This window comes from Adiantum capillus-veneris, chromosome 22 (assembly GCF_014529385.1).
Source record: "Adiantum capillus-veneris isolate H3 chromosome 22, ASM1452938v2, whole genome shotgun sequence".
NCBI lineage: Eukaryota > Viridiplantae > Streptophyta > Polypodiopsida > Polypodiales > Pteridaceae > Adiantum > Adiantum capillus-veneris.
In genome coordinates, this window is record NC_140952.1 from 48,795,910 (window position 1) to 48,867,998 (window position 72,089).

The 72,089-nt window shown below is 44.0% G+C and overlaps 1 protein-coding gene and 3 pseudogenes across 3 annotated transcripts; 3 read left to right on the plus strand and 1 right to left on the minus strand.

Annotated features, from left to right (window-relative positions):
* Positions 1–8,910: 8,910 nt before the first annotated feature.
* Positions 8,911–22,902, plus strand: LOC147429305 (EID1-like F-box protein 2 pseudogene; annotated as a pseudogene). The gene is made up of 2 exons (XR_015185832.1): positions 8,911–9,124; positions 9,787–22,902. The product of XR_015185832.1 is annotated as an EID1-like F-box protein 2 pseudogene (transcript).
* LOC147429306 (EID1-like F-box protein 2) lies at positions 10,588–11,075 on the plus strand. The gene is made up of 2 exons (XM_086495005.1): positions 10,588–10,730; positions 10,835–11,075. Exons 1-2 carry the CDS (start codon positions 10,588–10,590, stop codon positions 11,073–11,075), a joined length of 384 nt encoding a protein of 127 aa, XP_086351131.1.
* A 2,828-nt stretch (positions 22,903–25,730) lies between the features above and the next one.
* Positions 25,731–28,741, minus strand: LOC147429307 (pentatricopeptide repeat-containing protein At3g09040, mitochondrial-like; annotated as a pseudogene).
* A 5,658-nt stretch (positions 28,742–34,399) lies between these two features.
* LOC147429308 (EID1-like F-box protein 2) lies at positions 34,400–36,630 on the plus strand (annotated as a pseudogene). Its single transcript, XR_015185793.1, has 2 exons — positions 34,400–34,934; positions 35,016–36,630. The product of XR_015185793.1 is annotated as an EID1-like F-box protein 2 (transcript).
* The last annotated feature ends 35,459 nt before the right edge of the window (positions 36,631–72,089 follow it).

Sequence of the window (72,089 nt, forward strand, 5' to 3'; positions counted from 1 at the left end):
CTTTTTCTTGATTCTCACATAGACTGTGTGAGAGTGTGTGTGTGATAATGCCTTGCAAAAATCAGCCCCCTCTCTCTCTCTTGGGCGAGCCCTCTTGCTATTTGCTCTTGTTGTCCTCCCATTGGACCTCCCTAGGGGTAGCCAATGACAATTAAGCACCATAAGTGATAGCCTTCTGACATGTGTCCCCCTTTCCCCTTTTGTGAGAGCTTTAGGTAATTTAATAATTTAACTAAACTCTCATTGGACCCCTTTGCCTCCTGGCCAATAGGAATCAGGCAAGCCATTGGGCTGTTGAATGCTCATTGGACCCCTTGGGAGATTGTCCAATAGTCTTCTAGAGGACTTAATTCTCATTGGTTCTTTTATTAAGTGTTTTTAAATTAATTAAACTAGATTTACTCTAGCCTAATTCTCATTGGTCCACCTCCAAGGCCATCCAATAGGAATTGGGTACACCTTGTGGGCATCTGGCCTAGGGAGCTGACATGTGTCCCTCATTCCCTTTGTGTAAAGGGAGCTTGTGTGTGTGTGTGTGTGTGTGACTTTCTCTCTCATCCCCTACATGCAAGGCTCGCCCCCTCCTAAGTAGGGATTGTAAAGACTTTTTTGTACACACACAAAACATCCAATTCCCCTATGGTTGACCTTTGGACACAACCTTTGAATTTTGGAACCTTAGCATTTTGGAAGTCTTAATGGGCTGAACCTTAGGGTCTTTTTAGCCCATTGTTGCACATGGCTCTTTTGCCGATGGCCCCCCCTTTGGATCCCTATTTTCCCTCCTTTGGATCCCTAATCTGGCCGGTCTGCTAGCTTAACCAATATTCTAGTTTTTTTCTCCCCTGGCACTTTCCCATATTAAATGATCAGTTTAACATGAGAAAATCATTTAGGAGAATTAGATATTGATTATTATGACATTGAAGGTTGTAGAGTTTTTTTTTTTTTTTTTGAAGGCTAACTTATCTGTTGATGGTTCTTTGGATCCATTTTAGCCTTGTGGTTGGTTGTCGTATTTGGCATTGTTCCTCAGAAGTGGATTCTCTTCTAAATGTACTGTAACCGTAGGAGGAATTAAAAGAATTCAAGCGACAATGCAATGACATCATTGTTATTGGTTTCCTTTGGGACCCACTTTTTTGTGATTACTGGTTGTTTTTTGTTGATGCTGCTTGTTTGGGAACCCATACTTGTCCCTGCTTCGTTTGTGTTTGAAGAGACTTCTTTGGGATCCACCTTGTCTTTGTGTGAGTCATCAGCGGTCTTTGCTTCAGTCCTTGTACGCTTGGTTGACGATTGGATTCAGACTTTGGTAGTTGATACTTTAATCATTTTGGAACCCACTCTGATCTCTTTGTGCTTGAATCAGCTTCTTTGGAACCCAAATTGATTTGTGAAAGCTTCTGACTTTGTGATTTTCTTAGCCGTTCTTGCACACTTCGATTGTTTTCCTTTTAATGTTAGATCTTGTGATTTTTCATCAGAGATCTTGGTCTTCTTGATCCATACCTGCTTTTGGCCAAGCTGGCTCTTTGGTATCCAAATTTGTCAAACTTTTTGGTTGTGACTTGTTGTTCTTTGCTCTTGGCCTTCCTTGGTTGTTACGGAAGCTGCTAGTGATAGTGATGACTTGAGTTTCTGGTAGGGGACGTCATAAGAATCATCAATGTCACTGCTATCCTTAGCAAGGTTGCATTCTAGCACTTTCCCTTTGTGGTTTAGCTGGTTATGGAAAGTTATCGTTTGCTTGCTCTTGGGTTGTTGTTTCTGGAATGATTTTTTTGTCCACTTGATTAGCGCATTGTTAGCTCATTGACATGGTTGTGTTCTTCTTGGTTGGGTTTTTTCTTCATGTATAGGAGCCACGTATGAGGATGCTTGTTGCAGTTGCGTTTCCACCGAGGATTTTGGAATCCACTTTTGATGCACTTTATTTTTTAGTGATGAAATTGTTTCCCAGGTCTTTGATATGGACAATCATAAAACCGTGCATTTGTTAAAGTGTTGTTCATGTCACTTACCGGATTGTCTAGATTTCCATTGTCAGCATCTTCTCAAAGCTCCAAGTGTTCTACAGAGTCATAGAAATTGTCTTCTTCTTCGTCTTTGGATTCTTGGATCACACTCACTGCAAAATAAGGAACAACATCATAGCCATCTTCATCACAAAAGTTCGTTGTTGGACCATCTCGAATAGCGCAAACATCGAGAGTAGCCAAGATATGTTTCCATTCAAGTGGCTCTAAAGCTTCCTCACAAAAGGGTTCCGGGATATAATCTTTATCTTCGATTTCCCTTTCTAAAATGCACTCCTCTCGCTTTAAGCTTCCGCATTGCAAAGCTCCACACATCCACAGTTCTTTAGGCTTACCCAACCATGCTAGAAGTTCTGATTCTGCTACAGTAGCAGAATCAAACTCTTCTACTGGGGTTCTCGTCACATCCCTGTAACTATGGTCTTTCAAGTTTATCCTTGTCGTGGTTTCCATATGCTCAGGTAGATATGGTCATAACCCTAGTTATGGACCATTTTCAATTGTCACATGAATGGTCTTCCTAGAATGATATCATAATTGTTTTTCTTGCCAAAGTCAACAATCGCAAAGGTTTGCTCATTTCAATGCCACAAGAAGTAACAACCACTTTTTCTAGCAGTCCTATGGGCTTTTCCATGTGTCCGTGTGCAAGCTATAGTGTCAACCTGGTAGCCCTCACTGTTGGTTTTTCCCATTTTTTTCAGATCTCTTTTGTTGCGATGGAAACACCGGCTCCATTATCAAGGATTGCCATGGTTTTTACACCTTGGAATTTCACAGGAAGAGGGGTGCTCCCATCTTCTCCCTCATAATACTCTCCGACCTTGTTTAATGACACTGGCCTAGTGTTTAGCTGAGGCATTTCAATCTCTTTGATCCGTTCCTCGATTTGAGTCATTGGTTTTTTTATGCCAAATCTTTAGGAATTTGCCCACAATAGTCCACATGTTTGGTCGTATTCTGAGCAACTCGGCTAACGTTATCGTATAGGTGACTCGTGTCGACAAAATGTCTATCAGTCCTTTTGAATCAATATAGAATGGTAGTGTTCTTAGCGAATGGGGTTGATTGTCCATAGATTGTACAGTTCTTTGTCTCCCCAATATGATTCCACTTCTAGATTCATTTGAGATCCAACCTCAATTTCCTCTATTGGTGGAAGAGACACTCTTCTTCCATCACTCGTTTGGTTTACTCGTCTGCTTATCTCACTTGCTTCACTGGCCTGTCTGACTTGTTTCCACAATTTGTCAAGACCATCTATTTCTTTACAACAATCAGGTATAGCTATGTGAAATTCTTTGGAAGAGTTATCTGTGGTATTCAACACTATCCTTGGCTCTAATGCGGGGTCCTTGAGCTTTTGTCTGTTATCGTGACTGGAATCTAGCTCTTTTTGTTTCTGGTTTGGTGGGATTACTGGTGTAGGTGAGACAAGGATCACACCCTCAGGTTTTCCAATTGGTGGTTCTAGTAAAGCTTGGACTGTTTGAATCATTTTCTGAGCCTGTCCTTTTCTAGTTCCACATATGGATATGTCATCCACCTCTGTTCTTGGGTTTGGTTGTTTTTGAGCCGTGTTTCATAGGCTTTTAGGAGGGCGTCTAATGGCTCATTAATCTTCTCGACCAATACTGATCCTCCCGAACTAGCACTTCTCAATTTCTCATCTGTGGATGGTTCTTCTGGAGGTTGAGACATCTACGTAAGAGAAGGTGCAACCATTTCCTCATGTTGTCTTGTCTTGCTCTCGTTCCCTACCTGCTTTCATCCTAGCCTTTCTATCTTTCCAACTATTCCGTTTGCTCTTGGTTTTTTGACTAGGTGCGTCGATCTTTGGTTCACTCGTCTCTAGACTCGCGTCGATTTTCGTTTTCTCTGTCTTCAGATTCTCAGCTTCCTTTTGAGCTTGCGCTCTCGTAACTACTTGAACTCGTACGACGTTTTCATTTTTGAGCTACTGGGTAGCTAAAAAATCCCTAAGGCAGTTGTTCTTTCTGACTCGGTTTGGATTTTTTGGACAGTCAGGGATCAAGTGAATGACTCCACAATCAAGACAATAGGTGTTTACTTGTGTGATCTTTGTCTGAGGACATTGTTTGACCAAGTGATTACCACGATTTTTGTGACAATCTGGTTGAGGAGCTTCTTCTTGTATTTCCTCTTGGTGACTGTAAACATGCTATGACCTAGCTAAGCCTCTATTCGCAATGAACCGCAATGTCCTTTCGTCCATCTCATACCTTCTTTCTTTAGGTCGAAACGCAGAAGGTGGAGGTTGTATCAGCCTCACCACTCCATTTGTTTCTCTCATCTTCTGTCGCTTCGAAGGACAATACCCGCTTTGGTTGTTATAGTACATTGCAGTTGGTACTAGCACTTGTTTATTAGATGCTTCCATCATCGACGTGTATCTCATGTCTACAGGCATTCTAGCACCTGACAGCAGAGGTTGTTCTCCTAAGACAGGCTCTGGCGTTGAAACTCCTACTCGACCTGGTGCATTCCTCGTAACGTTTCTGGGTGGAGTAGGTGCTACTGGAATAGGAATAGGTTGTACATACCTCTCCCTAGCATATTCCATGCCATAGTAACACTCTTCTCTTGTATGGTTTGTCCATTTTCTCTCGATTTCACACCACTTAAGCTCCCTCGGATCAGAATTTACAAGAGGAGTCAACCTCTTGATCATTTCGTTGATAAACTTTTCTTGATCGATATGTGCCACTGGTTTCTCAATGGACTCACTCATCTGTGAATCACTGTGCTGAGAGGATGTGTCGTCCTCTTGACTCTTACAATCCTTTTCTTTATGTTTCTCACAGTTATCCACCAGATAAAGAGCTTCTTTGGTCAATTCGTTTAGCATCAGGCTCCTTATCATATGCAGACCCTTTTGAAGACCCTCATGTCGCATTCCTTGGATAAAGATCGGCATTAACTGTGCTTGCGTAGGAAGTTCTGCTCTTGGATAGAACTTGACATATCTCTTGAGTCGTAATGCCGCTTTGCGTACTGATTCACCCTCTTTTGGTTTGAATCTGTAAATTTGCGAGACTGTATTGTGAGCTATGCCTTTCTATGAGAATTCTTCGCTGAATTTCTCAAACAGCTTGTCTAGAGTCTCAAAATCACATCTTTCCACTGAGTCGAACCATGTAGCCACGTCATCTTCCAGAGTCAATCCAAATCCCACAAACTGTGTTGCAAAATCCAAAACTTCCTCTGCTCTAATTACTCTTTTGAAAGCCGCCACGTGATCTCTCGGATCTTTATCTCCGACGTAATTCTTGTTTACCCATTTCTTGATCTGGGATGGTTTAACTCGCCGATTGTCTACAAGTCTAACCATAGACTCTCCCAATTCTGCTCACTTCAAGCCTTCTACTATGCCTAGGTTCTTCTTCGAAGGGATTAGTCGTTCTGTTGGAGATTGGTCCTTGAGAAGACAAGTCTGCCATCTCTGTGATCATTTCATCTCTTGTTATCGCTCTAGGGTAAGGGAGCCAGTTTAGAGGCGTTTTGTGGAAACGTGATGTTTTTGGGGGGGATTTTGCAAATCTCATCATTTTCAATATTTATGCATTGCACGAGATTCCTCATGAAAAGGTGAATCTAATGATACCAAAATCAATATTTTTTAGATTTTATTTGAATGCTCCATTTGAAACAATTCAACTTTTGAGGCATTTTGAAGCATTAGAGACACTCAAGACCCAGTAATGGTACACTTTTCAGCAAATCACAACATGACACATAAGCAAGATTCTTGGAATATGCCAAATTTCTTGCCTCTAAATTGGAGGTGGATATGTATCTAACCCGGGGGCCAAAAAATTTCGTCTCTAAACTGGCTCCCTTACCCTAGAACGGAATCGGGGTGGCTCCCTTTTTGGAACTCTTGAATTCTCATGTTTGGTGGAGATATCTATGGTCTTTCATTTGACCAAATATCCACCTATGGCTAATGCAATCCATGGATTTGTGCTTTCTACAACTCTGTATTCTCGTCCATACTTGTCAACAACTATAGACTTCCATTGATAGTCGACTCCGTATGCATAGACATATAAGAGCTTGTAATCTGTCAGCTATTCTGGGTATGGCTCTGATCACCTATAAAGGTTGACCTCACTGTCGTCAACGTATCTATACAGTCCTTTACTCTCATGGTCTGTCATCCAAACTCTTTCAACAAGCTTGGTCTACACACACCCGAGAAGAAGAGTATTTTAATGTCGTCGGAAGAGACCTTAAAGATCTATCCGACGAGGAGAGTTGAACTCAAGACTTGTTATTCAAGAGGGAAATGGCATAACCAATCTACCACACTTGGGTGATAGAAAGGTTATACCATCCTCTTTTTATTAGCATACACTCTCTCTCTCTCTCTCTCACTCACACACACACACACACACCCGAGAAGAAGAGTATTTTAACGTCGTAGGAAACTATCCCAAGAGAGAGAAAGGGGGGAGGGGGGCGGGGTGGGGAGGGGTACTCTCCATAGTAACATCAACTCACACTTGTTGTCTTCTCTCTTTTCAAAGAATTTTTGGAAAAAAAATCTTTGAATAGATTTCCTTGGCTTTGCAATGAGTGCCTTTTGTTTCTACCACCAATCCAAAAATTATTTGTTTTAAAAAATTACCTTCCCTTTTTCATGAGAAAAAAGGGAAGGCATCACTAAGGCCTCACCCCTTTGGGGCATGCCAAAATAGCTTAAACCTTTCAATTTTTAAAGTGATAGTAGGGCTAAAAATTAGCTTCGACATTCCAGGAGAGAAACATGGATCACCTTTATTTTAGTAAATACTATCCGTACTAACTCATGGTGCGACTCAGCTCTTAAGTCCCTTCTAATCCTGTCAAAAAAATATGCTCCTAAGGCCCCACACCTTGTTTCACAACGCAAACCTTTGTGAAACGGAGGAGGGTGTACATGTGGACGGCCACGATCTAGTGTAGGAGGCAACACGAAAGGATCTTATGGGGCTCGGAAGCAATGTTTCGGAAAAACCGATTTCAAAAACATATAACATTTGCTTTAGGATAGATTCAAAGAGGAAAATTTTGCAAAATAACCATCATTTTTTGCAATTTAACTCTTATTTTCTTAAATTTTTTCAAGCGGATTTTCTCCTTTTCCCTCTCTTCAACCGGTTTGTGAACTAGCTAAAGGTGAAGCTAAGGGTGGGTTCACAAATGAGCGGCGGAAGAAAACGGCTCTGCAGGCCTTGTTCCAAGCGGAACTCCGAGAAAATGGGACTTCCACCGGGAGGGCGTTCACAAAGGGCGGAGGTAGCACGCATGGCAAAGCTTGCTTGGCACCATGCGATTGGAGTCGAGAAACCTGACAGGGTGGAAGTCTCACTCGGGCGAGAGGGGGGGGGGGGGGGGGGGGGGGGGGGGGTCGGAAGATGGAATTGGGGGGGTGGAAGAAAAGCTCTGCTGACATGGACGACCTTTTCCCCACTTCCTCCGCCTTATGTGAACACACTTGTCCAAATGGAGCTTTTTAATTGGAGCAATTGCCCCCTACTTTCTTCCACCGCCTCAATGTGAACCCAGCCTAAGGTACACTTTTCCCGAACACTGCTTGGAAGATATTTCCTTGAAGCGTCCAGAGACGTCTCTGCGACTGCGACCTAGGCTGTTTCAAAAGGGTGACCTTATGCTTTTCTTCACTCGGCCATCAATCGGATTTTGTCCTTTGCCCCCTCTCTTCAACCGGCTGCTCTGGTTTGTGAACCAGCTAAAGGCTAAGCTGAGGCACAAGCGTCCAGAGACCTACTGCGAGCTAGGCTGCCTCAAAAGGGTGACCTTATGGTTTTCTTTACTCGGCCTCTTTCCCTGCAGGTAACCCTCGCTTCTCCTCTCGTCACCTTTTCGCACCTGAACTGCTATCTTCGCTTAGGTTTTCTGCTTTTGTTTTCTCGTAAATTCCTGCGATCGTCAATTCAAGAGTGTTTTTGTTTAGCGTTTCTGCTGTTTTTTATTTAGATTGATGCAAACTGCTTTGTTTAGGGTTTCTTAGGTGCACTCCATGATGCAGAATCGCTTTTGAATTCATGTTGCTATAACAAATCATCTTTTTTGGGTTTTTTGAAGCGTAATATATGATGCAAAATGCTTTTGTTTAGGAGTATGATTGTGGTTTTTCTATGTTGCGAACATTTGCGAAGTATGTTTTGTAGGTTTAACTATTTTTAGGTACAAATGTACTGATGGATTACTGGTGGGCTTAAGATACTTTGTTGTAAGTAATCATGATTGTGCCATAGATGACTCAGAACTTGCTTGTTAAGGTCTATGCAGTGAGCTATAGCTATTGAATCTATGCCTTTGTACGGAGCCTGCATGTGTCATCGATTTGTTTATATAGCCTCCATCTGCTATAGTATAAAGTGTCTATTCACAAGTATGAGCAAATCTGTGCATGTAGACTTGGTGTTTCTGTGGAGTTCTTTCCAGGCAGAGCACTAAGGATATTTACTTGTTGTTGTAAGTAATCATGATTGTGCCATAGATGACTCAGAACTTGCTTGTTAAGGTCTATGCACCAAGCTATAGCTATTGAATCTATGCTTTTGTACGGAGCCTGCATGTGTCATTGATTTGTTTATTTAGCCTCCATCTGCCATAGTATAAAGTGTCAATTCACAAGTACGAGCGAATCTGTGGATGCAGACTTGGTGTTTCTGTGGAGTTCTTTCCAGGCAGAGCACTTAAAGGATATTTTCTTGTTGTTGCAGGTATCCATGTTCTATTGTAAACCGACGTGTGTTAATCTATGCCATCGTCGGAGTTTCCGTGAACTGTAGCAGCCATGGCGGAGCAAAGGTTAAGATAGTTCAGGTGTTTTGGCTCTGTTAGCATTGCTGCCAATGGGAGGTTTGAGCACTTTGGTACTCTAGCTAGCCTTGTGTACATGACATTGTACACCAAAAGTTGGTGCTTCATCAATAAAACTGCAGGCAGTTTTTTTCTCAAGATCTGACCTTATCACAATAGTGCAAAACTTTTGCATCAAAAGGGTGGAAGTTTTCTTTACTCGGCCACACCACCTGCCTCTTTCCCTGCAGGTAATCCTCGCTTCTCCTCTGGCCACATTTTCGCTCTTGCACTGCTATCTTCGCTTAGGTTTTCTGCTTTTGTTTTCTCGTAAATGCCTGCGATCGTCAATTCAAGAGTGTTTCTGTTTAGCATTCTTGCTGTTTTTTATTTTGGGGTTTTACTCATGAATTGATGCAAACTGCTTTGTTTAGGGTTTCTGAGGTGCACTCCATGATGCAGAATGGTTTGTGAATTCATGTTGCTATAACAAATCACCTTTTGGGTGTTTTGAAGTGTAATATGTGATGCAAAGTGCTTTTCTTTAGGAGTATGATTGTCGTTTTTCTATGTTACGAACATTTGCGAAGTATGTTTTGTAAGTTAAACTATTTTTAGGTACAAATCTACTGATGGATTACTGGTGGGCTTAAGATACCTTGTTGTAATTGATCATGGTTGTGCCATAAATGACTCAGAACTTGCTTGTTAAGGTCTATGCAGTGAGCTATAGCTATTGAATCTATGCTTTTGTACGGAGCCTGCATGTGTCATCGATTTGTTTATATAGCCTCCATCTGCTATAGTATAAAGTGTCAATTCACAAGTATGAGCAAATCTGTGCATGTAGACTTGGTGTTTCTGTGGAGTTCTTTCCAGGCAGAGCACTAAGGATATTTACTTGTTGTTGCAGGTATCCATATTTTAGTGTAAACCGATATGTGTTAATCTATGCCGTCGTTGGAGTTTCTGTGAGTTGTAGCAGCCATGGCAGAGCAAAAGTCAAGATAGCTGAGGTGTTTTGGCTCTAACAGAATTTCTTCTGTCAGAATTGACCCTTATTTTATACCTTTTGAGGATTGGCACCAGAATTTAACATCTTTGGTTATTGCATTTGGCATTGCTGCCAATGGGAGGTTTGAGCACTTTGGTACTCTAGCTTGCCTTGTGTACATGACATTGTACACCAAAAGTTGGTGCTTCATCGATAAAACTGCAGGCAGTTTTTTTCTCAAGATCTGACCTTATCACAATTGTGCAAAACTTTTGCATCAAAAGGGTGAAAGTTATACACAAGAATTGTTAGCCAGCAGAATTCAAGCTTTGTGTTGTATCAAAATGGTGGAGGATGTAACGCCTATGCCGTGTTTGGTGCAAAGGGGAGCGGAGCAAAATATCGCAGAAAGAATCCAAGATTTTTTAGCGGGCAAGGCCCCCTAGTGCTGGTTGTCACTGCAATGGCGGTAATAAGAAGACCTACACAGAGGCCCCTGTGATATACAATTGCATTGGCTGCAGCAATGATAAAGCTTCTGCAGGTTTGGAGAGGGTTCGCTTGGAAGGCTGTTACACAGATCTGCTGATGAACGTGTGCTTTCATTAGTTGTTAAACACGCCAACTGCCATCTGTTTCTTGTCATGATTATGCAAGAAAACCAGGGTGATTTCAGATCACCATCTTTGGCGCAAGTTCTGTCGATCTCGTGCGCCGAGGATGGTGTCTGACCTTGTTGGCGCCAAAACAGGCAGATTGATGGTGGATAGCGAGCGCTTGGTAAGATTTTCCTTTATTGTGCTGGCTGCTATCAATCGACTTTATCCTCCCAACTACCCAATGCAGGCAGTTGCCAGTCATTTGTGCATAAGACCAGATTTTCGCGCACATCAGGTCGTTTTTTTCTGATACCAAAGTGCTGAAGAGATATTTTGTATGTGTCTGATCCATGTGAACATGTTAATAGTCCAGAGGATGTTGGTTTGTTCCGAGGAGTGTTCAGAAGCCTTGACAAATCTGATACCAAGAAGCTTCTCATTATAAAGAGAGTGCCGATAAGCGAGGATGAGAACTGTCCGTATTGCAAAGCAGGGGTATGGAACATCAAGCGTGCGCAGATGATTCCCAAGATTGCAAGTACAATGCTGGCTGCTTACAATGAAAACAGAGACTATTCTGTTTGCCTGAATGGCCATGCCAATGGCTGATGTGCATTGCTACACCTCTCGGAGTCAGATGATTCTGACGAGGATAAGTAGTACAGTTTTTTTTATTGGTTTGCTTATCGATTCTGCCCTTTTGTGAGCTATTGGTTTTTTCCTTGTTCTTTTCATATACCACAAACTATATAGTATCTCTTTTGTTTTCTGCTTGTTTGCTTCGTAGCTGTTGCCTTGCCTCTTCTTCTCTCTATCAGCATGTCTTCTTGGCATTTGCACAGCAATCTCTTCGACTATCGTGACCCTTTTGTACTTTAGTTAGAAGTACCACCTTGGGAAATTGACTGCACATGACACATTTATTGTATGATATTATGACTGCATTCTGCTGTATATGAAACCATCGCTTTTGCCGTCTGCGAAGAGCATTGTCTCCCATTTTATTGCCTGTTGGCGTACTGGCTGAGAACAAGATGGTTTGTATGATTGTGCTCCGCACCCTCTTTAGTGTCCATGTAACCAGAATGACGTATCATCGTATACCTTCGACATATGTACAAACTTGCCCACGCTCTTGTAGATGGTCACATATACACATCATGTTGTGGATCGTCAAGACTAGCTTTCATGGTGTCAACATGCCAATGAAAAAGTTTACTACACAATAGATTGAAAAAGACTAGCCTTTATGGTGTCAACATGCCAATGAAAAAGAGTGAAGGTGGAAAACTAGATTGATTGATTCAAGGGAAAATTACCAAAATATCTCTCAAATTTCAAAAATTCCCAATATACCCTTGCATCATTGTTGGATGGATTTGCTCCAATTTTTACATAGTCTAATGTGTATGACAATGGATATCTACATTTTAGCATCTTAGACAAAACTATTCACCAATGAGCTCACAAATAGACACATTTGTGTCCAAAAATGTTTAAAAGATTTCATTTGAAGAACACTCAATCTTCTATTCAGGAGAATCAATCTTCATATGAAGAGTTGCAAAATAAATTGTTTTTTTGAGCACCTTGGGAATTTTTGAAATTTGAGGGGTATTTTTGGAATTTTCACAAATTATAGAGGTATTTTGGTAATTTTCCCTTGATTTAACTTGAAAGCGCATACAATGGGCTAAGTATATAGAGTTGGCTTAGGCGTTTCATTTGGCATTTCTAATGATAGCAGACAAGGATTCCAAATCAACCCATGCAAGTTGCAAACTCGTGAGTGACCTTTCAAGCCACTTTAGGAGTTCAATAATTAACTTTAGGTGAGTACATGCGCATTGGTAATGACCCCATGAGTACCCACACTCTTAATACTTTTTTCACATGGTTCTATGCCACACATGCATCCCAATAGGATAGAGGAGATACACACCAACTTAGGACAAAGCCCATCATTCCCAACATGTCACCCAAAATTCTCACACTTCAGAGAAGTTCTTGCACTAATTGCTCTAAAACACGAAGAGAATCGGGAGAAAACAAGGTGAAAGTTCACATTGGTATTCTAAAACATTTGAAACAATTGGGAAATCAAGTCGTGTACTTTTATATGACTTTGAAAAGAATGAGAAGACTCGTTGACAAACTAAAACCTAGAGAAGATTTTAACCGTGCACATGAAAACGATGCAATGAGAGTAAGAAATAAGAATTTTTTGAATGTATGCCTCACTTTGCTCCTAAAAGGCATTTTGTGTACGGTTCACACTTGACTCATATCTTCATACTTGGTAAATGTATGCAAGTAACAAATGAATGTTAAAAGCCAGTGTCGATTTTTTTTTTTTGCCATGAGTGTTGTTTAAAATTGTAGAATCTTGGTTAGATTCCAAGCTTGTCTTGAAGAAAATTAGCAAATTTTAAAGGAAAGTTGTTTGTCATTTTTTCTTTGTTCAAACAAGGTGAAGACTACAAGGTGAAGTCTTCACCGGGGCCTTCGAAAAGCAAAAATGTGACTAGTGAGGGGTCGTGAGAGTTAAAAATCTATTGGTAAATGCTCATAATGATCTGAGAGAGAGAGAGAGAGAGAGAGAGAGAGAGAGAGAGAGAGTGAGTGTTTGGTCTTTGAAAGAAATCTTTTATTTAGTCCTTAATGTCAAGTTGTGGAATTTAGTTTACTTCTTAAGCAGTGTATTTTTAACCGGTTAGATTTGCAAAAACTTGGCTAGAGTACGAGACGGCCTTGACAAAAACTTGTAAATATTTACAAGTTTTATTGTAAAAACCGACAAATCTTTAATATGCTGAGCTAAAAACCAGCAAACTTTCAAGTGCCTTTAATTTCTTTGGTTAGAAAAAAATGTTTTTGGCAAGACGTGTTCTTAAGTTTAAAATAAATTGTGTATTAAAAAAAAAAATCAAAAGTTTTTAAAAGTTTATTATGTTCAAACTTCTAATCATTTGTTGCACCCTTTTCAAAATATACTAAATGTAACGCTGGGAAAGATCATGTGAAAGGCTTTCTCTTCAATGCTCTTCAAGACTTTTAAGGCTCCTTTGAGGGACACTTGTCAAACATCAAGAATTGGACGACCTTCATCCATATGGATACTAAGCCCTTTAGAGGCTAGAAACTTGCTTTTGGTGAGTCCCACCAAATACTGTATGTTTCTACAATTTGATAGGAAAAACTAGCCAAAAGGGATCCTCTCTTGATTCAGACACAAATAGGAGCTACATTTTTGCTCAGCAAAGTAGTTCGTTTTGCACATCATTCGCAGGTGTCCTTTTGTCACACAACTTTGTAAATCAACAACTCAATGCTGAGAGTACTAGAAGTGGGAGAAATGTAACACATTCCAAACAATGGTTCCTCATCAATCATGTCATAAATTATAACTTATCACACGACAATTGATGAGCTCATCAACCGTCGCCGACCTAGCTCTTTTTAACATTGTGTTGACAATCTGTTGTTGAATAGCAATCATGTTTTGAATTATCTCCACTTGCTTATGCTTTCATGCTTGTCAAAATGTTATCCTTTGGGATGCGCAAAGGGGGTTAAAAGTTTGTATTTATTGGAGTCTTACATCTCTGATCAGAAGACTCGATGGGAATTTTTTTTGCCTTTGGTGGAATTTACCTACAATAACACGATTCACTCGTCAGCGGGGAAGGCGCCATTTGAGATAATTGAAGGTTCCGCTCTTTCTCAAAACTAAAGACGAGATTTTTGAAGCCGACCAGTCCACGAGGGATTGGGATACTGCTTTTGCCAAGGTCCGTGAGGCTTTGGAGAAGTCTCAAGTACGACATAAGAAGGCAGCAGATCAACATTGACGAGACTTGAAATTAAAGGAAGACGATTGTGTGCTCTTACATTTTGAGAAGGCACGCCTAAGAAAACGAAAGGGAAAGGAGCGGCTTTTTCCAAAGCTCAGCATGAGGTATTATGGCCCTTTCCAGATTAAAGAAAAGATAAATGATGTCTCCTTTCGACTCAAGCTGCCCGATACTTGGAAGATTCACAATGCATTCCAGGTGAGTCTCTTGAAGCCTTTTAAAGGTGAGGTGTGGAGCCTGATGAGTAACCCGAAGTGGAAGAGCGCGAGGAGATACTCATTGCTGAACAATTTTGGCACACAAGGAAAGAAAAGTAGTGATTCGGCGGTTCTTAGTTAAATTCAAGAACTATCCGGCATTAGATGCGAAGTGGATGGAGGAGGAGGACCTAGCAGATACTCCTCAGATTTTGAAACTTTACCTTGAAGCATTCGGTTTAGCTACATCTACTCCGAGAGATCCCACATATCAGCAGGGTTGAATCTGGTGCAGAGGGATTGCACAAGAGGGGTGTCAATCCGCTCTTTTGTCACAGATTACTTGGATTGAATAGAGTCAGTGATATCCATTTAGGTTTCAGGGATACTTCGGGGCTGACAGAGCTGTACGAAAATCCGCCAGAAGCGCTAGCTGCTTTTTGGGCCCTATGCTTTTGAGTTTTGGGGCCCTACTTTTAGCATCCCTTGTATCAATAAATAAATCCCAAGGGTCTCACTTCTCAGAGCATATGGACGCAGAGTCTGAGAGCGAGCACCCGCGGTAGTTGTACTTTGCTCGAAGATTAATATAAAAAGAAATATCGAAAGGGGCGCCAATTTTTGGAGCCAATCTCTCTTGGCACGGAACTATGCCGGACCATGTCGACTCTTTATGTGTGAAGTATTTGAAGTGAATCTCAATTGTGTCGTGACAGAATCTAAACTTGGGGTGTCCAAGTTTGTTACAAATGCCCTCCGTTTGCATCTACTGGAAACAATCTAGTGCCTAGCCAACATATCCACCAATTAGTGCACTCCATACAGCCGTGCTGCGAACAGAAATTTTGTCAACTAGCGATCCAAACCTTCCTGGCCACATTCATGTTCTGCATATCCTCCTGTAAGAGCATTCCAGGAAATTGTGTCCCGAGTTGGAAGCAAATACTTCCTGCGCTTTTGAAAGGAAATTACACTAGGCATACACATGACCAAGATGCTACCAACATGAAGGTCGTTCTCTAAGCCTCTTTCTGCAACATCACAATTAAATTTCTTCACACTTATGCATGGATCCTGAGGCATAATTAAAAATATTTAACAGAATACCCTGTTTTCATTTGCCTGAGAGAGCTCAAGGCTACCTCATGAAGCCCATTTTCAGCATAACCTGCAATCAGTTCATTCCAGAAAACTGTCTCTCTATTTGGAAGATTGTCAAACACCTCTTTTGCTTTTACAAATCTACTGATGGATTACTGGTGGGCTTAAGATACTTTGTTGTAATTCATGATGAATGTGCCATAAATGACTCAGAACTTGCTTGTTAAGGTCTATGCAGTGGGCTATAGCTATTGAATCTATGTTTTTGTACGGAGCCTGCATGTGTCATCGACTTGTTTATTGAGCCTCCATCTGCTATAGTATAAAGTGTGGATGTAGACTTGGTGTTTCTGTGGAGTTCTTTCCAGGCAGAGCACTTAAAGGATATTTTCTTGTTGTTGCAGGTATTGTAAACCGACATGTGGGAGTTTCCGTGAATTGTAGCAGCCATGGCGGAACAAAGGTTAAGATTGGCATCAGAATTCAGCATCTTTGGTTATTGCATTTGGCATTGCTGCCAATGGGAGGTTTGAGCACTTTGGTACCCTAGCTTGCCTTGTGTAATCTAGAATCGTTAGCCAGCAGAATTCAAACTTTGTGTTGTATGAAAAATGGTGGAGGATGTAGTGCCTATGCCGTGTCTGGCGCAAAGAGGAGAGGAGCATAATATCGCAGAAATAATCCAAGATGTTTTAGTGGATAAGGCCGCTAATGCTGTTTATCACTGCAATGGCGGTAATAAGAAGACCTACACAGAGGCCCCTGTGATAGATAATCGCATTGGCTGCAGCAATGGTAAAGCGTCTGCAGGTTTGAAGAGGGTTCGCTTGGAAGGTTGTTACACAGATCTGTGTGATGAACGTGTGCTTTCATTAGTTGCTAAACACGCCAATTGGAACCCTTTTTCCATCTGTTTGTTGTCATGTTTATGCAAGAAGACCAGGGCGATTTCAGATCGCCATCTTTGGCGCGAGTTCTGTCGATCTCGTGCGCCGAAGATGGTGTCTGACCTTCTTGTTGGCGCCAAAAACAGGCAGATTGATGGTGGATGGCGGGCGCTTGGTAAGCTTTTCCTTTATTGTGCTGGCTGCTTACAATCGGCTTTATCCTCCAACCACCCAATGCAGGCAGTTGCCGGTCATTCTGTGCGCGAGACCAGATTTTCGCGCACATCAGGTCGTTTTTTTCTGATACCAAAGTGTCGAAGTGATATTCTGTATGTGTCTGATCCATGTGAACATGCTAATACTCCAGAGGACGTCGGTTTGTTCCGAGGAGTATTCAGCAGCTTTGACAAATCTGAAACCAAGAAGCTTCTCATTATAAAGAGAGTGCCCATAAGCGAGGGGGAGTATTGTCCGTATTGCAAAGTAGGGGTATGGAACATGAAGCGTGCGCAGATGATTCCCAAGAGTGCAAGTACAAGGTTGGCTGCTTACAATGAAACAATAGACTATTCTGTTTGCCTCAATGGCCATGTGATAGGCGGATGCGCGTTGCTACACCTCACGGAATCAGAAGAATCTGACGAGGATAAGTAGAAGCTTCTCGATTCTGCCCTTTTCTAAGCTATTGGTTTTTTTTCTTGTTCTTTCCATATACTACACTAACTACATAGTATCGTTTTTGTTTTTTGCTTGTTTGCTTCATTGTTGTTGCCTTGCCTCTTCTTCTCTCTATCAACATATGTTTTTGATACTGTGGAATGATGGGGGTATTGAGCTACAGAAGCAGCCTTGTGTTGTGTATATGGCATGTGGGGTCTTCTTGGCATTTGCACAACATGCTCTTCAACTATCTTGAGAGACCTGCCCTTTTGTACTTCAGTTAGAAGTACCACCTTGGGAAATTGACCGTGCATGACACATTTAATGTATGATATCATGACTCTGCATTCTGTTGTTTATGAAACAATCTCTTTTGCCGTCTGTGAAGAGCATTGTCTACCGTTCTACTGCATGTTTGGTGTATTGGCTGAGAACAAGATGGTTTGTATGACTGTGCGCCACACCCCTTTATGTTTGGCTTAGAGCTTGGTCAGTGTGGTCAGTGATTGCTGGAAGAACATCAATTTCTCAAGAAGAATGGATGTATTTGGCCCAAGGTTTTGGGTTCAACCCGGTGCCGGTGTAACCAGAATGACGTATCATACATATGTAAAAACTTTCCCACGCTCTTGTAGATGGTTACATATACACATCATGTTGTAGAGTTAGGGTGGATTTTGAAGACTACCATTCATGGTGTTAACAACTTAACATGCCAATGACGAAGTTAATTACATAATAGAGATAGAGTAGAATGTAGGTGCAAAACTAGATTGATTGATTTAACCTGAAAGTGTGTACAAAGGGTTCATTATATAGAGCTGGCTTAGACATCTCATCTAACATCACTGATGACACCATACAAAGGCTCCAAATCAGCCCATGCAAGTTGTAAACTCGTGGGTGACCTCTCACGCCACTTTTAAGAGTCCATTAACTAACTCTAGTAATGACCCCCATGGGTACCCACACCCTTAAGTGCCTTTTCCACATGCTACCACATGGTTTTGTGCCACATATGCATGCTAGTAGGATAGAAGAGATACACACCAACATAGCACAAAGCCCACAATTCTCAACAACCTTCCCCTTGGGGTTTGGAGTATGGACTATGACAAAAGAAAATAGTTACGCAAAACTAAGCTGACCATCATCCCCAATCAAGAGGACCATCTCCAATCCAAGAGACAACTGATGATAAACACTCCAACCTAAGAGCACAACTCCGCTATAGGAGTCCAACACACATCTCTAGTCCAAGAGTCTGCAAAAAACTTTCATTGCCACAACTTCATTGTTTGTCCTCCTCCACTCCTACTTCTTCATCTTCTGACTTTGCTATCCGTACCATCTTGGTGTTGTTGCTGCCATGGTTGATACCGTAGTTTGCTCAAGAGCTTTATTGAATGAAAATGAAAAGCTAAGTAACACTAATGCAAAATAGAAAGTGATGCTAATTCTCCTCCCCTTGAAAGGAGATCTCTCTTTTGCTCTCCCATTGTGCCTTTAAGCGGTCTTAGCGCTTGGTTTTTATGCGAAGGCCAGTATCTAAACTCCGTACAGACCCACATGATGATGTATGTGTAGATATACATTGCTTTGTGATATGCCATGAGTAAAAAAATTTAACTTTAGAATTACAATGTTTTAATCAGAGAGATTGCGTTTAAAACTTTGCTTGCCACTTTTGAATCTTTGAAAAAATTGCTTTAAATCTCTCTTCGAGCTGAAGCGTTTGCTGGGCAATTCCTTCTTTGAGACCTTTTTATTGAAGCTCGAGGATGCCTTTGAGTGCTTGAATTTGAAAACCTTGGTCGGTTTTGTAATCGGGGCTCTTGGGATTGCTTTGAAAACTTGTGAGCCTTTTGAATGCTCGAGCAAACCTTGGCTACTACTGTAGCGCAAGAACTGCACCTTGCAAGGGCTTGGGGCTTTGCTCTTATGTTGCATCCCTAGTGGGGTCGAGGCTTTGAGCAGCGGGACGTGGGAAAGGGCCTACCACCATCGGTAGCGCGTGTAGGTAATCGGCATCAGGGGCAGGCACAGGCAGGATGCTGAGCATCGGGTAGCGGCTCACAAAAGGGTTGACGCGTGTGAATGAAGCCTTGCGGACCCGTCAACGCTACAAGCCACAATTTACTCAAGTCCTCAAATCCGCCACGTTCCTCGATTGCTAAAATTGGACAATCGACCCCACAACCTCGCAAAGCCAGGGAATACCTTCTCAATTTGAGCTAGCCAACAAGTCCATAAACCTTGCTTGATTTATGCTCCGAATAAATGCAATATAACCTATTCTAGGCAAAGCTTCACACACACACACACACAATGAAAACAGAGACTATTATATTTGCCCTTGATTGCTTCATTGTTGTTGCCTTGCCTCTTCTTCTCTCTATCAGCATGTTTTTATGATATTGTGGAATGATGGGGGTATTGAGCTCCAGAAGCAGCCTTGTGTTGTGTATATGGCATGTGGGGTCTTCTTGGCATTCGCACAGCATGCTCTTCGACTATCTTGAGAGACCTGCCCTTTTGTACTTCAGTTAGAAGTACCACCTTGGGAAATTGACCGTGCATGACACATTTATTGTATGATATTATGACTTTGCATTCTGTTGTTTATGAAACAATCTCTTTTGCCGTCTGTGAAGAGCATTGTCTACCGTTTTACTGCATGTTTGGTGTAATGGCTGAGAACAAGATGGTTTGTATGACTGTGCGCCACACCCGTTTATGTTCACCCCCTTATGTTTGGCTTTGAGCTTGGCCAGTGTGGTCAGTGATTGCTGGAAGAACATCAATTTCTCAAGAAGAATGGATGTATTTGGCCCAAGGTTTTGGGTTCAACCCGGTGCCAATGTAACCAGAATGACGTATCATACATATGTAGTAACTTGCCCACGCTCTTGTAGATGGTTACATATACACATCATGTTGTAGAGGTAGGGTGGATCGTTAAGACTAGCATTCATGGTGCTAACATGCCAATGACGAAGTTAATTACATAATAGAGATTGAGTAGAACGTAGGTGCAAAACTAGATTGATTGATTTAACCTGAAAGTGTGTACAAAGGGTTCATTATATAGAGATGGCTTAGACATCTCATCTGGCATCACTGATGACACCAAACAAAGGCTCCAAATTAGTCCATGCAAGTTGCAAACTCGTGGGTGACCTCTTAGGCCACTTTTAAGAGTCCATTAACTAACTTTAGGTGAGTCCACACCCTTTAGTAATGACCCCCATGGGTACCCACACCCTTAAGTACCTTTTCCACATGCTACCACATGGTTTTGTGCCACATGCATGCCAGTAGGATAGAAGAGATACACACCAACATAGGACAAAGTCCACAATTCTCAACAACCTTCCCCTTGGGGTTTGGACTATGACAAAAGAAAATAGCTACGCCGAACTAAGCTGACCATCATCCCCAATCAAGAGGACCATCTCCAATCCAAGAAACAACTTATAATAAACACTCCAACCCAAGAGCACAACTCCGGTCCAGGAGTGTGTTGCTCTAGTCCAAGAGTCTGCAGCTGCCTTGGTCGATGCCATAGTTTGCTCAAGAGCTTTATTGAATGAAAATGAAAAGCTAAGTAACACTAATGCAAAATAGAAAAGTGATGCTAATTATCCTCCCTTGAAAGGAGATCTCTCTTTTGCTCTCCCATTGGGCCTTGGAGCGACTCCATACGAGTATATAAACTCCATCACCATCGGTAGCCCATGTAGGTAATCGACAACGTGGGCAGGTGGGGGCAAGATGCTGGGCACCGGGTAGCAACTCACAAAAGGGTTGACGCGTGTGAATGAACCCTTGCAGACCCGTCAGCGCTACAAGCCACAATTTACTCAAGTCCTCAAATCCGCCCACGTTCCTCGATTGCTAAAATTGGACAATCGACCCCACGACCTCACAGAGCCAGGGAGTACCTTCTCAATTTGAGCTAGCCAACAAGTCCATAAGCCTTGCTTGATTTATGCTCCGAATAAATGCAATATAATTTATTCCAGGCAGAGCTACACACACACACACACACACACACCTATTTTTTAGAAATAAAATTTAGTGGGATTGGTGTGTTGGATTAAGGGGCTTAGGGGCTTGTCATAGAGAGCTTGGAGAGAACTACCTCCACACACAGATAATGCAAGCAAGAGGTTTACGGGGATGAAGCAATTGAAGAGCTAAAAGTGTAAGAAATCAATAAAGAATCCAAATTAATGCAAGTGCTGGCACACACTAAAATCCAAGTGCAAGTAATCCTAATTAAATGTGATCATACACTAATCATGCAGAATCTGTCAAGAAGGGTAGTGGCTCTATGGAATGGTCAAGATTGTGCCCAAACTTGACGGATTAGACCACAACTAAAGTGCTAATCAAAGATGTGCAATTAGGGAGATTAATTAGAGAATGCTAATCTCACCAAGGCTCTGATACCACTTGTAGAGTTAGGGTGGATCGTTACGCCTGGCATTCATGGTGTTAACATGCCAATGGAAAAGTTAATTACACAATAGAGATAGAATAGAATGCAGGTGCAAAACTAGATTAATTGATTTAACCTGAAATTGTGTATTAAAGACTCATTATATAGAGTTGGCTTAGGCATCTCATCAAGCATCATTGATGACATCATACAAAGGCTCCAAAACAGCTCGTGCAAGTTGCAAACTCGTAGGTGACCTTTCAAGCCACTTTAGGAGTCCATAAACTAACTCTAGATGAGTCCCTCTAGTAATGACCGCCATGGGTACCCACACCCTTGAGTTCCTTTTCCACATGTTGCCACATGGTTCATATGTATCCCGGTAGGATAGAGGAGATACACACCAACATAAGGCAAAGCCCACAATTCCTAACTTTTGGTGAGCACCACCAAATGTTGTTTGTTTTGCAAATTTTGATGGGAAAAACAGGCACAAATAGAAGCTACATTTTTGCTCAGCAAAGAAGTCCGTTTTGCACATCACTCGTAGGTGTCCTTCTGTCCCACAGCTTTGTAAATCAACAACTCGATGTTGAGAGCACTAGAAGTGGGAGAAATGTAACGCATTCCAAACAATGGTTGCCCATCGTGTTATATCACATAAATTATGACATGACAACTGATAAACTCATCACCCGCCGCCAACCTAGCTTTTTTTAACATTATGTTGACATTCTGTTGTTGAATAGCAATCATGTTTTGAATTATCTCCACGTGCTCACGCTTTCATGCTTGTCAACATGTTATCCATGCGCAAAGGGGTTGAAATGTCTCTCTCTCCCTCTCCCGAAAGCAATCATGGGCCTCTCACTCGGAAGTTTTTGAGAATCACAAATAATTAGCCATGCCTGCTTGATTATGCACTCTCATTGCTTCTGTTTTATTTGCATATTCCTGCATTAGCATACATGCAAGACATGCACAAATAAGCTCTAGTATCTTTCTTGTCCACAAGCACTGAATGATCAACTGCGTGGGTTCCAACCTTCACACATTTCGCTATCTTTCAAGGGCAGCTAGTAGGGTAAAATCCATACTTTTATCTAGTACATAAATTTATTTCTACTTTAGAATGTTTATTGTACAGTGCTATGATGTTTTAAAGGTCATTTCCAACTTCTATTAAGTTAAACAAACATTTGGTTTAGTTTTGAAGAAAAATTGCTTTTTTTGTTAGTTTGCTTCTTTCATTTAGTTGGGACGTTGAAAGATTCTTTTTTGTGATTCTCTTGTGTCATCTATACACTCTCTTTTACCCTTTACTACTCTCTCTCTCTCTCTCTCTCTCTCTCTCTCTCTCTCTCTGTACACATATATTCTCGCAGTGTACACATATATTCCCCCTCTACTTAGGTCATTTTTTTGAGTATGTTTTCATTTATATACATTCATGGGTAGCTCTACTTGCTAGGTACCTCTAGATGCAGTCTGGATCATGGCATAAACTCCATCCTAGGTCGGGCATGAGAATTGATTTTACTCGCACATCGAAAGTTTGATGATAGGTTCTTTGATGACATGATAGTCTATTCGAGTAATGAAGAGGAGCATAGTGCCATAGGCGTCACTTGACCATTGTTTTTGAAGAGCTACACAGTCATAGGTTGCTTGTCAATCCTAAGGAAAGTGAATTCTTCTTGAAGAGATCCACTTTCTTGGCCACATAGTGATAAAGGATGGTGTCCGAATGGATCCTGTCAAGGTTGAAGCAATCGGGACATGGCCATATTTGAAGAGTGTGCATGATGTTTGTAGCTTCTTGGGCCTATGTTCTTACTACATAAGGTTTATGAGGAACTTTGTCAAGATTTCTTCACCCCTACATGCTTTGCAAAAGAAAGAGATCACTTTCAAGTGGACACAAAAAGAGATTTCAACTTTTAATCTCTTAAAGGAAAAAATGACTTCGGATCCAATAATTGTTTTACCAGATCTTAGAAAGTCATTTGTGGTCCAATGTGATGCGTGTGGCAATAGTATAGAGGCAATGTTAATGCAAGATGATTGGGTAGTAGCTTACGAGAGGAAAATCTTGCAAGGGCCAAAAAGACTATGCAAATCTATGAAAAAGAGTTATTTGCTGTGATTCTTGCGCTTTTGAGTTGGAAACACTACCTGTTAGGTGCCGATTTTGTTGTACATACATATCATTAGACCTTGCGATACTTCTTAACACAATCAATGTTATCTGAAAAGCATATGCGATGGGCAAACATTCTCTCTATGTTCCACTTTCAAATTCTGCATGTTGTGGCTGATGCATTATCAAGAAAGCCACAAATTTCGATTGTGTCAATTCCTCATCATCATGAGCTTGATGATATGCAGGAACGGTATGCTATTGATGAAGATTTTGTAAAGATCTTTGAACAGTTGCCAGATGGGCAATGTCATGAGCAAAACCTCCTCAAGGATGGTTTTATGATGATGCATGACAGACTATGTGTCACTAGGCAATTGTGACATAAAGTTATGGTAGAAAGCCATGTCTCACCGTATGCAGGGCATCGTGATATAGATGCAACAATGAAAGCGGTCCTGACATTCTTTTATTGGCCTACTATGTGGATGCCTTTGTGCGAGCATGCCTGATTTGCCAAAAGGTCAAGTTTGACATACAAAAGGCAACAAGGTTGTTACAACCACTGCCTATTCCAACAGATAAGCCATGGGAAAGTATTGCTGTGGATTTTATCTTTAACCTTCCAAGAACGCCAACATGGAATGATGGTATATGGATCATTAGTTGCAAGTTCAGCAAACATACCCATTTTATTCTTGTCAGGAAGAAGATAAAATTTGATCAAATGGCACAATTGTTTATGTACAATGTGTTCAAGTACCATGGTATGCCACAATCTATTGTCAATGATCATGATCCTTGTATGACGAGCCTTTTTTGGAGAGGCTCATTTGAAAACATGGGCACCACGCTCAAGTTTTCCTCCTCATTTCATCCACAGAACTGATGGACAGTCACAAGAGGCTAATTCTACTATCTTAGATCTGTTGAAATGTTGTGTGTTTGATTATAAGGGCAAGTGGGAACATTATCTACCCATGCTTGAGGATGCGTACAACAATACGGTGCATTCGTCTACAGACAAGGCACCTTTGAGATTGTTGAGGGTGGCAAAAAAGGTTCCTCCCATTTTGCACACAAAGAACAAAATTTTCAAAGCAGATCGAAATGTTGAGAATATAGATGAAATGTACAAGAAAATCAAACTTGCCTTGGAAGAGACTTAGGCAAAGCAAAAAAGGCCTGCTCATCGTCATTGACGTGAATTGTTGTTTTCATCGGGTCATTGGGTACTCTTACGGTTTGAAAAGGCATGGTTAAAGAAGATGAAGGGCAAGGAAATGTTATTTCTCAAACTCAGCATGCATTACTATGGGCCTTTTCAAATACTTGACAAGATCAATGATGTTGCTTATAGGCTGATATGTCCGACACCTGGAAGACTTTCTTGTTCTTTGGATTTCTCCTCTCTTATGGGAGAGAGTCTTCTTTTGGGAGTCTCATCAAGAGACCTCCTAAGCTCTCTCTCCTCTTGTAGAAGAAGGGAAATCCCATAAGCAAGAAGTTGTTGAGTAACTTCCGTTTGCAAAACAGGATTGCCCATAGCTTGCTGCAACCTAATATTCATTATGTGTTTCACTTGAGTCTTCTAAGACCCTTCGTGGCAGATGTGTCAGATAAGGATCGATCAAACTTGAGGAACCTGATGAGATCTTGGTACCTGAGTAGTTTTGGCACATATGGAAAGAAAAGTTAAGGAAAAAGTTGCACGACGGTATTTGGTGAAGTTCAGGAACTATCCACCTATGGATGCAAATTGGATGGAAGAGTGTGAATTGCTAGAGTCATCAAATGTACTGCAACGTTACCTTGAGGCCTTTGGGTTACAACCTATGTATGCCCCAACTCAACGTGTTCGAAAGAGGGGTAATAATGGAGCTAGCACATCAAATATACATACGGATTAAGTGCAACAAAAGTGGACACTGCTATGCAAATGCTAAAGGTATAATGTTCACTTCTAACGTAGAGATAGAAATGACAAAAGTATAAAGGTTTCATTAAGTCATTTGTATCTATGTTATATGATCTTTCTTGCAGATACATGTGATGATAAAAGGGTGCTAATCACACTAAATTATCAACAACGTGTATATCTGACATGCAATGGAGGACGTTTGCGATTTCAAGAGGGAGGTATGTCACGCGGCTATGGCAACCACTAACCTTAGTGGTTTCTTTCCCTTGATTTTTATTTGATTTTTGGGACCCTCTTTTTGAAGTCACAAATGCCGCACATTGTGTGCCAGTGTGAAACGGCCGACGATTCATCCGCAACTATGAAGGGCAAGTCACCACGAGATGGTCGGGCCAGTCGGCACTGAAATCCGAGCTGTAAAAGAGTGTCTAGGCTCAGTTCGAAGTCATTTAGGCCCCATGGTTACTAGGAAATCAACTTTAAAGAGGCAAAGTGGACACATGACGGCACCATGTCAAATTTCCAAACTTGCATGAAGAGGGAGCGCCCAAATTGAGAGAAGAGGTTGATTTTCCACATAAGTGAACTCTAGTGTGTGAGGATCACAGCTCTAATAGAAAGCTTGCCTTCTCCCTTGTCTTTTGTAGCACGATGATTCCACTGTCTTTTGAAGCTTGTCAAGAACTTCTTGCCCTTTGGCTAGAAGGCAGCATTTGCCGTACATATCCACGAATATCTCTTTCCAGACCTTGTCTTGCAAGGTCTGCATGGACCTTGTCACTGTCACCAGTGCTGCCAGAAGCTTTCAAGATGCAAACATATGTGATTGCATTTGAAGAAATGCCCTGCGTTTGCATCTGCTCGAAACAATCTAGTGCCTTTTCACCAAAGCCATACTCAACATATCCACCAATAAGTGCACTCCATACAGCCGTGCTGCGAACAGAAATTTTGTCAACGAGCTCCTGGGCTTTTGACAAAACGCCACACTTGGCATACATATCAAACAAGGAACTGCCAATATAACACTCTTGCTCCACGCTTTCCTGGCAATTTTAGCATGAAATTCTTGGCCCCCGTGTATGGCTCTTATTATTGCAGAAGCTTTCAATTCGCTGCAAACGTAACGGTGTAAGGCAGGACATTTTCCAGCTCCATTTGTTCAAAGTGATCCAAAGCTTCTTCGCCACATTCATGTTCTGCATATCCTCCTATAAGAGCATTCCAGGAAATCGTGTCCTGAGTTGGAAGCAATTACTTCCTGCACTTTTGAAAGGAAATTACACTAGGCATACATATGACCAAGATGCTACCAACATGAAGGTCATTCTCTTAGCCTCTTTTTGCAACATCACAATGAATTTCTTCACACTTATGCATGGATCCTGAGGCATCACATGCTTTCAAAGCACAAGCATAAGTTAAAATATTTAACAGAATACCCTTTGTTTTCATTTGCTTGAGAGAGCTCAAGGCTACCTCATGAAGCCCATGTTCAGCAGAACCTGCAATCGGTGCATTCCAGGAGACTGTGTCTCTATTTGGAAGATTGTCAAACACCTCTTTTGCATTTACAAGTATGCCACATTTAGCATACATGTCAATCAAGGTGTTCCCAACAAAGAGATTTTGTCCAAACCCATGTCTGGCAACTTCAGCATGTATCTCTTTGCCCTTGTCTATGGCTCCCATACAACAACATGCTTTAATTGTACAAACAAACGTTACTGCATTTGGAGTTACACCCAACATCTGCATTTGTTCAAAGCAATGAAGTTCTTTTTGAGCATGCCCATGTTCAACATAACCTGCAATAAGTGTGTTCCAGGACACTGAATTACGATCTGAAAGGTTTACAATAACCTCTGCAAGCAAGCCAATTTTGGGTAACGCACATCCAATGAAAATGTTTGTTTCCAGCAAACCTCTTTTTATGGTGTCAGCATGGATCTGGAGACCAATTTCCAAGTCCTTAGTGAGAGTGCAAGCTATGAATAGCGCCATAATAGTAAGTTCACTAAGGAAATGAGACTCATCTTTTCTCACCGTCGCGTATGAGAAGATCGCCTCCTGGAACATCTTGTTCTTGACGTAACCTATTATGAGAAAATTACATGGAGAGTCATAACCAGATGCCGACTTATTGGGAATCCTCAGCCTCATGATTTTTCCTGGTCATGTACGGGTTGGCATCACTCTATTTTGCAAATACTGCAAGACGCACATACATCCCTCTGCTGAGTATTGGCCCAAAACAACCCCTTTTCCCAATACGGCTAACAGCCGCAATGGATGAAGAAGGCATCTGAAGGATCTTGCTCTCAATGTATTAATCTCTGATGGTGCTGTGATTCGCAAATCTGCATCCATGAAACAGTATGAACATGACCATAATCATCATCCTCACAAGAGAGGTTTCTGGGCAAGAATAATTTGAAGTTTGTCTCTCCAACAAGCCGCATGGTGAGTGAAATAATCTGTGCGTAGCAGCTTCTGGGGGCAATGCAGAACTTCTGAAAGGACTTGCAGAAGAAGCGTAAGTGCAAAAGATCCTGCAAAGAAAGGGTTTCATTTCAACAGCAGAAACCATTCTGCTTCTTCCAGAAGAGCTGGTACTGAGAGGACGGGAATTACAAGGCCTTGCTGTTGAAGAGAGGAAGTAGGCCAATCTCGCCATCGCTTGTTACGAAGCGATGATCGATATCCAAGTCTCTAGAATGATACAAGGTGATTGAGGAGGTTGAGAATACTGGCTGTGGTCGGAGGTGATATCAACGTCGGATCAAGGCCTTGCTGTTGAAGAGAGGAAATAGGCCGCTCTCGCCATCGATCAAGAAGATGATCGATACCCAAGTCTCTAAAATGATACAAGGTGATTGAGGAGGTTGAGAATAGGGTGATATCAACTTCGGATCGGCTCTCTAGGGTAAAGGGGCCATTAAAAAGCTGCCCCCGAAAGAGGGGCACGATTACCCCAATGAGCAAGACCAAAACAAACCACTCATGAGCCATCAAGCAGCCAGAGTTGTTGTGGTAAGCCTGATTGAGGTCAAACCTCCTTCGTAGGATCGCCAGATCGAGCCTTGCTGGCCATTGGCTCGCTTCTCACCCTGCAGCGGCTTGCTTTGCACGGCCATTTTCGTTACACATAGAAAATGTTTTGTTGTTGTGCGACGTCAATGATGAGCCGTTCACATTGAGCTTTTTGTTGGTCGTAGCGATGAGCACGGGCCTTCTACTGTGCCATTGCATGATTCGTTTGGTGCAGCAAATTTTTCGCAATCTTCCATGCCACTTAGGCGGCCTTAAGTTGGCGCCTTTACCCTAGCTACGCAGCGATCAAGGGGTCTCTAAAATGATACAAGATAATCGAGGGATATCAACTTCGGATCGGGCCGGTAAAACCAAGGGTCGACTATATCAACGGTGCTGAACGCAGCCACGTGGCAGCATGGATTGGGGAGCAAAAAATTTGGGTTGAGCGTTCACTGATTTGAACCCCCACCCAGCTCAACGCCTTATCCCTCTTGGAAAACATGTGCGGCGATTCAACGTCTTGGATCCTTCTTGTCCCTCATGGGCGCCCCTAGCCCTTAATCCCTTCACTTATAACCCATGTCACTTCTAAACGAGGGTGAACTAGGAATAAACTACTTTTGTCAAGCCAAAGGTAAGACCGGGCAGCAGGCCAAGGGCTAGGATGACATGCAGTACAGGGGGTCCCTATAATCGCTCTCGGTTGTCATCAAGATGCCAAGGGTAGGGGCACGACCCTGCATGGGTAGGACCCCTTATGAGAAGGCCTTTATGGCGGAGCAAGGTTGAGCAGAATTGTGGGGAGTAGAATTGTGGGGGAACGGCCACTTATGCAAGGGCAGCATAGCAAGTCGACCCACACCAAATCGAGTGCAGAGGCCATCAGCGGGGTCGCGGGGCCGTGTGGGCCATCTCTCGACACTGAGGCGTGACGAATCGGGCTGCACCCTGCAAAATTTGTCTCTCTCTTCCTCTCCTATATCACTTGCGTCCTGCCATAGCGCTAGCCACGGTTGTGGTTTCTCTTTCACAAGATACCTAGTAGAGTTATCGCCAATCACCCAATCCTATTCTGCAGACACCTAAATCCTATTTTGGGATTCTCACTCTTGTATCTTTTGGAACTCTATACACAATGCATCTTATAAATATTAGGAGCACGCAGTGCTAACCCTTGTATCATCATATTGACCAGATTAATCATTCCAGAATACTTTTGTCTGAACTTTAATGCTTTGAATTACTATTTGAATCCAATTGTTCATTCCAATTGTCTATCATCTGAATATGTTATTTCCTCCTCTATTATCTAAAGTCTGTTATGTATCTGAAGTTTGTCATCTGAAGTCCCTATATGTCATCTGGTCATCTTAGTGTGAATCCATCATCTAAACATCTAGAGTCTGAAGTCTGATCAGTGACTCTTGAGTCTTACTCAGTCACTGATGTCTTAGGAAAATGTATATAAGTTATATGGCCTCCCATCTTATATCTTAGTGATAGAGACTGGAAATTTGATGGCCATTTCTAGAGAGTAGTACTCTGTAAGCTAGGGACTACTTTTAACTCGAGTACAAATGATCATCCTCAGATGGATAAACAAATTGAGCGAGTTAATTGGGTCTTAAAAGATGTGCTATGAGCTTATGTTAGTGAAAAGCAGATAGATTGGGAAGACCATCTGTCGATTTTGGAATTTACTTACAATAGTGCAAAGCATGTTACCACTTGGTTTAGCCCATTTATGCTAATGTATGGTTATCAACCTCAATCTCCTTTGACCGTCGATTTAGCCAATGAACCCATACATTTGGCATAAAGATTTCTTAAAGGAACATTTTGATATGCTAAAGATTGCTAAAAGCAATGTTAAACAAGCTCACCATTGCTATAAGAAGTTTGCAAATGAGAAATGCCTCCAAGTCTCCTTCACAGAGGGAGAATGGATATTTCTCAAGGTTCCAAAGCATTTAGATAATTTAAAACCTTGGCCCACACCTAAACTTTCGCCTAAGTAGTGTGGTCTATTTTAGATTCTTAAGAGCATTGGTGAACGTGCTTATAAACTCGACCTACTAGCACATTCCAAAGTTCACCCTCTTGTCTTTCATCTCAATCGTCTACAGAAACGGTTAGAGCAAGCAAATAATGTCATTTATTCAGACATTTTAGTTGACATAATTGAGACACCCTCTCAACCTCATGAGCCAAAAAAGATTCTAAATCACCATAAGTTACCAGTACGTAATCATGTTTGTCAGCAAGTCCTCGTCAAGGGGAAAGACTCAGGAGGGTGCCTCTTGGGAAAACATGAGTGTGCTTAAGAAGCAGTTTCCTACTTTTTTTTTCAACGTTTTCAAAGACGAAAATTCTTTTCCAAGGGGAGAATAATGTCATGACAAGGGTAGGACAAGGGGGACACGGCCACAGGTTGAGCAGTTCAGGGGTTCCCTAAAAGTAGGTTAGAGATCTATAAAAGGGATACGGTTGGATGAAGAATGTAGGCTCAGTCCCGTGCCCTCTAACCTTGTTTCATGCCGTTTGGGCATGCAAAATAGGTCATCCAAATTGAAAAGAAGGTAGAGATCTGAAGATCGATAGAATTAACCAATAACAACTTTTGTTAGGATTTGAGGAGGGCAACATGAATCTTATTATATATCAAATTTGGTGGCATTTTATGCATGCCTCCTTTAAGGACCAGAAGGATTCTTTGACTTTTTAGTGAGCATTGAGAATGATATTGTTACATAGCTCTTGGTGGAAGCTTACACGAAATCTTATGTGAGAAGATAGCGAACCAAGAAAACTCACGTCACTTAGGATTATAAACCTCTTTTTGACACCGATGATATGAACCATTTTTGATATGGGAACCATGATATGAGCCATCCTTGGTGTAATGGGAATGGCCTATAAACTTTGAGAGTAACGGAATTAAGCGAATTAGAGTGAGCATTTTTGTGACATTACTTTGAGAACATGGAGGGTGAACTTAATTGATGGTAGCAACATAAACATAGTACTTAATTAACTTGGCATGAACAATACTTTTGCAAGAGAGAGAGTATTAGAGAACATGACAATAGTTGAGAACCGTATTTACTTGGAGCCGGTCCCCCCTCCAAAAGGCGTTTGTATTATAGATTCTCCCATCAAGAGAGATTTGTTACAATACAATCTTTGTGTTCCTTGTGACCTTGGTGATGCTATGAAGATGGAAAGATTTATGCATCACGAGCATAACATAAACTTTGCAAAAAGCATTAAATATCCCAAGCCTCAGTCCCAAGGCCTCAAACACCTTCGAAGGTGGAGAGAGCTAGCGGGGAATGAGGGTAGGGAAGAGAAAGAAGAAACATTCCATACGAGAAAGAAATAGTTTTTCACTTATCATCACTCTTTTATGCTTAGCATAGCAATGAAGATGAAGAAGATTGCAAGTTTAAGCATTGAAGCATGGCTCTTGGTTGGATTTGCATTCCATAGCCAAGAGTGTTGGTGTAAGCTCTCCACTTCTCAACAAACTTGGAGAAGGAGATAGAGCTCTTGCACTTTGCACTCCACACAATGACAGAACGTGTGTGTGTGTGTGTGGGAGAGTATACCCCCCTCTCATGCTTGGTCCACACCTTTCTCTCTGTCTCTCTCTCTCTTGTATTACTTTATTATTTCATTTGTACATGTGTCCTCTTTTTCCTCTTTGAGAGAAAGAACTTAATTATTTATTTTTATGTATCTAAATTCTCATTGGACTCCTTTAAAACCTATCCAATAACATTCAAGCACATCATGAGTGCCACATATGGAGGATCATTTGAACATGTGTCTTTTATGCTTATTTAATCATTTGGTTGAATTGAATACCTCAAGGACTTAGTCAATCAAGCAAGCATGTGTCTTTTATGCTGCTTAAGTTATTTGTTTTGAATTGAATACTTCACGCCTTAGTCAATCAAGCATGGACGTTCATGCCTTTTGAGAATTTATCTTTGAATTTATCATTTCAAAAACCTTAGTCATTTAAGCATAAAAATCACCTCAAGCTTTGGACAAGGTTCCCACAACCGCTTTAAGCATCTTAGCACCTCATGCTTGGGTAGGATTCCCACCTCGAGGTTAGCCCTAGCTTGCGTAAGGTCAAATGATTTTTTAACACTAACTTTTGGAGGTCTTTAATGAAGCTAACCCTAAGGTCTTTTAGGCTCCATTAGATGCATGTTGCTCTTTGATATACTACCTCCGTTTGGACCCCTTTTGAGATGTAACCATCTCTCCTCTTAATCCCTTGTTGAGGTAAATTTAGAAGCACTTATTGCACATTGCTCTTTGGTAGAACGTCTCCTATTGGACCCCTATTGAGATGCAACCATTTTTCCTTTTGGTCCCCTGTTGAAATAGGTTTAGAAGCACATATATATATTCTAACTCTTTTTCCCCTCTTATCTTCCCATATTAAGTGATCAATTTAATATGAGAAAATCATTTGGTAAAGTTAGATATTATATTTTCTGACACTTGGACATGGCAACCTATGAGCCATTGTGAGACCTATAAGCTATTTTTACATTTATCATATCCTAAACCCCAAGGAAAGATCGATGAGAAAGGACTTAAGTCTATTAACCTACCCTTAGTATTAAAAAAAAGAGATGAGATGATATGAATGACATTACTTGAGATTAGATGGCCATTTGGTGTATGTACTTTCATGACTTTTCGACCAGACATACTCCTACTTAGAAAATCCATTTATTAAAAGATACCCCACGAATATTCTCTCTCTTCCTCCCCCGAGAGAGAGAGAAAATGTAATAATGTAATATTAACCTCTTCAAAAGGCCAAAACGACCTATGAGACCAAAAGGTTACATGTGAGAGAGAGAGAGAGCCACATGTCATCCTCCTTCTTTTTCCCTCACCGCCATCTGCGACCACCATTCGACTCTCCTTTAGATTTTTTAGGAGCATCTAGTTTGCATTCCACTTAATTGTTCTTTTTTCGAAATCATACAGACATACTAAGCCCCTAAGTCAAGCCCATTTGGGCAAAAGTTTAGTCCCTTCTAATACTGTGAAAAAAATATGCTGCTAAGGCCCCACACCTTGTTTCACAATGCAAACCTTTGTGAAACGGGGGAGGGCGTACATGTGGACGGCCATGATTAAATGTTAGCGTAGGAGGCTACCCTCGTCACTAATTGACACCTCCCTAGGGAGGTGGGATAAATGACCTACATTAGGCGTCGTGAGGCGGATGCAATCCGGGCCGTTCGATCGCCGTTTGAACTAGGTGTGAACTAAGAGTGAACTCGGGAGGTATGTGCACCACACCGAATTTGGTGTGAACTCGATGTGAACTAAGTGTGAGCTTGGTGTGAACTTGGGAGGGTATTCACACCACACAAAATTTTGTGTGAACTCAATGTGAACTAGATGTGAACTTGGCCCCGATGCCGTGATCTCTAAACTTACCACACATACCCTTAAATGGATGTGCGATAGCTTAGCGATAAAATCAACTCCAAAGAGGAGAGGGTAGCGGGTTCAAGCCCTGGAATCCAAAAAGTGGAAATCTTTTGCACTCGCTAGGCAATCCAACGGTCACAATCAATCGAGCCATTGATCCCACCTCCCAAAAGGAGGTGTCAATTGGCTGGCTACACCTGCCTCTTTCCCTGCAGGTACTCGCTTCTTCTCTCGCCACATTTTCGCTCTTGCACTGCTATCTTCGCTTAGGTTTTCTGCTTTTGTTTTCTCGTAAATGCCTGCGATCGTCAATTCAAGAGTTTTTTGTTTAGCGTTCCTGCTGTTTTTTCTTTTGGGGTTTTCCTCATGAATTGATGAAACTGTTTTGTTTAGGGTTTCTGAGGTGCACTCCATGATGCAGAATCGTTTGTGGATTCATGTTGCTATAACAAATTATCTTTTTTGGGTTTTTTGAAACGTAATTTATGATGCAAAATGCTGTTCCTTAGGAGTATAATTGTGGTTTTTTTATGTTGCGAACATTTGCGAAGTATGTTTTGTAGGTTTAACTATTTTTAGGTACAAATCTACTGATGGATTACTGGTGGGCTCAAGATACTTTGTTGTAATTAATCATGATTGTGCCGTCTATGCAGTGAGCTATAGCTATTGAATCTATGCTTTTGTACGGATCCTACATGTGTCATCGATTGGTTTATTTAGCCTCCATCTGCCATAGTATAAAGTGTCATTTCACAAGTATGAGTAAATCTGTGCATGTAGACTTCGTGTTTCTGTGGAGTTCTTTCCAGCACTAAGGATATTTACTTGTTGTTGCAGGTATCCATATTTTAGTGTAAACCGATATGTGTTAATCTATGCCATCGTCGGAGTTTCTGTGAATTGTAGCAGGCATGCCAGAGCAAAGGTTAAGATAGTTGAGGTGTTTTGGCTCTAACAGAATTTCTTCTGTTAGAATTGACCCTTATTTTATACCTTTTGAGGATTGGCACCAGAATTTAACATCTTTGGTTATTGCATTTGGCATTGCTGCCAATGGGAGGTTTGAGCACTTTGGCACTCTAGCTAGCCTTGTGTACATGACATTGTACACCAAAAGTTGGTGCTTCATTGATAAAACTGCAGGCAGTTTTTTTCTCAAGATCTGACCTTATCACAATAGTGCAAAACTTTTGCATTAAAAGGGTAGAAGTTTATCCAGAATCGTTAGCCAGAAGAATTCAAGCTTTGTGTTGTATCAAAATGGTGGAGAATGGAATGCCTATGCCGTGTTTGGCGCAAAGAGGAGCGGAGCATAATATTGCAGAAAGAATGCACGATTTTTTAGTGGGCAACGCCCCTAATGCTATTTATCACTGCAATGGCGGTAATAAGAAGACCTACACAAAGGCCCCTGTAATATATAATCGCATTGGCTGCAGCAATGGTAAAGCGTCTGCAGGTTTGAAGAGGGTTCACTTGGAAGGTTATTACACAGATCTGTCCGATGATTGTGTGCTATCATTAGTTGCTATACACGTCAACTGTAACTCTATTTCCATCTGTTTCATGCGCGCCGAGGATGGTGTCTGACCTTCTTGTTGGCGCCAATAACAGGCAGATTGATGGTGGATGGCGGGCGCTTAATAAGCTTTTCCTTTATTGTGCTGGCTGCTATCAATCGGCTTTTTCCTCCAACTACCAAATGCAGGCAGTTGCTGGTCATTTTGTGTGTAAGACCAGATTTTTGAGCACATCAGGTCGTTTTTCTCTGATACCAGAGCGTCGAAGAAATATTCTGTATGTGTCTGATCCATGTGAACATGCTAATAGTCCTAAGGACGTTGGTTTGTTCCGAGGAGTATTCAGAAGCTTTGACAGCAGGGGTATGGAACATGAAGCGTGCGCAGATGATTCCCAAGAGTGCAATCACAAGGTTGGTTGCTCACATTGAAAACATAGGCTATTCTGTTTGCCTGAATGGCCATGTGAATGGCAGATGCGCGTTGCTACACCTCTCCGAATCAGATGAATCTGACGAGGATAAGTCATCATTTCACAATATCATAAAAATAAGATAGAGAGAAGAAGAGGCAAGGCAATAGCAATGAAGCAAACAAACAAAAAACAAAAGCAATACTATGTAGTTAGTGTGGTACATGGAAAGAACAAGGTAAAAACCAATAGCTCACAAAAGGGCATAATTGACAAGTAAACCAATAAGAAAAACTGTACTGCTGGGGTATTAGGTACAGAATCAGCCTTGTGTTGTGTATATGGCATGTGGTGTCTTCTTGGCATTCACACAACATGCTCTTCGACTATCTTGAGAGACCTTCCCTTATGTACTTAAGTTAGAAGTACCACCTTCAGAAACTGACCGCGCATGACACATTTATTGTATGATATTATGACTTTGCATTCTGCTGCATACGAAACAATCTCTTTTTCCGTCTATGAAGAGCCATTGTCTACCGTTTTACTGCATGTTTGGTGTACTGTCTGAGAACAAGATTGTTTGTATCTGTGCGCGCACCCATTTTATGTTTGGCTTTGAGCTTGGCTAGTGTGGTCAGTGATTACTGGAAGAACATCAATTTCTCAAGAAGCGTGGATGTATTTCGCCCAAGGTTTTGGGTTTAACCCGGAGCCGGTGTAACCAAATTGACGAATCATCGTATACCTTCTACGTATGTAGTAACTTGCCCACGCTCTTGTAGATGGTTACATATACACATCATGTTGTAGCTTTGGGGTGGATCGTTAAGACTAGCATTCATGGTGTTAACATGCCAATTACAAAGTTAATTATACAATAGAGATAGAGTAGAATGTAGTGCAAAACTATTTTTTTTTTCTGAGAAAAAGATCCTTCTATTAGTTAATGAAACTGTCCATAGGGCTACAACCACCTCTGCGAGAGGGGGCTAAAACAAGCATGATGGGGAGACTCTCTCAATGAAAAAACATCAAATGTACAAAAAGAGGCAAAATCAAGAGATGGGAGGAGGAAAAAGCCACACAGGTGGTCGGTAGTTGAAGGAGTACGAGCGGAAGTGCGACGCGAGAGAGAGTGCGAGAAGAAGAGCACGACGATATGGTGAACTCGCTCTGCTGTAATGTGTAGAGCATAGTGAGTTCTTATTAGGTTTTAACAAAAGAATATGTGTACATACCTGGCGGCCCGCCCACTTACCTGGGCGACCACATTGGGCTTTATACCTCAACAACCTCCCACTTAAAGTCCAATGTGGTACTTTAAGTGTGAGAGAAGCTACTATACAAGCTAATATACAAGAGATGTAGAGAAGTGATGTACTACCCTACACCTAACTGCTTGCGAAAATGCGCAAAGCTCTCTGAGGGAAGTCCTTTTGTAAGTAGATCAGCAGGATTTTCTGTGGTGTGAACTTTGACAAGCTGAAGTTGCTTATCCTCGAGCATTTCCCTGATGAAATGATACTTCACATCCATATGCTTTGTCTTTGAGTGATAAACTGGATTGCGAGCCAATTGTATAGCACTTTGACTATCACAATATAACACAGGCATCTCTTCTTTGATTCCCAAATCTGTTACTAGTCGATTAAGCCAAATTAATTCTTTGCATGCCTCTGATGCTGCAACATATTCAGCCTCTGTAGTAGACTGAGTAACACAATCTTGTAATCTAGAACGCCATGATACTGCTCCACCAGCCAATGTAAAGACATACCCTGACGTACACCTTCGGTTGTCTAAGTCACCTGCATAATCTGAGTCTGTAAAACCCTTTACACTTAGCTCTGACTCCCATAGCATATACACATACTCTTTGTAGCTTTCAGGTATCTCAATATTCCTTTCACTGCCTCCCAATGTTTCTTGCCTGGGTTTGACATGTATCGACTTACTACTCCCACTGCAAATGCAATGTCTGGGCGAGTAGCAATCATTGCATACATCAAACTACCCACTGCAGACGCATATGGAATCTTATCCATTTCAGCCTGTTCTTCCTCAGACACAGGACAATCTTGTTTGCTAAGTTTCACATATGGTGGCAATGGAACACTCAATGCCTTTCCCTTCTCCATATTGAAACGTTGCAAAACCTTGTCAATATACTCTGTTTGAGATAACCAAATCAACTTCTTTGATCTGTCTCTCTCAATGCGCATACCAAGTATATGACTTGCCTCACCCATGTCTTTCATGTCAAACGATTTTGCCATCTTTGATTTCAAAGCTGAAATTTCTTCCAAGTGCTTGCCAGCAATCAACATGTCATCCACATACAAAATAAGGATCAACCAACTACCATCCTTAGCCTTCTTTGTATATAGACAGTGATCGAACTCACTACGTTTGTAGCCTTGAGAAAGCATAAACTTGTGGAATTTATGGTACCATGCCCTCGGTGATTGTTTTAAGCCATAAAGACTCTTTAATAACTGGCATACCCAATCTTCCTTGCCTTTCTCAACAAACCCTTCTGGCTGCTGCATGTAAATTTCCACATCTAAATCACCATGCAAGAACGCTGTCTTGACATCCATTTGGTGCAACACCAAATCGAATATGGCAACCAATGCAAGAAAGCATCTCAATGTAGTCATCTTGACCACCGGAGAGAAGACTTCATCAAAGTCAATGCCTTGTTCTTGCTTAAAGCCCTTGGCAACAAGCCTTGCTTTGTACTTTGGCTGACTATCATGAGCGGTGATTTTATACCTGTAAACCCATTTACAAGGTAGAGCCTTTTTGCCCTGTGGTAATTTAACTAGCTTCCATGTCTTGTTTTTATGCAGAGCTGTCATCTATGACTGCATGGCCAATTGCCAATTCCCGGAGTCCTTCATTTGCACTGCTTCCTTGTAACATGAAGGCTCATTGCAATCAGTCAACATGACATAGTTCACAGATGGAACAAACCTATCAAGAGGTCGCGTGACACGTCTAGATCTACGCACAATAGGTGGCTCAGGCTCAGCCACAACCTGTGGTTCCACTCTATCCTGTCCTTGCTCCTCTTGAGCCCTGACATTTTGTCTTGCACGTGCAGGTCCATCTTCTTGGAAGACAACTCTTCTAATCTCCTCAACCCTCTCTGGTTTAGAATGATATTTGGATTCATTAAAGTGAACATCATTGTTGCGGACAACCTTTCTGGATTCGGGATCCCAAAGTCTGTACCCCATATCACCAGAATTACCATAGCCTAGAAAGATGCACTTTCTACTCTTTGGCTCAAGTTTGTTCCTAAATTCCTTTGGAACGTGAGTATATGCCTCACAGCCAAAGACTCTGAGATGCTTGTATGAGGGCATTTTGCCTGACCATACCATCTCTGGCACTGAATCCTTCTGCAAAACCTTGCTAGGAGATCTATTTACAAGATGAACAGCTGTAGCCTGTTGATACAGCTTCAGCCCAAAACCCATTTGGCAGCTGTGCATTAGACAACATACTTCTGACCTTCTCTTGTATGGTCCTATTCATCCTCTCAGCAACACCATTTTGAGGAGGATTGTAAGGAGCAGTAAGTTCACGTTTTATACCTTTTGACTCACAAAAGTCCTGAAAGGCCTTTGAAACATACTCTCCACCATTGTCAGTGCGTAAGTATTTAAGCTTCTTGCCACTCTGATTCTCCACAAGTGTCACAAACGTTTTGAAAACACTAAACGCTTCATCCTTGTGCTTGAGAAAGTAAACCCATACTTTCCTCGAGTAATCATCTATAAATGTCATAAAGTAAGAAGCTCCCCCTAGAGATAGGTTAGGCATAGGTCCACACAAATCACTATGAACAAGTGCCAATTGTGTATCTCTTCTACTGCTTCTATGCTTATGTGGCTGCTGTGTTTGCTTACCATACAGACAATGTTCACAGAATTCAAAATCATTAAATGAAAAGCCAGGCAAATAACCAGAACGAGACAAGATTTCCATTCCCTTCTTGGCATATGTCCTAACCGGCTAAGCCACAAAGAAACGTTTGGTTGCTCGGTTACATTGATTACATTTTTAGAGACATTTGATACATAAATCATGTAAAGTCCTCCAGACTTTACTCCATGTGCTACTGTCATAGAACCCTTGGATATCTTTCACATGTTCTGTCCAAAAGTGGTGACGTAGCCAGCATCATCAAGTAAACCTGTGCTGATCAAGCTCTTTGTAATTGCGGGAACATGTCTCATATTCTTCAGCGTGAAAGAAGAGCCATTCTGAAACTTCAATTGTACATCTCCAACACCTAAGATCTCACATGTCTGCCCATTGCCTAGCCGAACATGATCTTTAGTGGTCATATAAGAGGTAAACCACTCCTTGTTTGGAGACACATGAAGTGATGCCCCTGAGTCTATAATCCAGTCACTCAGTGCATTTCCATCAGATGCTGTAAGAAGAGCTGAGTCCATTGTATTCTTCAAGAAGTAGATGTCTCCTGACACTAGACTGTCATCCTCTGCAACAGTGTTTGTCACATTTATTTCCTGAATCTTCACTGAGGACTTGTTCTTCTCACCATGGTCTTCAGCTTTCTCTTTGCCTTTTTCTGCTTTCCATTCTCTGCAGTCTCTTTTCATGTGACCCTTCTTGCCACAATGGTAGCATTCTATGTCACTCTTGCCTTTAGCACTGCGGGAGTTGCTACGAGACTGATTCCTCTTTCCACCTTTGTACTTTTCTTTGGTCCTTCCCCTGACAACTAAGGCTGTTCCTTTGCCTTTGTCCATTGTCTTTCTATTGGTTTCTTCAGTAAGCAGACTTCCTTCTACACCTGCTATGTTCAAACCATCTGGAGGTGCATAATTACTCAAAGCTGTGCGAAAAGTGTCCCAACTTTTCGGCAATGTGATCAACAGAAACATAGCTCTAACAGGTTCATCAAACTTGACACCTTGAGCTGACAACTGACTATAGATTGTGTTGAATTCATTCAGATGATTGGACATAGGTGTCCCTTCTTTCATCTTCAAGTCAACAAGCTTCTTAAGCCAGTATACCTGTGAAGCTGCACTCTGCTTCTCATAAAGATCACTCAGCTTTAACCATGCTTGATAAGCCGACATCTCGTTTGCTACATTGAAGTAAACGCTTTCTGCCAAAGTCAGCATAATGGTAGAAAGTGCCAATTCATCCATTTGCTCCATTCATCTTCGTCCATATCTTCTGGTTTTATCCCCTTGAGCTTTATAGTTTTATCTGCTTCTTTTGTACCAACACGTGCCAAATCTGCTTCTTCCACAATGGGAAATTGGTTCCATCCAGGTTCTTGATATTGTAAAGAGCAGTGTCCTGTGATCCAGCCATAGCTACGCTTCACAGTAGTTTACTTTCCTGGGAAAAATTCGTCAGAGTTTCCCCTGTAAACTGACCTCTGAACCAATATCAACCTGTCAAATGAACCAAGAAAGCTTCAGATTTTGCAGAAATTTTGGCAGTCTCCTTTGTAAAATGGCTCTGGTGTACTAAAAACAGCTCAAAAAACAGCTCAAAAAACAGTCTCTCTGACACTGTAAGCTGCGGGTAAACCTGTCTTGCACCTGTACTGTCTCTCACTGTCCTGTAAGCATAGACTGTGACAATGCCTCAACGGCAGTAAAGCAAAGATGCAATCCCAACTGTCTAACTCACAGTCAATACATCCTAGCTGCCTATCTAAGGGTGCTCGAGGGATCGCTCCAAGACCTGTATCACTGAAAGGATCTCAACATTCGAGAATCCCCCAACTCAATAAAACCTCACTCGACCCTCAACAAAGGCTGCAGTAAATCTGACAGTACATAGACTTCCCACAAAGTCATACATCCACAAATTTCCCACTATATGCTGAAACCGCTGCGGCGGTTGTTTGCTGCGTGACTCACAGCCAGCAAACCCTCAACAGACATACATCATCTCTGACAATATTTCCCATGTGGAAGTACCTGCAATGTGAGGATGAAATCTGGAATATCAAGCAGCAAACACAAGCTACTTGATGAACTAGTGGATGTCGCCTACAGTCTGTGTGTAGATACGCCCGTGTCGTATGTGACACGTCTCCAAGAACTGTGAGCCGTCCTTTGATGTGTAGACAGCCACAAATCAACACTCTGGGAGTGTTGATATCCTCAGCACCTACAGTCGTAGGCCGAAAACCCCAAATTTCTAGAGTCTGATCTGCACCCGTCGAGACTACGTAGTCGAAAATGGGGTGCGCAGACCTTTGTCGAAGCCGAACGGTGGCCGAGATGACCTCAGAATGAAATTCTGACAACACCAAGCCCTTCGAGCTCTCCCACGAGATTTGGGGCCGTGTCTTCGCCTGTCGAATTTCACTCCAATATGAGCTGGTGACTCTAGTCTCCTGCAGTGCTGCCCCGAGCCTCGATCTGAGCTCTGATACTAGTTGGAGGAGTACGAGCGGAAGTGCGACGCGAGAGAGAGTGCGAGAAGAAGAGCACGACGATATGGTGAACTCGCTCTACTGTAATGTGTAGAGCATAGTGAGTTCTTATTAGGTTTTAACAAAAGAATATGTGTACATACCTGGCGGCCCGCCCACTTACCTGGGCGACCACATTGGGCTTTATACCCCAACAGTAGTGCCATCTGAGTACACCCTGGACCATGGTGTAAAAAGGCCCAGGACGTCAAAGTCGAAGGAAAGCCTCTCTGTGCTCCCACATGTGGTCGGAGCTGCCTTGGAGTCTCTCGAGCTCTCCTCTGAGAGTGTGGATCGACTCTAGCCAAAGATCGCGAACAGTCTTTGCTGGTGGCACAAGGTGAGCCTCAAAGATGCGGAAGCAACAGGCCCGCTAGATGAACCAGAGTGTCGGGCCACTGATGAGCTCCCAACACTCCTCTCTCTCACTGCATCACTCCTTTGGAGTAAGCTCTCTGGTAGGCTGGTGTTGCTAAATTGGCTTTATCTTACAGAAAAATAATTCTAAATGAATTATTGGATTTATAAGTGAGAGGGTTTTCTCGCTTGGAACACCAAGGAAAAATAATTCATTTAATTCTAAATGAATTATTGGAATTTTAAGTGAGAGGGCTTTTCTCACTGGAGACATCCGAGTACAGAGTATTCCCAGTGCGTCATTCAAAGTAATGACGGGAGCACTGAGAACGGGGATATCTGTAAGGCCACCAGGAACGGGTACTTCTGATGCGTCACATCGGATGGGTGACAGGGAGCATCGGAAAGAAGTATCCGACCATCCAGGAGCGGACATCTCTGATGCGTCATAGGATGGGTGACATAGAGCATCGTGAAGGAGATTGTACCGTAAGTTCGGTAGGAAAGGACTAGGTGATGGGTATTCCTGATGCGTCACAAGGTGGGTGACGGGTGCATTGAAAAGGGAATATCCATAGTCGGGAGGAAATTCCGAACTGTGTTAGAATTGTGCACAAGGAAAAGCAAGCACTTGAATGAAGATGGGTTCAGAGGAAACTTTGAGGAAAAACAGATGCTTTCTGAGAAAGCGGGATTGCTTTTCGGGAAAGCAGATGCTTTCCCGCGAGGAAGTTTATGTTTGCATTGCAATTGTGCGTGTGATTGCATCCATGGACGCCTGGGAAGTGCTGTGAAAGCATTGTTTTTAACTTATAAGGTTTTATTGAGTTTTTGGGCAGGTTCAGACTATTTTTTAAAATACGCCGGCCGTCCATTTAATAAGTGGGCAGCCATTTGATAAATAAGGCAATAGATCAGCCAGCGTTTTCTCTCTCTCTTTTTCTGGCAGAGCAGCGAAAAAAAAAACGAGAAAAAAATTTATTAAAAAAAAAAAAAAAAAAAAACCCGGCCGCGATCTCTCCGCGAGCAGCTATTCGTGCCCGTAACTAGGAGCTATAAAAGCATCACATGCCCTTACTCAGAGAGGAGGACCAATCTTTGCAAGGAGGAGATGCTGCTGCAAATTTCAGTCGTAAAGAAGACGTTGTAGGTGATGCCCATGGCTGCCCCAAGTGTACCAGATGTCGCCAAGACCCAGTGCGCGAGTTTCCTCGCGAAGAAGTGCCTACGAAGCGTATTTCCATCGCGACAAGTTGTTTTTCTTTGTTTTCACCCCATAAATGTCGTAGACGGGGTTGATTTATGAGAAGGAACCCGAGAACACACCTCTTTTGTGTGTAGGACTGGAAGAGAGGATTTTCTATGGAGAGATCTCTTCCGGGGAATTGCTTTTCGAGAACGGAGTTGCGTTTCGAGCATCGCGACTTTGAAGGTAACGATTTTCATGTTTTGAACTGTGAGTATTTGTTTGCAGGTGTACTTCCTCTTAGTGAGGGAGTAGGAGCAGAGGAAGGTATGAGCCTATGCAGGAGAAAAGCGCTCTGAGGAACTAGAGCCAGATCAGCCCAGGGGTTTCGTACTCGAGTTTGGGAAGTAGATCCACGGATTGGAGAGAGGTAGTCTCTCAAGTTGCGATCCGGAAGTTGGGATTCCCAGGTAAGGACTTCGTGTCCGGGAAAGCAGAGTTGTTCTGCGGGAAGAGGACTCTGGAAATAGAGTTCTAAAAGAGAGTTGCAGGGATGTCATGCCTTGAGTCTGGAAGGTGAGATACAGAGGCGAGAACCTTGATTCTTGAGGAATTGGAATAAGGAACGGAAGTTCCTTGGAATAGGGTTTTGCCCTAGGAATCGGAAGCTGAGGCTTCCGGGAACCATCAAGTCTTATTCTAGAACGAACGTGGTAATACGTTCGGTTCAAGTGCTTGTATAGACTTCTCCTCAGTAATAAAGATACTATTACGGGGGGAGACCAGCCCATCTTCTGGTCCTAGTACTGTGTCGATCTTCTCACTTTCTCTCTCTCTCTCTCTCTCTCTCTCTATCTATTTCTCTCTATATCCTCTGGCTTCAATATTAAGTGATAAATTTTATTTATCCGAGTATATTTTATATTGCTATGCGCTCCCGTTTGTGACAGCTGGAGTGTAGGTCGCCCCTCCTGCATCACTATCATCCTGCTGGTAGAAGATAGCTCAAACTGAAGTGCCGAGCCACTCAGCTGGAACTGCCTTTGAGATGTTCTGGCACATGCTCTGTACCCCTCTCATGCCCTATAGCTGGAAACCTTGCAACTCCTCTGACAAGCGTGAAAACTCTAACCAGTCACCTAAAGAGTGTGCTTGACCCGCTGCCATGGGACCCTAGAAAACATGAGGCCAACTACCAACCAAGTGGCCTCTCTGAGTGCTAACCATGGGGTTCTAAACAAGGGGCTGTCGTAGATGCTCCTCCGGGCAAGTAGGCTGTCTCTGCTCCAGGCCTTGCCGCAAGAGCTCCCAAGATCGAAGCAGATTCACAGCGAAGCGGTCCTCCAGTCTCTTGCTCAAACCAACTCTGCGCATCTTTGTGAAGATCCATCTAGTCGAAGGTCGCTAGGGGCCTCCCGCCTAAGGCACCCTAGCACGAAGGCGTTGTAGCAAGAACTCCTTCCAAGGCTCCTCACCTGGAAGAAGTCTTTGACTATGAACTTCCCAAGAAGGGCTCTGCACTGCTGTGCTGGGTCAATGATCCCAAGCCCTCCCTGTGAACAAGGAAGAGTGATGACCTGCCAAGCCGCTTTGGCTCGGGCTATCTGAGTGTCACGTCCTGACCAAAGGAAGTTCCTGATCAGGCTCTCTACCTGGTTGATACAAGAACTCGAGAAGATCCAGCAAGAAGTGATGTACCACATAGTCGCCAACGACACCTGGTTGGCCACTACTACTCTGCCAGCCAAAGAAAGTCGTGCTGAGCTCCAGTGTAACAACTTCCTCCTGATAGACAGGAGGAGGGGAGCAATCTGCTGCTGGGGAGACAAGTCCAGACCAACCTGACAGCCCAAGTACCGAATTGCAGTCCCTGGGGGAATCCACCTGAAACCCTCTCCTGGCATCCAATCGGGTACAAAAGCACTACCAACTGAGAAAGCCACTGTCTTTCTCCAGTTGATCAGTGCGCCAGATGCACAACAAAAGGTCTCAAGAGCCTGCTCACACCTGTGAAGGTTGGCCTCCTAACCATCCAAGTACAAGGCTGAGTTGTCAGCAAACTCAACGTCCAGTAGCTCATCTCCCCGAATAGGAAGTGCTAAGCCCCGCAAACCAACCTGATGCGACACCAAAAACCTCCTCATCGCCTCAGCATAGAACAGAAAGAGGAAGGGGGCAAGAGGGCAGCCCTGTCTGACCGAACGTGTGAGCATGAAACGATCGCCTCTATCTCCTGACAAAAGTATCTGACTGTGTGCTCGTCTGTACAAAGCTGATACCCCTCTGATCCAAGCATCTGAGAAGCCCATCCTGCGTAGAGTGCCCTCCAGAAAGTCCCAGTCAACTTTGTCGTAGGCCTTCTCAAAATCGAGAAGAAGAATCACCAGATCCTCACCACGGAGCCTCGCTAGGGCAGAAGCCTCCCAAACAGTAAAGATGTTGTCAAGGATACTACGCTCCTTGACAAAACCAGTCTGAGTCCCATGTATAAGGCTCTCTAGAAGTGGTTGGATCCTCAAACTCAGAGCCTTGGCAAGAATTTTGTAGGCTGAGTTGAGGATGGTGATGGGGTGCCACTTTCGAATCTTATCCAAGGAGCCACCCTTCTTGGGAATGAGGTAGATTAGACCCTCACTCATGCTGTCAGGCACCTCTCCTGTGTCCAAGATGTACTGGAAAGTACTACAGAGATCTGGGCCAAGCAAGTCCCAATACTCCAAGAAAAAACTGGGAGTCAAGCCATCCTCACCTGGACAGCTACCACGGGGGAGTGCACTAAGAGCCGTGTGCAACTCCTCAAGCTGAAGTGGAAGCTCAAGTCTCTGACACATCTCCTCAGTCACAAGGCAAGGCATCTGTGCCCACATCTGCTCCCTGCATGTATCCTGATGCTCTGGCTGAGGCTCTGTAGATAGTAACTCACTGTAAAAGTCAGTAGCAACTGCACGCATGTCCTCTGGCTCAGAAGCAATGTCACGTGACACATCCAACCTTATGTATCCGTGGACAAGCTACAACATGATCAGGGTTTAGTCAGTGAAGTCAGTCTAGATTAGAAGTGATCTGGCACTTTTGTGAGTCTATTCGTAGACCGTGCATGCCTAATCACTTAGTGTAGATGCATATCCTTTGGTTGCACATAGCATGATCATCAATATTCCCACCAAAATCCATCAGAATCAATCAGGGGAATTTTCCAGTGCATTTAGCCTATTTTGTCTATTTTTGGCATTTTTCACTTATTAATTTAAGTGACTTTCCAACAAAAGTAGGTAGGGCAATTTTGCTATGTTTGTATATAAGCAAACTAGAGCTAGCACTATTTGGCAGAAGAGGCAACAGGAGCCAAGCTCAGCAGGCAGCTTCTCAACAGGACCTTGGCGGTTTCCCCCACCAAGCAAGAAGACCATCGCCAGAAGACCCCTTCCACTAGCGTTTTTGGAACTGCACCAGCCTGGCGTTTGCATCAGCACCATCGCGAGCAAGTTCCACTGCATAGCGTTTCTGCATCAACATCATCGCCAGCAGACCCAAGGAGCTAGCGTTTTTGAGGAACCCCAGCCTAGTGTTTTTGAAGAACCTCAGCATAGCGTTTTGACAAAAGCTTTCCCTAGCGTTTTTGGATCCCAGCACATGCAGCAATGCAGCGTTTTTCATCAGTGAAGTACCTGTAAGATCAGCCCTAAAAGGTAGCAGATTCAGCCCGGTAAGAACCTCTGTTTTCAGCCTTAAGAAGTCTCTGTTTTTCAGCCCTAAACCTGCAGATTTTCAGCGACAAGGACCCGCAGAAACAGCCCCAAAAATCAGCGTTTTTGGACCCGCAGTAGATTTCAGCCCATAGCGGTTTTGGACAGCAGCAGAAAGATTGCAGATTTCAGCCCTTAGGTCGACTTCGTCATTACCGTTGTCATCGTCGACATAGCCTAGACTTGCATCAGTCTCATGCATACCATTTGTACCAGATTGTGCAATCATAAGTAGACCACTCTCGCCGACGAGAGTGGGGCCTTCGGAGGAGGGTTTTACAACGTCTCTGGTGTCATATCTCTCTTCTCTCTCTATCTCTCAGTCTCATACACTTGCACGCATAGTGTCCATTCACTTGTTTGTGATCATAGCATACTCTCTCTAAGAACGGAAGGCTTTACCTTCCATAAGAACAAAAGGAACCTTGAGCACAGTTCGGAGCACTCATCTTGAGCAAAGCGCAAACATTCATTCCGTTGCACCTAACAAGCAACTGACCCGTCAGGCCTCCTCAACTGACCGACCTTGGCATGTGTATGCTGAGGTCCCATTGCCTTGAAGAAAGCACCAGTCACTCTGTCACCCACCTGCGTCCACTGAGATGCCTGTCAGTGAAAAGCAAACTCAAGGCGCTGCTCCTCTGTGCTAACAAGCTCATGGCGAGCCTGCTGTAAGTGCTCCTCCAACCAAGGACTGTCTGGATGCTGCTCCTGCATCCTCTGCAAGGAAGCAACGCCCCGTCTGAGACGCTGCTGCTCCTCTCTCGCTGCAGTCAGGCGTGTCAAGGACTCCTGGAGAAAGAAACGACTAAGCTGAGCTAGTCCTGAGGCCACTCTGTCAGCAAGAGAATCTTGCATGTCCAAGCTCTCTGTCCAAAGAGCCTCCACTCGCTCTCTGAGTGCAGAGTCCAGTGAAACCGGCCCGTGGGGCGGTAGGCGTTGGCTTTCACCCGAAATTCTTTACTTTAGACACACATAGAGAGAACGAGCGAAGGAAACCTGGGGAATTAACACTTGAATACACACACGGCTCCGAAGCTAGAATACCCCGAGCAAACGCCGACAACATGTAGGCCCCAAAATTGGCGCCCCTTTCGGCATTTCTTTATTCTTTGAGAGGGAAAATTACAAAGTAAGGTCCTTGGAATCCTTTACCTGTATCACACTAGATACTACCTGATTTGGCCAAATTTTGGCAGCATAACAGCCCCAAAACTTGCGCGAAACCAATTTCCTTGCTGGAACCCACTTCGACTGGCATAAACCCTCTGATTCCTGCCCAAAAACAGTAAATTCATCACGCTGTATTTACTGGTTTTCAGCCCCAAACAGTCTCCTAACTGTCCTCTGCCAGTGGGGCACTATTCCCAATGGTTCTGGCGTCCGTATGACTGAAAAACAGTCAATTTACAGCGCATACACAACACTGAAAACACACCTGTACGGTGAGGTTATGACCCTCACCGGTGCCTGCTTTGGAGTAGCAGTTAGCTACCCCTGCTCCTGCTCAAGGAGGCTCTTGCCTCAGCACAAAAGCATGAAACCACACAGCTATACATCAGTCAAATGAAGAGCCCTCTTGTGGGGCACATAACTGCACGTAGGGGAGAGAGAGAGAGAGAGAGAGAGAGAGAGAGAGAGAGAGAGAGAGAGAGAGAGAGAGAGAGAGAGCAGTGTGTAGTGTGCAGGTCATCACTCCTAGCACCACACTGTACATAGAGAGGAAAGCAAGCACTCCATAGCTCTTAACCTGTGAGGTTCTCAATGAAGCATTCCCCCATCATAAATCGAGCACCCCCTCTTCTGCCCTTGACCTGGAACGCATCTGTGAGCAAATAGATGCAAAAGGGGAAGATTTCCATGGCTGCCAAAACCTACGTATCGCTGAAAATGCAGCAAAACAGCCCTGTAAACACGCATGTGATGCCTTCCAATGCTGAAAATGAGCTCCTTGGACCTAGGTAAAGTCATGGGAAGCTCAAAAATGGCGAGAAATGGCTGAAAATCAGAGTTAACAATCTCTAAAAAGTCAGTTACGAGTTCTGTTCTCCCAGACTTGGTAAATTGACCAAAAAGTGCCACTTGTCACTCATACATGCAATTTCCACTCATTGGGCTTCTTGCTTAAAAATCTCTCAACTGGTGCATCGATTGACTTTGCAGCAGAGTAATAAAATGTATCCCTTGTCATACCAGAGGTAATGACGCGAATACATTTCACGGCCCAAAATAGAAATTCCCTAAATTTTAGGAGATGCTTCCTTTGGGCTCCCACTGGTTTTTTGACCATCTATTCTCATCGGGACCGCATCCAAAAGTGCAATGTGGCCCAACTGTAGGATACTTTCTGTTGGTTATCCCACCTTGACTTTATGCCTTTGTTGAGTTTACTTCCTAGTATCCACCAACTTGCTAAGTGCAACAGGGGGACCTACATGATCTTGAATTGAGCCTAGACATCCTTTTACTTTACAAGTTCTAGTGCTGACCAACTTCCCGTCTGTTGGTGAAACTACCGTTCACATTGGCCATACAATGTCCGACCATTTGCAACTTCAAAAAGAGGGTCTCAAAAATTAAACAAAAATTATTGGAAAGAAACCAACAACTAAGGTTAGCAGTTGCCACGTCCTCGTGACAGTCCAGCAAGACCCTCTCAGGGATGTGTAGCATGTGCTCCCTCGCCTCTGCCTATCTGTCACTGTGAGGATCACTGGTGCATGGTCCGAGAAGGAAGTCCCTGCCAGAATGCCAACTGTCCCACCCAAGTCACTGAAATGGTCACTAGTGTAGAAGCGATCTATCCGCGATAGATTCACTCCTCCCACTCTGCGGTCCGAACGAGAGAAGGCCAGTCTGTCTAGGGGCCTCACAAAGCTAGAGTGCTGCCACACATCCGAAACCCTCAGTGTCATACAAAACCTCTCCCAAGCTGCCAGCTCATCTCCCTGCACAGTAGAGTGGCTACCACCAATCCTGTCAGAAGGGTCCTCAACCATGTTGAAGTCACCCCCAATGCATCACTGCTCTGCTTGCGGCAGAGACTCAACAATCTGTGACCAAAACTTTGCTCATGCACTCGCCACATTGGGTGCATATATGTTCAGGAAGCCCACAAGGCAACCCTAAACCTGCATAGTGATCCACTGAGCCCTGCCTTGCACAATAATCCCTCTGCCCACAATGGCCTGCTGTAGAGACTCCGCAATAGTCATACATACCCCACCCTGGATGCCTCCAGGTCCAAAAGCAGCTGATCAAAAAGTATCATATCATCCACTCAAGAGCTGACCACATCGTCTAATGCGGCTCTCACATAGATGATGCTCTTGTAGCATAAAGAGATCAATCTCTCCTCCCACAAGGCAACGCTGAAGCTTCTGACGCAATCGACCCCTCTGACGTTGAAACTGGGGCCCACCTAGTCCTTGTACGTTCCATCAGACGATCCTCATGGGGAGTGAGAAAGAACAGATGCTGCCGCAACAACTAAACGTGCTATCTTCGAGGTTGGCTTGGATGGGGAGTAATCCGCATCCGAGCGTCCTCTAGATAGGTGTGACTGCAAAGAGTGTCTGGCCCAAGCCCAAGTAGCCCGAGCCGTACGTAAAGCAACCTCCTTTGTCCAGGAGTCCTCATGAATGTATACATAGCATGGCGAGCACTGAGTATCAGCAAAGAAGTGAACCATAATGTGTCTACATCCTGCTGCATCTGGAGGAGTCACCGCAAACTTGGCCAATGGACACAGAGTAAAAAGCATGTCTGTAACTCCTAGGTCTCCCATGTGATGAGAGAACTCTAGGGTCTGTGTATACAGCCACTCCAACACTGAGTCGAAGGTCCACTCAGTCTAGTCCCTGCCGCAAAGGGGAAAAGAGAAGCCAACTGCTGAGTACAAGGCCTATAACCCCCTGGCTGCAAGGAACAGAACGTGAACCCTGAAGCACGCTGCCTCAAGGTCTGAAGAGGAGTCGTCGAGAAGGCGTGTAAAGTCGTAGGCAAAGAAGTCCCATCGGCGCCGAATGTCAAAGCTCGTCAGCCCTCGAGGGACTGCTCCAAAGGGAGACGTGTGTATCATTAGAGGGGGTCGCAAGAAAGGCAGCCCCTCTCTCGCCAAGCGTCTCGTGGCAAAGGTGCTGCCAAGAGATCTCCTAGCAGCCGGAGATGGCCCTGCCCCTTGAGTCGACTGTGGAACTGGAGCGGGAGGGGGGGGGGGGGGTGTAGGAGCAGGGGGAGAAGAGGGGCGGGGGGGATCGGCAAAAGTATAGGGAGGAGGGAGAGAGGCGGCTGGAACAGGAGGCGGGGGGGAGGTTGATGTGGAGGGGGGGAACTCGGGGGGAGGAGGGGTTGTCGAGGGTGAAGGGGTTGTCGAGGGTGAAGCTGAGGTGGGGGCTGGAGCAGGGACCTCGTCCTACTCAAGAGGACCGAATCGGTTCTCCGTGGGAACACACTGCTGTTGGGCAGGCACTTGAGGACCACTCTGAGTGCCAGGCTGTCGTTGTGGCCCCTGTCGGCGTCGACCACGAACCTGCTGCCATCCCTCCTCTGCTAGAGCCCAGGCTCGGAGGGTGGCTCTGCCTGTGTGCTCTGTGTCTTTGCCTGCTGGCCCTTGCAGGCTGGGGCTGAGTCTGTGGTGTAGGTCGGGGCCTCCTCCGTGGACAGGCCTTCGCAAGATGGCCCATTTGTCGACAAATGAAGCACTGGTTCGGGAGGCCCGAATACTCCACGCTCTGTCTAAACCAACCCCCACTCACCCAAGGAAGGAGGATGACCTTCGGGAGAGTGTGAGTATCCCTAACCAAAACACGAACTGAGGGAATGCCGGCCGCCTTGGAAGCTACCGAGGCTGCCGTGCAAAGGTGTCTCCAGGACAATCCCAATCGCTGAGCCCATCCTGGACAAAAGTGGTAGGTACTCCCACTGCAAACCAGGAAAGCAGATGGAGATGGGAATGTCTGCCTCCTCTACCAACACATCTGAAGCAGGGTCAAAACCATGTCTCCACTGTCGAAAGTGGGCTCGAACTGCTCAGATGGTCAAGGGACTCATGGCAATGATCTCGGAGGTCTCAAACTCGATCTGATAGTCGCCTCGTCCGAGGATCTGGACGTCCAAGATCTTGCCCACCTCTGCAAGAAGGCGGGCCTGGAGAAGGTCACGCAGCTCTCCTCTGCTAGGTCTGGGCGAGAATCTGACAGATGACAGAAGTCGCCTGCAAGCGCTCTACCTCTGCGGCTAGGCTCGCTTGCTCTGTCGTTGGGAGAGCAAGTCGAATGGTGGGCTCAGCGGGGTCGGGCGAGGGGGCTTCATTGGAGTCCCTCTGCGGTGGAGCATGAGCCGCCATTTGTGTCTGCTGCTGTGAAGAAGCAGCGGAGGATCGTCGAGGAAAGGGGGAAGACCTGCTGGACCGAGCACGTCGATGGTGCTGGCGACGCCCGTCAAGCAAGAAGGGAGAGGAAGAGGGCTAAAGGTAAAAAGCGGGCGAGGGGCGGACAGCGGGAGGGGGCTGAACTGGGTAGCGGGCAGCTGTGGGCTGTCTGGGCAATGGGGCGGCGCGAGGGCGTGGGGGAGGGGGGGAGAGGGGGCGTGTGGGATAGGGCGGGAGAGCAACGCGAGGGCGTGGGGGAGGGGGGCAGAGGGGCCGGGTGCGAGCAGCTGCAGCCAGGTGCAAAACTAAATTGATTGATTTAACCTGAAAGTGTTCATATAAGGCTTATTATATAGAGTTGGCTTAGGTATCTCATCTGGCATCACTGATGACATCATACGAAGGCTCCAAATCAGCCCATGCAAGTTGAAAACTCGTGGTTGACTTTTTAGGCCACTTTAGGAGTCCATTAAGTGAGTCCACACCCTCTAGTAACGACCCCCATAGGTACCCACACCTTTGAGTACCTTTTCTACATGCTACGACATGGTTATGTCACATATCCTTCCCAGTAGGATAGAAGAGATACACACAAACATAGGACAAAGCCCACAATTCCCAACCCTCCCCTTGGGGTTTGGACTATGACAATAGAAAATAGCTACGCCAATCAAGGCTGACCATCATCCCATTCCAGAGGACCATCCCCATTCCAGAGGACCACCTCCAATCTAGGAGACCATCTCCAATCCAAGAGACAACTACTTGAGCCAACAAAAGCTACATGATTTAAGACCAAATGTATATATGTTTTTTTTTTTTTTTGAGTGAGTAAAGTAAGATGATTGATCAAATATCCTGGCTAATATTTGGTAGAATGTAGATAAATGGATTTGGGGCTTTAAGTAGATCAAGCCAACAGCTAGTCCAAGAGTCCAACATAGCTCTAGTCCAAGAGTGCAAAAACTTTAATTGCCACAACTTCATCATTTGTCCTCCTCCACTCCTACTTCTTCATCTTCCGACTTTGCTACCCGCACCATCTTGGTGCTGTTGCTGCCATGGTCGATGCCGTAGCTTGCTTAAGAGCATTATTGAATGAAAATGAAAAGCTAAGTAACTCTAATGCAAAATAGAAAATTGATGCTAATTCTCCTCCCCTTGAAGGTAGATCTCTCTTTTGCTCTCCCATTGTGCATTGGAGTGGTCTTAGGGCTTGGTTTTTATGCCAAGGTAAGTGTCTAAACTCCTTACGCTAAAGCAAACCTTGGCTACTGCTGCAGCGCAAGAAAGGCCCCTTGCAAGGGCTTGGGGCTTTGCTCTTATGCTTGTGCGAAGGCACCCCTAGTGGGGTTGAGGCTTTGAGCAGCGGGACGTGGAACAGGGGCCTATCATCGTCGGATACCGCGTGTAGGTAATCGGGCAGGGCGGGCTGCCCCTCGGGAAGGCAAGAGTAGGATGTCGGGCACTAGGTAGCGGCTCACAAAGGGGTTGACGCGTGTGAACGAAGCCTGGCGGACTTGCCAACGCTACAAGCCACAATTTACTAAAGTCCTCAAGTTACATACGTTCCTCGATTGCTAAAATTGGATAATCAACCCCACGACTTGGTAGAGGCAAGGAGTACCTTCCCAATTTGAGCTAGCCAACAAAGCCCACAAGCCTTGCTTGATTTATGCTGCGAATAAATGCAATATAACCTATTCCAGGCAAAGCTTCACACACACACACACACACACACACACACACCCCTACTTTTAGAAATAAAATTAAGTGGGATTAATGTGTCGGATTAAAGGGCTCAAGGGCTCGTCGGAGAGAGCTCAGAGAGAACTACCTCCACACACGGATAATGCAAGCAAGAGGTTTACGGGGATGAAGCAATTGAAGAGCTTTAAGTGTAAGAAATCAATAAAGAATACAAATTAATGCAAGTGCAAACATACACTAAAATCCTTCATGCCGAATCTGTCAAGAAGGGTAGTGGCTCTATGGAATGGTCATGATTGTGCTCAAACTTGACTGATTAGACCACAATTAGAGTACTAATTAGAGATGTGCAATTAGGAAGATTATTTAAAGAATGCTAATCTCACCAAGGCTCTTATACCACTTGTAGAGTTAGGGTTGATCGTTAAGACTAGCATTCATGGTGTTAACATGCCAATGACAAAGTTAATTACACAATATAGATAGAGTAGAATGTAGGTGCAAATCTAGATTGATTGATTTAACCTGAAAGTGTGTACAAAGGGCTCATTGTATAGAGCTGGCTTAGACATCTCATCTGGCATCACTGATGACATCATAGAAAGGCTCCAAATCAGCCCATGCAAGTTGCAAACTCGTGGGTGACCTATCAGGCCACTTTACGAGTCCATTAACTAACTCTAGGTGAGTCCACACCCTCTCATGGGTACCCACACCCTCGAGTATCTTTTCCACATGCTCCATATGGTACTGTGCCACATATGCTTCCCAGTAGGATAGAGGAGATACACACCAACATAGGACAAAGCCCACAATTCCCAACAACCCTCTTCTTGGGGTTTGGACTATGACAATACAGAATAGCTACGCCAATCCAGGTTGACCATCATCTCCAATCTGGAGGACCATCTCCAATCCAGGAATCCATCTCTAATCTAAAAGACAACTGATGATAAACACTCTAATCTAGGAGCACAACTTGAGTCCAGGTGTCCAACACAGCTCTAGTCCTAGAGATTGCAAAAAACTTTCATTGCCACAGCTTTTTTGGCTATCCCCGCACCATCTTGGTGCTGTTGCTGCCATGGTTGATGCCGTAGCTTGCTCAAGAGCTTTGTTGAATGTAAATGAAAAACTAAGTAACACTAATGCAAAATAGAAAATTGATGTTGATTCTCCTCCCCTTGAAGGTAGATCTCTCTTTTGCTCTCCCATTGTGTCTTGCAGCGGTCTTAACGCTTGGTTTTTATGCCAAGGCCAGTGTCTACACTCCGTACAGACGCACATGATGATATCCTTGATGATGGATGTATAGATATACATTGCTTTGTAATGTGCCAGTTTGGAAAAGGTACTCTACTAATTGCTCTAAAACACTAAGAGAATCTTGAGAAAACAAGGTGATTGGCATTCTAAAACATTTGAAATAATTGGGAAATCAAGTCATGTACCTATATACGACTCCCATTGACAAATTAAAACCTAGAGAAGATTTCAACCGTTCACATGAAAAGAACGATGCAATGAGAGTAAGAAATAAGAAAAGTTTGAATGTATGCCTCACTCTTTGCTCCTGTAAGGCTTTTTGTGTATGGTTCACACTTCATATGTGCATACGTGGTAAATGTATGCAAGTAACAAATGAATATTAAAAGCCAATGTTAACAAAAAACTGGCCATAGTCATCCACGAGACAATCTAACAATCAGCTCCATTATGCATAGTGTTGACTAAATACTATGACATCAAGAAAATTTGTCGATGACGAGGACCTGCTTGCTCGCTGTTGCTATCTGCTTCTCCTCGTGCCCTCGTTTCCTGCCCCCCCCCCCCCCCCTCCCTCGCGTAACCCCCTCGTTGGCTCGCCCCACGTTGCCTAGCCCCGTCGCTGCTACCCCACCCTGCCTGCCCGCTGTTGCTCCCCTCGCTGCCTCGTGCCGCGCCGCCGCTCACCGCTCGCTGCCATCCCCCGCCCTCTGCCCTCACCCGCTGCCATTTCTAGCCCCCCCCCCCCCCCCCCGCCACTCTCTTCGCTCTCCGCCTTAAGGTTTCCTTCAACTGGCTCTGGCAGTGCTGATTTTTTGGACTGTGCTCGTCACGGTTTGTTGCAGAGAAATTCCTCTATCCGCTTCTCCGCCACAACAGTAAGCACAGATAGAGGCTCCAGCTCAGCCACAGAGGGACTCATCCGAAGCCCCCTCGCTCGACCCCGCTGAGCCCACCATTCGACTTGCTCTTTCACCGATAGAGCAAGCGAGCCTAGCCGCAGAGGTAGAGCGCTTGCAGGCGACTTCTGTCATCTGCAAGATTCTCGGCACCCGACCCAGCAGAGGAGAGCTGCGTGACCTTCTCCAGGCCCGCCTTCTCGCAGAGGTGGGCAAGATCTTGGACGTACAGATACTCGGACGAGGCTACTATCAGATCGAGTTTGAGACCTCCGAGATGGCGTCCAAGGTCATCGCTATGAGTCCATTGACCATCCGAGCAGCTCGAGCCCACTTTCGACAGTGGAGACATGGTTTTGACCTTGCTTCGGATGTTCTGGTAGAGGAGGCAAACATTCCCATCTCCGTCTGCTTTCCTGGTTTGCGGAGGGAGTACCTACCACTTTTGTCCAGGATAGGCTCAGCCATTGGGACTGTCCTGGAGACACCTTTGTACGGCAGCCTCAGTAGCTGCCAAGGCGGTTGGCATTCCCTCAGTTCGCGTTCTGGTTAGGGACACTCACACGCTCCCGAAGGTCATTCTTCTGCCTCGGGTGAGTGGGGGTTGGTTTAGACAGAGCGTCGAGTATACGGGCCTTTCGAACTAGTGCTTCATTTGTCGACAGATGGGCCATCTTACGAAGGCATGTCCACGGAGGAGGCCTCGACCTACACCAGAGACTCAGCCCCAACCTGCAAGGGCTGGCGAGCAGCCATAGACAGAGACACATTGCACACATGCAGGGACCATACTGAGTGGACTCTCGACTCAGTGTTGGGGTGGTTGCACACACAGGTCCTAGAGTTCTCTCACCACATGGGAGAAGTAGGAGTTACAGACATGCTTCAGACTTTGTGGCCATTGGCCAAGTTTACGGTGACCCCTCCAGATACAGCAAGATGTAGACACATTGTGGTGTACTTTGCCGATACACAATGCTTGCCATTCTATGTACACATTCATGAGGACTCCTGAATAGAGGAGGTTGCTTTACGTACGGCTCGCTCTGCTTGGGCTTGTGCCAGGCACTCGTTGCACTCACGCCTATCTAGAGAACGCTCGGATGCGGATTACTCCTCATCCAAGCCAGCCTCGAAGATAGCCCGTTTAGCTGTTGCGGCAGCATCTGTTCTCTCTCGCTTCCCATGAGGATCGTCTCATGGAACGTGCAGGGACTTGGTGGGCCCCAGTTTCAGCGTAAGCGGGGCCGACTGCGTCAGGAGCTTCAGCGCTGCCTTGTGGGAGGAGAGATTGATCTCCTTATGTTACAGGAGCACCATATGTGTGAGAGCCTGTCACAAAGTGATGACGTGGCGGACAGCAGAAACCCTAAAATTCTTGTAAACAATAATTTTTGCCAGAAACCCTAATTTCCGAAAATCGCGGAGGTCACCAATTTTTTTTAATATTATTATTATTATTATTTGGGATATTTTTGAGCGACGCAAATCTCAGCTTTTGGCCAGAAAAGCATAATTGCTTTTTATTGCTCTCATTGAGAGAGAGAGAGAGAGAATTTGCTTTTGCTTTCAGAAACTCTTTGTGAGAGAGGCAAAAGAGCTTTTGCTCTTAGGGCTTTTGATTTTGAAGCTTTTGGGGCTCTGCTTTTGGGGCTTTGCTTTTGGGCATCCCTTGTAACCTTTAAATAAGTGGTGAGGGCTTCACTTCTCAGGGCATTTGGACGCAGAGTCTGAGAGTGAAACCAAAGCCACTCTCTTGTACTTTGATTTGATTAATAAAAAAAGAAATATTGAAAGGGGCGCCAGTCTTTGGGGCCAATATCTCTAGGCACGGAACTCCGCCGGGCCAGTGTACATCTATTGTGATCTGTGACTTGTTTTGAAGTGGTTATTTGGTGCTGTTGTGGTTGATTCTTGACTTGGAGTGTCCAAGTCTGTTACAGTGGTATCAGAGCACGGCCGATTTCTCTTCTACAGGAAATCCGATCCCCGATTTTTTTTTTTTCCGCGGCACGTATGGCTTCAGGCAACGATCAGTCGATTCCCTCTGCATCTGGAGATGCGGGCTAGGATCACAACGAAGATTCAGACAGAGAGTATGGCCCGCCTCGGCCTACTCAGGCGGAGCAAAGAGAGATGGAGCGTCGTCAATTGATTGGCGATGCAACAAAGATGATGCTCAATTTTGCCAAGGACCCGAAGATGGCAAAATATATGAACCAGACCTCTTTGGAAGAGGTACAGATGGAGTGGCAAAGAACCACAACACCACTCCCGACGAAACCTTCTGTCTCCAAGAAATATACGAAGAAGGAACTGGAGAACGTGGTTGATGCACGGATTGCTCAGCTTTTCGACATGCAAAAGAAAGACAAAAAGCACGTCAAAAAGCAGAAGAAAGGCACCGACTTCCCGGGATATTTGGGTCGTCGATCGACATTCGACAAGGCAAAGAAACAGAAGAAGCGTGTCAAGTTTGAAGGCTTATCCAGTTCTTCTTCTTCTTCTGACAGTTCTTCTAGCTCTTCAGACTCAAGCGAAGAAGACAGAAAAAGCAAAAAGCGAAGAAAAAAACAAAGCTTCGGAAAGGGCAAGAAAAAGGCAAAGAAGGCTACATCTCGCCCAGAGATTGACAGTTCTACTGAGGACTCGTCTACAGACAGCTCAGATTCCGATGACGGAAACTTTTATGTGAACAAGAAGAAATTTTTTACAAAGCTAACCAGTATGACTGTCTCGAAGATAAAAGCAAAAAAGTCAGAGAGTTTAAGGAAGGTGGCCACTCGATCAAGTTTGATACTTTTTCAGTGTACTCAGATGCTTCGAAGGCTTTGTCTTTTATACAGCAGTTTGACATCGCTTTCGCGGGAGGACGCTATTCAGAGCACTCCAAGATTCGGAAAGCCGCCTCTTACTCTAAGAGGATTGCTCGTGCTTGGTGGTCCACGCTTCTTTTAAACAAGACTGCCTAGTTAAATTGGCTGAAATTTAAGAAGCTTTTTATTTCTTCTCGGTTGACGCAAGAATATGAAAGAGATATACGAGCTGCTTGGAACCATCTTCGGATGACCATGAAAGATACAATCACTGCTTATTGTGAAAGATTTTGGAGCTCTTTTCTACGCGCCTCTTCATTCAAGAAGATCTCATTCAGAGAACAGATTGACCGGTTTACCTTGGGTCTACCTACAGAGATCCGAGATCACTGCTTGGAATAGAAGTCAGCTTCTATTCAGGAGTTGATGAGTCATGCGAAGCGGGGCTTTGCCATTCACTTTGGCAGTCTGACCTACCCCACAGATGAGGCCATGACACAACGAGCCGAACAGACTTCTGGGAATGAAAGTAGAAAGAAAAAGAGCAACCTAGAGAAAAAGGATGCACGACCCAAGCTTACTTCTGAGAAGAGAGCTCGCTTCATCAGAGAGGGGAAGTGCTTTGGATGCAGGGAACATGGACATATCTCCGTGAAGTGCCCTAAAAAGGCATAGAAAGAACAGAATGATAAAGACGACGACAGGCCTGAGAGATCGAGAGCAGCTGAGGAACGTGGCAGAAAAGGCAGATAGAAAAACGGAACTGGTACCACATGGTGTGGAACCTGCACCCAATCTAATGAATGATACTTGAAAGTACAAACTTTGCCGCTTTTGGGGCAAAGTGAAGGATCAGGAAGCTCTTTTGAAGGAGCCAAGGCAAACTTCTTTTCACTTGGAATTGGTGGCTCGATTTGGAAATTACGCCCGACAGACTGATGCCACAGGCAGAGGTAGTTCGATTGGCACCCGGATGCATAGTAACAGGGAATGGCCGTTTTTAGGTCTCCGTTCCCCGTTCCCCGTTCCCATTCCAAGTTCCCGTTCCGAATCCCCGTTCCGTGTTTCAAACGTGAGTACCCGTATCAGGGAATGGCATTTTGTTCCTTGTTCCCGTTTCGCGTTCCCGTTCCGGTTTCCTGTTCCTGGTAACTATGCCCGGATGGGATGTTGCCATTACACCGAGCATTGGCAAAATTCGTTTGCAATGACAGGGGTGTTCAGGGCACGCGAGTGACGTTCTACTCAGGATCCCTTGGTACCACAAGAACTACGCCGTGGTTGACTACCGGGCCGAGAAAGCGACTTTGATAAACGAAGGGCTTAGAGATTATACTTGATGAACTTCAGTTTCTTACTCATTCTTTTGGGAGAGAACTGAACGATGGATAAAGGTTGAATATGTTTTGACCTGATCAAAAGAATGCCAAGATTTTTCTCCACACTCATGTCGATTGCTTTTCAGAGGGCCTGAAGATCATACCATTGATCTGATACCTGGAAGCAGGCCACCGAATCGGCCACCTTACCGTGTGAGCCGAGTATAAAATGAAAAGATTATGAACCGAGTGAAAGACCTCTTGCAAAAGGGTCTTGTCCAGCCTAGTACTTCACCGTATTGCTCTCCAATGTTGTTGGTTTTGAAGAAAGACGGATCTTGGAGAATGTGCATCGATTATAGCACTCTCAACGAAATCACCATCAAGAACAGATTTCCGATTCCTAGGATCGATGATATACTCGGTAGGTTACAAGGATCCTCGTGCTTTAGCAGGATTGACTTGAAGAGTGGATATCATCAGATCAGGATAGTGCCAAGAGATGTCTACAAGACAGCTTTTCGGACGAATTTTGGGTTATTTGAGTTTTTGGTGATGCCTTTTGGCTTAACCAATGCTCCTGCGACATTTAATCGGATGATGGACAGGTATTTTCGAGAGTACAGGCTATTTGTTGGCACTTTCTTTGACGACATACATCATTGTTTTCTCCAAGAATGAGGCAGAACACAGAGATCATTTGCTTCAAGTCTTTCAGGCATTACGAGATCACACTTCAGTGATTAATGCAAAGAAAAGTTTTTCCTACCAGAGATACACTTTTTGGGACACATTGTGTCAGTAGCAGGAGTGCAAATGGACCCGGCCAAGATAGAGACTATCCGTGATTGGCCCGATTTGAGGAATGTCCATGAAGTTAGAAGCTTCTTGGGACTGTGTTCGTAGTATAAGCAGTTCATACGAAAGTTTGCAGAGGTTGCTTCCCCTTTGCATACCTTGACACAGAAATGAGTACCTTTTTCGTGGGGACCCACAGAGGTGACTGCCTTTCGGACATTGAAAGAGAAATTGACTCGGGACCTATTTTGACTTTGCCGGACTTGCAGAAGTCATTTGAAGTATATTGTGATGCTTGTGGTTGTAGTTTGGGTACGGTCTTGATTCAAGAAGGCCATGTCATAGCTTACGAGAGCCGTTTGTTCTCTAGGTCAGAGATGACAGCACAGATTTATGAGAAAGAGCTTTTGGCGGTTATCCATGCTCTTACTCAGTGGTAGCGTTACCTACTCCTAGCGGATTTTACTGTCTTTACAGACCATCAGAGTTTGCGCTACTTCTTGTCACAGAAGCAGCTTTTGGAAAAGCAGATGCGGTGGGCGAACATCTTGTCACAGTTTCACTTCCAGATTGTCCATGTGCAGGGATAGAAGAATGTACAGAAGAATGTGGTGGCAGATGCTTTGTCTCGGAAACCGTTGGTTCTGGCTATTTCCGCGATACATCATAGGAGCTTCGAGGATATGGTCGATCAGTATGCCATTGACACAGATTTTGCAGATATTTTCACACGGATACGGGATGGGGAGACAGTAGCTGGATACTCCCTTTGGGAAGGCTACTTGATGAAAAAAGACGAGGGCAAAGGTTATGACTGAATGCCACTGTCCACCTTTTATGGGTGGCCGCGGCATTGCTACCTCCATGAAGGGGGTAGAGAAATACTTCTTTTGGGCCGAGACTCAAAAAGGATGTGGAAGAGTTTGTGCGCATTTGCTTAGTATGCCAGAAGGTCAATTTTGACAGGCATAAGGCACAGGGATTGTTAAAGCCTTTACCCATACCCACCCACCCCTGGAAAAGTATTGAAATGGATTTCATTTTTGATCTCCCGAGAACACAGAATGATCACGATGATTTTCCGATTACATGGCACGTTTGAGACAATTGTCTCCGAAAGAGACCCCAGATTTATGAGTTTGTTTTGGAGGGCAATTTGGGAGAACATTGGCACGCAGTTGCAGTTCTCGTCAACGTTCCACTTGCAGACTGACGGGCAATTTGAGATTGCCAATTCAATGATTTTAGATTTATTGAAGTCTTGTATCTCGGATCAGAAGACTCAATGGAAAAAGAACTTACCTTTGGTGGAATTTGCCTACAATAACACGATACACTCTTCGACGGGGAAGACGCCATGTGAGATTGTTGAAAGTGCTGCGAAGGTTCCATCCTTCCTGAGCACAAAGATTAGATATTTGAAGCGGATGAATATTCGCGAGATTTGGATACGGCTTTTGCCAAGGTTCACGAGACTTTGCAGGAGTCTCAAGAACGACAGAAAAAGGCAGCCGATCGCCATCGTTGCGACTTGAAATTGGAGGAGGATGATTGGGTGCTCTTACGTGTTGAGAAGGCACGCCTACGAAAGAAAAAGGGAAAGGAGAGGCTTTTTCCAAAGCTTAGTATGCGATACTACGGACCTTTCCAGATTACTGAAAAGATAAATGATGTCTCCTTCTGTAACAGACTTGGACACTCCAAGTCAAGAATCAACCGCGACAGCACCAAATAACCACTTCAAAACAATCCACAGATCACGATAGATTTGCACTGGCCCGGCGGAGTTCCGTGCCTAGAGATATTGGCCCCAAAGACTGGCGCCCCTTTCGGTATTTCTTTTTATATTAATCAATCATCAAAGTACAAGAGAGCGGTTAGGGTTTCACTCTTAGACTCTACGTCCAGATGCTCTGAGAAGTGAGGCCCTCACCACTAATTTAAAGGTTACAAGGGATGCCCAAAAGCAGAGCCCCAAAAGCTTTTAAAATCAAAAGCATCAGTTCTCTCTCTCTCTTAGAGAGTCTTTTCTTTTTTTTTTAATAAAAAAAAAGCAAAAGCAAAATTCGCGTCGCTCATCATTTTCCAATTTTTTTATTTTTTATTTTTTTAATAATCCGTCTCCGCGATTTCCGGAATTAAGGGTTTTTGGCAAAAATTAGGGTTTGCAGGAATTTTAGGGTTTCTGGCAGAAATTAGGGTTTCTGCTGTCCGCCACGTCATCACTTTGTGACATACCCCCCTCTTGAAAGCATTGTAATCGACCGCGATTACGCTTGCAAAACCGACAAAAACCATAAACCGTCTTAGCAGACACTGACTGTTAGTACCTACGTACTAGGAACGCACATCTAGCACATGTACAAAATCGACAGTCACATCACACGACATCACAGGACATCACCAGACATCACATGACATTCAACATTCATTCGGATCTTAGACCATGATTTATCGGCAATGTAGCTAGCAATCACATCTAGGTCCAATCGGGACCTCATCGATGTCCGATTGACTAACCCCTATTGCAACCATGTCTATTCGAGATCAATCAGACCAAAATGCTGCAGTCATTTCGGCTATCAGTTCCTGCACTCACAAGAAGTCAAGAACAAATCAGTATCATAATCAGGAATTCCATTTCATAAAGTCATCCAGCAGAATACTGTCAGCTCTCAGTATCCCTGAAGCTCAAAGAGACATCAGTGACTTTAGTATCAAAATCGAGGCATCTGTTGACAAAGGAGTGGAGTTACTCCCCTCTTGTGCATCCCACTGCACCAGATCTTCGGCCAAGCTGAGTTTCTGGGTTCCGTTTGGAGTAGACTATGCTAAACCAAAACATCGAGGTAAAGTTTCACAATCTGACGAGTATCTGCTAGGTCCTCCTCCTCCATCCACTTCGCATCAAATGCAGGAAAGTTCTTGAACTTAACCAAGAACCGCCTTCGGACTTTACCTTTCTTCGTATCATTATGTGCCAAAATCTGTTCAGGAACAAAAATCTCTTCGTTTTCTTCCACTTTGGGTTGCTCATCAGGCTCCCCATCATCAGGCACATCACCCTTCACAGGTTTCAAGAGACTCACATGCAATGCATTGTGAATCCTCCAAGTATCTGGCAGTTTCAATCGGAAGGAGACATCATTTATCTTGTCAGTAATCTGGAAAGATCCGTAGTATCACATACTAAGCTTTGGAAAAAGCCTCTCCTTTCCTTTTTTCTTTCTTAGGTGTGCCTTCTCAAAACGTAAGAGCACCCAATCATCCTCCTTCAGTTTCCAGTTGCGACGATGGCGATCCGCTGCCTTTTTCTGTCGTTCTTGAGACTTCTGCAAAGTCTCGCGAACCTTGGCAAAAGCCGTATCCAAGTCTCGCGAATATTCATTCGCTTCAAATTTCTAATCTTTCGTGCTCAGGAAGGATGGAACCTTCTCAACAATCTCACATGGCATCTTCCCCGTCGAAGAGTGTATCGTGTTATTGTAGGCAAATTCCACCAAAGGTAAGTTCTTTTCCCATTGAGTCTTCTGATGCGAGATACAAGACTTCAATAAATCTAAAATCACTGAATTGGCAATCTCAGATTGCTCGTCAGTCTGCAAGTGGAACGATGACGAGAACTGCAACCGCGTGCCAATGTTCTCCCAAATTGCCTTCCAAAACAAACTCATAAATCTGGGGTCTCTGTCGGAGACAATCGTCTCAGGCGTGCCATATAATCGGAAAATCATCGTGATCATTCTGTATTCTCGGGAGATCAAAAAAATGAAATCCATTTCAATATTTTCCCAAGGGCGGGTGGGTATGGGTAAAGGCTGTAACAATCCCTGTGCCTTATGCCTGTCAAACTTGACCTTCTGGCATACCAAGCAACTGCGCACAAACTCTTCCATATCCTTCTTCAGTCTCCGCCAAAAGAAATCTCTCTCTACCCCTTTCATGGTGGTAGCAATGCCGCGGTGACCCGTAAAAGGTGGACAGTGGCAATCAGTCATAACCTTTTCCCTCAACGGTTGTGTAACGCACAACATAGTCTTTTTCATCAAGTAGCCTTCCCGAAGGGAGTATCCAGCTACTATCTCCCCATCCCGTATCCGTGTGAAAATATCTGCAAAATCTGTATCTGCGGCATACTGATCGACCATATCCTCGAAGCTCGTACGATGTATCGCGGAAATAGCGAGAACCAACGGTTTCCGAGACAAAGCATCTGCCACCACATTCCTCTGTCCCTGCACATGGACAATCTGGAAGTGGAACTGTGACAAGATGTTCACCCACCGCATCTGCTTTTCCGAAAGCTGCTTCTGTGACAAGAAGTAGCGCAAACTCTGATGGTCTGTAAAGACAGTAAAATCCGCTCCGAGTAGGTAATGCCGCCACTGAGTAAGAGCATGGATAACCGCCAAAAGCTCTTTCCCATAGATCTGTGCTGTCATCTCCGGCCTAGAGAACAAATGGCTCTCGTAAACTATGACATGGCCTTCTTGCATCAAGACCGCACCCAGCCTACGACCACAAGCATCACAAAATACTTCAAATGACTTCTGCAAGTCCGGCAAAGTCAAAATAGGTCCCGTAGTCAATTTCTCTTTCAACGTCTGAAAGGCAGTCACCTCTGGGGGTCCCCACGAAAAAGGTACTCCTTTCTGTGTCAAGATATGCAAAGGGGAAGCAACCTCTGCAAACTTTCGTATGAACCACCTGTACTACGAACACAGTCCCAAGAAGCTTCTAACTTCATGGACATTCCTCAAATCGGGCCAATCACGGATAGTCTCTATCTTGGCCGGGTTCATTTGCACTCCTGCTGTTGACACAATGTGTCCCAAAAAATGTATCTCTGGTAGGAAAAATTTACTTTTCGTAGCATTAATCACTAATGTGTGATCTCGTAATGCCTGAAAGACTTGAAGCAGATGATCTCTGTGTTCTGCCTCATTCTTGGAGAAAACAATGATGTTGTCAAAGAAAGTGCCAACAAATAGCCTGTACTCTCGAAAAATCCTGTCCATCATCCGGTTAAATGTCGCAGGAGCATTGGTTAAGCCAAAAGGCATCACCAAAAACTCAAATAACCCAAAAGTCGTCCGAAAAGCTGTCTTGTAGACATCTCCTGGTGCTATCCTGATCTGATGATATCCACTCTTCAAGTCAATCCTGCTAAAGCACGAGGATCCCTGTAACCTGTCGAGTATATCATCGATCCTAGGAATCGGAAATCTGTTCTTGATGGTGATTTCGTTGAGAGTGCTATAATCGATGCACATTCTCCAAGATCCGTCTTTCTTCAAAACCAACAACACTGGAGAGCAATACGGTGAAGTACTAGGCTGGACAAGACCCTTTTCCAAGAGGTCTTTCACTGAGTTCATAATCTTTTCATTCTGTACTCGGCTCACACGATAAGGTGGCCAATTCGGTGGCGTGCTTCCAGATATCAGATCAATGGTATGATCTTCAGGCCCTCTCAAAAGCAATCGGCATGAGCGTGGAGAAAAAAAAATCTTGGCGTTCTTTTCTTCAGGTCAAAACATATTCAACTTTTATCCATCGTTCAGTTCTCCCAAAAGAATGAGTAAGAAAACTGAAGTTCATCAAGTACAATCTCTAAGCCCTTCATTTATCAAAGTCGCTTTCTCGGCCCGGTAGTCAACCACGGCGTAGTTCTTGTGGTACCAAGGGATCCTGAGTAGAACGTCACTCGCGTGCCCTGAACACCCCTGTCATTGCAAACGAAGTTTGCCAATGCTCGGTGTAATGGCAACATCCCATCCGGGTGCCAGTCGAACTACCTCCGTCTGTGGCGTCAGTCTGTCGGGCGTAGTTCCAAATCGAGCCGCCAATTCCAAGTGAAAAGAAGTTGGCCTTGGCTCCTTCAAAAGAGCTTCCTGATCCTTCTTTTTGCCCCAAAAAAAAGCGTCAAAGTTTGTACTTTCATTCATTAGATTCGGTGCAGGTCCCACGCCATGTGGTACCAGTTCTGCTTTTCTATCTGCCTTTTCTGCCACATTCCTCAGCTGCTCTCGAACTCTCAGACCTGTCGTCGTTTTTATCATTCTGTTCTTTCTGTGCCTTATCAGGGCACTTTGCGGAAATATGTCCATGTTCCCCGCATCCAAAGCACTTCCCCTCTCTGATGAAGCGAGCTCTCTCCTCAGAAGTAAGCTTGGGTCGTGCATCCTTTTTTTTTTTCTCTGGGTTGCTCTTTTTTATTCTACTTTCATTCCCAGAAGTCTGTTCGGCTCGTTGTGTCATGGCCTCATCTGTGGAGTAGGTCAGACTGCCAGAGTGAATGGCAAAGCCCCGCTTCGCATGACTCATCAACTCCTGAACAGAAGCTGACTTCTGTTCCAAGCAGTGGTCTCGGATCTCTGTAGGTAGACCCAATGTTAACCGCTCAATCTGTTCTCTGAATGAGATCTTCTTGAATGAAGAGGCAGGTAGAAAAAAACTCCAGAATCTTTCACTATAAGAATTCACGGTATCACTCTTGGTCATCCTGAGATGGTTCCAAGCAGCTCATATATCTCGCTCAAACTCTTGAGTCAACCAAGAAGAAATAAAAAGCCTCTTGAATTTCAGCCATGTAACTGGCACAGTCTTGCTTAATAGAAGCGTGGACCACCAAGTACGAGCATTCCCCTTAAAGTAAGAGGCAGCTCTCCGAATCTTGGAGTGCTCTGAATAGCGTCCTCCCGCGAAAGCGATGTCAAACTGCTGTATAAAAGACAAAGCCTTCGAAGCATCTGAGTATCCTGAAAAAGTATCAAACTTGATCGAGTGGCCACCTTCCTTAAACTCTCAGACTTTCTTGCTTTTATCTTCGAGAAAGTCATACTGGTTGGCTTTGTAAAAATTCTTCTTGTTCGCATAAAACTTTCCGTCATCGGAATCTGAGCTGTCTGTAGACGAGTCCTCAGTAGAACTGTCAGTCTCTGGGCGAGATGTAGCCTTCTTCTTGCCCTTTCCGAAGCTGTGTCTTGCTTCGCTTTTTGCTTTTTTGTGTCTTCTTCGCTCTAATCCGAGGAGCTAGAAGAACTGTCAGAAGAAGAAGAAGAAGAACTGGGTAGGTCTTCAAACTTGACACGCTTCTTCAATTTCTTTGCCTTGTCAAATGTCGACTGACGACCCAAATATCCCGGAAAGTCAATGCTTTTCTTCTGCTTTTTGCCGTACTTTTTGGCTTTCTTTTGCGCGTCAAAAAGCTGAGCAATCCGTGCATCAACCACGTTCTCCAGTTTCTTCTCCGTAAATTTCTTGGAGGCAGAAGGTTTCTTGAGAGCGGGTTTCGGGAGTGGTGTTGTGGTTCTCTGCCACTCCCTCTGTACCTCTTCCAAAGAGGTCTGGTTCATATATTTTGCCATCTTCGGGTCCTTGGCAAAATTGAGCATCATCTTTGTTGCATCACCAATCAATTGACGACGCTCCATCTCTCTTTGCTCCGCCTGAGTAGGCCGAGGCGGGCCATACTCTCTATCTGAATCTTCGTTGTGATCCCAGCCCGCATCTCCAGATGCAGAGGGAGTCGACTGATCATTGCCTGAAGCCATAGGTGCCGCGGAAAAAAAAAAAAATCGGGGATCGGATTTCCCGTAGAAGAGAAATCGGCCGTGCTCTGATACCACTGTAACAGACTTGGACACTCCAAGTCAAGAATCAACCGCGACAGCACCAAATAACCACTTCAAAACAATTCACAGATCACAATAGATTTGCACTGGCCTGGCGGAGTTCCGTGCCTAGAGATATTGGCCCCAGAGACTGGCGCCCCTTTCGGTATTTCGTTTTATATTAATCAATCATCAAAGTACAAGAGAGCGGTTAGGGTTTCACTCTTAGACTCTGCGTCCAGATGCTCTGAGAAGTGAGGCCCTCACCACTAATTTAAAGGTTACAAGGGATGCCCAAAAGCAGAGCCCCAAAAGCTTTTAAAATCAAAAGCATCAGTTCTCTCTCTCTCTTAGAGAGTCTTTTCTTTTTTTTTAAATAAAAAAAAAGCAAAAGTAAAATTCGCGTCGCTCCTCATTTTCCAAAATTTTTTTTTTTTTTAATAATCCGCCTCCGCAATTTCCGGAATTTAGGGTTTTTGGCAAAAATTAGGGTTTGCAGGAATTTAAGGTTTGTGGCAGAAATTAGGGTTTCTGCTGTCTGCCACGTCATCACTTTGTGACACCTTCCAATTGAAACTTCCAGATACTTGGAGGATTCACAATGCATTGCATGTGAGTCTCTTGAAACCTGTTAAGGGTGATGTGATTGATGATGGGGAGCCTGATGAGCAACCCGAAGTGGAAGAAAACGAGGAGATCCTTGTTCCCGAACAGATTTTGGCACATAACGATACGAAGAAAGGTGAAGTCCGAAGGCGGGTTCTTGGTTAAGTTCAAGAACTTTTCTGCATTTGATGCGAAGTGGATGGAGGAGGAGGACCTAGTAGATACTCTTCGGATTGTGAAACTTTACCTCGATGTTTTGGTTTAGCATAGTTTACTCCAAACGGAACCCGGAAATTCAGCTTGGCCGAAGATCTGGTGCAGTGGGATGCACAAGAGGGGAGTTACTCCGCTCCTTTTTCAACAGATGCCTCGATTTTGATACTAAAGTCACTGATGTCTCTTTGAGCTTCAGGGGTACTGAGAGCTGACAGTATTCTATTGGATGACTTTATGAAATGGAATTCTTGATTATGATACTGATTTGTTCTTGACTTCTTGTGAGTACAGGAACTGATAGATGAAATGACTGCAACATTTTGGTCTACTTGATCTCGAATAGACATTGTTGCAATAGGGGTTAGTCAATCGGACATCGATGAGGTCCCTATTGGACCCAGATGTGATTGCTAGCTACATTGCCGATAAATCATGGTCTAAGATCCGAATGAATGTTGAATGTCATGTGATGTCTGGTGATGTCCTGTGATGTCGTGTGATGTGACTGTCGATTTGGTACATGTGCTAGATGTGTGTCCCTAGTACGTAGGTACTAACAGTCAGTGTCTGCTAAGACGGTTTATGGCTTTTGTCGGTTTTGCAGGCGTAATCGCGATCGATTACAATGCTTTCAAGAGGGGGTATGTCACAGTGATGACGTGGCGGATAGCAGAAACCCTAAAATTCTTGCAAACCCTAATTTCTGCCAGAAACCCTAATTTCGGGAAATTGCGGAGGTCACCAAATTTTTTTTTTTTGGGTATATTTTTGAGCGACGCAAATCTCAGCTTTTGGCCAGAAAAGCATAATTGCTTTTTATTGCTCTCATTGAGAGAGAGAGAGAGAATTTGCTTTTGCTTTCAGAAACTCTTTGTGAGAGAGGGAAAAGAGCTTTTGCTTTCAGGGCTTTTGATTTTGAAGCTTTTGGGGCTCTACTCTTGGGCATCCCTTGTAACCTTTAAATAAGTGGTGAGGGCTTCACTTCTCAAGGCATCTGGACGCAGAGTCTGAGAGTGAATCCCTAGCCTCTCTCTTGTACTTTGATCTGATTAATATAAAAAGAAATACCGAAAGGGCCGCCAGTCTTTGGGGCCAATATCTCTAGGCACGGAACTCCGCCGGGCCAGTGTACATCTATTGTGATCTGTGACTTGTTTTGAAGTGGTTATTTGGTGCTGTCGCGGTTGATTCTTGACTTGGAGTGTCCAAGTCTGTTATAGAGCCGCATTAGACGTTGTGGTGAGCTCTTGCATGGATGATATGATACTTTTTTGTCAGTTGCTTTTGGACCTGGAGGCATCCAGGGTGGGGTATGTATGACTATTGCGGATTCTTTGCAGCAGGCCATTGTGGACAGAGGGATTATTGTGCTAGGCAGGGCTCAATGGATCACTATGCAGTTTCAGGGTTGTCTTGTGGGCTTCCTGAACATCTATGCACCCAATGTGGCGAGTGCACGAGCAGAGTTTTTGTCACAGATAGTTGAGTCTCTGCCACAGGCAGAACACTGGTGCATATGGGGGGGCTTCAACATGTTGGAGGACCCTTCTGACAGGTTTGGTGGTAGCCATGCTACTGTGCATGGAGTT

Coding starts and splice junctions, on each gene's coding strand:
- LOC147429306 (XM_086495005.1), top strand. CDS start 10,588: ATGGTGTCTGACCTTGTTGGCGCCAAAACAGGCAGATTGATGGTGGAT. Junction 10,731..10,834: donor CAGGCAGTTGCCAGTCATTT/GTGCATAAGACC, acceptor ACATGTTAATAG/TCCAGAGGATGTTGGTTTGT.